The 57103-nt window shown below is 40.6% G+C and overlaps 2 protein-coding genes, 1 long non-coding RNA gene and 1 pseudogene across 5 annotated transcripts; 2 read left to right on the forward strand and 2 right to left on the reverse strand.

The window, feature by feature from the left end:
- Nucleotides 1-2985: 2985 nt before the first annotated feature.
- On the forward strand, nucleotides 2986-47518 carry ZFP69 (ZFP69 zinc finger protein). 3 transcript variants are annotated; one of them, XM_060395954.1, is made up of 11 exons: nucleotides 2986-3090; nucleotides 5515-5959; nucleotides 21652-21778; nucleotides 25547-31330; nucleotides 31648-31727; nucleotides 32366-32762; nucleotides 32914-33394; nucleotides 34733-34818; nucleotides 41722-41848; nucleotides 42199-42294; nucleotides 46152-47518. In XM_060395954.1, the coding sequence occupies exons 7-11, from the start codon at nucleotides 33268-33270 to the stop codon at nucleotides 47285-47287; spliced, it is 1572 nt and encodes a 523-aa protein (XP_060251937.1). In that variant the 5' UTR covers nucleotides 2986-3090; nucleotides 5515-5959; nucleotides 21652-21778; nucleotides 25547-31330; nucleotides 31648-31727; nucleotides 32366-32762; nucleotides 32914-33267; the 3' UTR covers nucleotides 47288-47518. The 3 variants fall into 3 exon arrangements, with proteins under 3 accessions (XP_060251937.1, XP_027824164.2, XP_027824170.2); XM_027968363.3 differs by lacking the exon at nucleotides 32366-32762; XM_027968369.3 differs by lacking the exons at nucleotides 2986-3090; nucleotides 5515-5959; nucleotides 21652-21778; ... (2 more) ...; nucleotides 32366-32762; nucleotides 32914-33394 and adding an exon at nucleotides 41180-41225 and having other exon boundaries at nucleotides 34714-34818; nucleotides 42196-42294.
- LOC101122989 (large ribosomal subunit protein eL43-like) lies at nucleotides 4770-5046 on the reverse strand (annotated as a pseudogene).
- ZFP69B (ZFP69 zinc finger protein B) lies at nucleotides 5836-29894 on the forward strand. Its single transcript, XM_027968344.3, is given in 6 exon segments — nucleotides 5836-5959; nucleotides 11125-11210; nucleotides 21652-21778; nucleotides 22047-22142; nucleotides 25547-26086; nucleotides 26089-29894. Coding segments are annotated over 6 exon segments (1545 nt in total). The 3' UTR covers nucleotides 26661-29894.
- On the reverse strand, nucleotides 13281-20860 carry LOC121819063 (uncharacterized). Its single transcript, XR_009596034.1, has 2 exons — nucleotides 20764-20860; nucleotides 13281-15690 (listed from the first exon to the last, which is right to left on the reverse strand). It is a non-coding gene; the product is annotated as an uncharacterized LOC121819063 (long non-coding RNA).
- Nucleotides 47519-57103: the final 9585 nt, after the last annotated feature.

A 57103-nucleotide genomic window follows, 5' to 3' on the forward strand; every position in this document is an offset into this window, starting at 1 on the left:
ACTCCAGTACTTTGGCCACCTCATGCGAAGAGTTGACTCATTGGAAAAGACTCTGATGCTGGGAGGGATTGGGGGCAGGAGAAGAAGGGGACAACAGAGGATGAGATGGCTGGATGGCATCACTGACTCGATGGACGTGAATCTGAGTGAACTCTGGGAGTTGGTGATGGACAGGGAGGCCTGGCATGCTGAGATTCATGGGGTCTGAAGCTAAGCTAGGTGAGGTGTATTAAATGCATTTTTTACTTATGGTATTTTCAATGTACTATGGGTTTATCCAGATGCAACCCCATCATAAGCTTAGGAAGGTCTGTACTTTCTTATTCCAAATACAGCTACTCTGGGGGTTAGAGTTTCAGCATATGAATTTGTGGGGCTGGCTGGGGAGACAGACATTCAGTTCACAACAGCTAGCGATGACATTGGTTTATTCTGTTTTCTAAATTGTTGCTTTTGTAAGCTATTGATGTAGAAGATAAAATAGCATTAGAGTAAAATCATTTCTCCAGAAAATACATAAAAGACATGAAAAAAAATGGTGTGTGTATGTGTGTGTGTAGGTGAGTCTGTGCACTGAAAATTAGCAATGGTTATTTTACTTGGTGAAATTATAGGTAAGAAATATTTTGTGGTATTTCAGAAATTAACGTTAAGGAAATTAATTAACGTTAAGGACTTCTTGAATACTAGAACAAAAAACTACCTAATCTGGAACTCCGCCCATGGCAAAGGTCATGAGGAACGAGCCTTGGCATATGCAAAGGCGTGATCAAGCCTCAGGAAACCCCCTGTTCCCAAGCATCTAACCGGAAAACCAGAGTCTGTTTTATGCTCTCACCTACACCTCTGACTTTACTGGGGGCTCTCCCCCATAACCATTTCTCTTGGAGAAGGAGTAGACATGCATCTCCAAGGCAATAAAAATTCTTGGGCGTGACAAGAGTGTTTCAGCTTATGGACTCCTCTGAAGGTGATCTAGCCCACCTATATAGGTTTGCCCGGCCACATGTGATTGTTTACAGCCTCCCAACCTGAGAGGCATGAGATGTTTTAGACTTACTAAAGGCAAATTCTTTTGGGGAGTTAGAAATTATTAGTATGATGGGCTGGTTAGGAATTATATTGGTGAAGGGTTTTTCATTTGTTGTGTCAATAATTGCTGCTAATTCCCTGCTCTGGGTGGGACAAGGATGCCTCAGGTCAAACCTCTCTGCTGACAGACTAGCTTGCGTGACAGCATTATCCATACTCCTGCCACATGATTGTTTACTACCTCTTAACCATAAACAGCACAGAGTTTTGGAGTATTTTGAGAGTCTTAATTAGCATAGGACTTTTTCTTCTTGTTGAGTCAATGATTGCTGCCAGGCCTCCATATCCTTAGGCACCTGGGAATATATTAATCAATGTATTTGGAATATAGCAAAGGAAATATGGTAGTTTTTGACGTTAGCAATACTAGACTTTTTGAGTTAATGGATTTTCTCTTTTATAATAGATCACTGTGCTTTGTTATAAATCACTGTGTCCTTGCTATGTAAGAATGTAACTTTATCATATCTTAAGACTAAATAGATCTTAAGGGGAGCATTGGTGAAAGGATTTTCATTTGTTGGGCTGATGTTTGCTGCTAAATCTCCATGTTCCCTACCCTTATAATGAATATAACTAACATATAGGAGAAATAAGTATTAACCTTTAAGCATATAGGAGAAATAAGTATTAACCTTTAAGACTAATCATGTTAACCTTGGGTTAAATAAATTCCTTTCTTGATTGTAACTCACTACACCCTCACCCTATAGGAATGCAGCTTTATTTGGAGGGTGGTGCCTGGTTTGAGAAAAAAACACCCTTGGAAGAAATAAGTTTTTGGTTATCAGAAAGAAAGGATCATAAAATGTCAGCAGGTCTCACTCATGGCCAGATGATGTAATATTCCTAAGACCTTTTTTTTATACATTTATGTGAAGCACCTGATTTTGATAAAGGTCAGGACTGCTGACTCCCGCGTGACTCTGTATTCATCCCTATGTGTAACAAAAGGTATATAAGCAAACTCAAAAATAAAGAAATCGGATCAGTTTCTGGAAAGACTGATTCCCCCATGTCACTTCTTTCTTACTCCCGTTTTTCTGGCTGAATTCCCATCTGGAGCATGGATGCTATTCCATGTAATCCAAGTTATTCAGCCTCTTTTTCTCCACTGATCTTCCTACTACACTATCCATTTCTAATCTCTCTATATCTGTGATTAAATATGTATTTTTCCAAAGACGCCGACTCAGTCCCCACCTTCGAATCACCCTGGATCCACCGGGGCTGGACCCCGGCACTAATCGTTGCTGTTCAGCCACTAAGTCGTGTCTGACTCTTTTAATGAAACACTGGATTCCATTCCACTTTCAGTCTTTTCTAAGGTGAGGTGAAGTCGCTCAGTCGTGTCCAACTCTTTGCGACCCCGTGGACTGTAGCCTACCAGGCTCCTCCGTCCAGGGGATTCTCCAGGCAAGAATACTGGAGTGGGTTGCCATTTCCTTCGCCAGGGGATCTTCCCGACCCAGGGATCGAACCCAGGTCTCCCGCACTGGAGGCAGACGCTTTAACCTCTGAGCCACCAGGGAAGCCCAGTCCTTCCTATGTACATATTAAATGAAAGTGGTATGGTCATTTTATACCAATGTTGTTTCTACTAAAAAGAGATACAGATGTTTTCCTTTGTCAAGGGTTTCAAATCTCCCCGCGGAAACGTTCACAAGTCTATGCCCTGCAGAGGAGAGCTGGTTCTATTCCGTAGTTTTCAGACGAGCGAGAAGACAGGCTCTGTGTCATTCCGCAAGAGCGGGCTTGCCTTAGGCTGGGTTCTAGCCCCAGGCTGCAGGCAAACGGAGCGATGGTATCGCATCCCGGAGAGCATCCCCTGAGGCGCCCGCAGGCGCGCTGGCTGCCCCGGAGGACGCTGGGAACCGCGCGCCGAGGCTGCTTGTCGCGCAAGCGCATCGGCCAGGGCTGCGCTACGTGGGAGCATCTTGTCCCTGCGCGGTGACCGGTCCGCGGCAGCCGGAGGGCTAGGGCGTGCGGTTAGAGCAGGTGAGAGGGGTGAGCCAGGGCTCCCTTGGGTCTGGAAAGCGGGCAAGCTAGGAAACGCCGCCTCCGCCCAGCCCGGCGTCATCTGTGGCTCGCGGTGTGCTCCCAGCCTCTGAGTCAGGCTCACACAAAGGCTGCGAAGGCTGGGCCAGACCGGTCCATCTTTGGGGAAAGGTTTATCATCTCCATTTACAGAGGAGGAAACGGAATCGGTGGGATTACGTGGTTTGCCACAGCCGACAAGTGAAGGAGCTGTATTCAAACCCAGATCCTTTTTGATTACAAATCGCAGACTACTTTAAAAGTGTTGTTCAGTCGCTAAGTCGTGTCTGACTGACTCTCTGCAGCACTCCAGGCTTCCCTGTCCTTCACTATCTCTTGGAGTGTGCTCAAACTGGTGTCCATTGAGTGGATGATGCCATCCAACCATCTCATCCTCTGTCGCCTCCTTCTCCTGCCTTCTATCTTTCCCAGCATCAAAGTCTTTTCCAATGTGTCCAGTCTTCACATTGGATGGCCAAATTATTGGAGCTTCAGTTCAGTCCTTCCAATGAATATTCAGGTTTTATTTCCTTTAGAGTTGACTGATTTGATTTCCAAGGGACTCTCAACAGTCTTCTCCACTACCATAGTCCAAAAGCATCAGTTCTTCATTGCTCAGCCTTCTTTATGGTCCAGCTCTCACATCTGTACATGACTACTGGAAAAACCATAGTTTTGACTGTATGAACCTTTGTCGGCAAAGTGATGTCTCAGCTTTTTAATATGCTGTCTAGGTTGGTCATAGCTTTTCTTCCAAAGAGGAAGCATCTTTTAATTTCATGGCTGCAGTCACCATTTTCAGTGCTTTTGGAGCCCAAGAATATGAATTCTGTCACTGTTTCTACTTCCCCCCCGTCTATTTGCCATGAAGTGATGGGACCGGATGCCATGATCTTAGTTTTGTGAATGTCGAGTTTTGAGCCAGCTTTTTCACTTTTTTCACCCTCATCAAGAGGCTCTTTAGTTCCTCTTCACTTTCTGCCATTAGGTAGTATAATCTGCATATCTGAAGTTGTTGATTTCAGCTTGTGGTTCATCTAGCCCGGTATTTCGCATGATGTACTTTGCACATAAGTTAAATAAGCAGGGTGACAATATACAGCCCTGACATACTCCTTTCCCAGTTTTGAAGTGAAGTGAAGTCGCTCAGTCGTGTCCGATGCTTTGCGACCCCATGGACTGTAGCCCACCAGGCTCCTCCGTCCATGGGATTCTCCAGGCAAGAATACTGGAGTGGGTTGCCATTTCCTTCTCCAGGGGATCTTCCCGACCCAGGGATCGAACCCAGGTCTCCCAGATTGCAGGCAGATGCTTTAACCTCTGAGCCACCAGGGTCCCAGTCCGTTTTTCCATGGCCGGTTCTAACTGTTGCCTCTTGACCTGCATACAGGTTTCTCAGGAGGCAGGTAAAGTGCTCTGGTATTCCCATCTCTTTCAGAATTTTCCACAGTTTGTTGTGCTCTACACAGTCAAAGGCTTTAGCGTAGTCAATGAAGCAGAAGTTTTTCTGGAATTCCTTTGCTTTTCTGTGATCCAGTGGATGTTGGAGAATTTTTTTTAAAATTAATAAGCAAAGTAATTTTGTTACATAAATCAACCCATTTACTATAGGCTAGCAATGTTATCAAATGGTGGTGCTTCTACTGGTCCTTCAATTCCTTCAGTCTTCTGATGGCAGACTTTTCTGTGACAGCAGCAGTGGTGTGTAGGTCTAGGCACCACCAGCAATGTTTTCATGCAGGAACCACAGTGCCAAATGCCCACAGCTCGTCTCTTCATCTTGGTTTTGCCACAGAAGGAGCAGGTATTCTTGGCTTGCTGGCTGATTTCAGTTTTCTTCACTGTTTTCCTGAGGGAGGCACCATAACGGGTAGTGTATTTGCCCACGATTCCAACCTTCTTGGTGCATTTCGCCATTTTAACACAACCTAGGTCTGAGCCCAAGACCAGATGTTGGTAATTTGATCTCTGGTTTCTCTGCCTTTTCGAAGTCCAGCTTGTACATCTGGAAGATCTTGGTTCATGTACTGTTGATGCCTAGTTTGAAGGATTTTGAGCATTACTTCGCTAGCTTGTGAAATGAGTGCAATTGTATGGTAGTTCGAACATTCTTTGGCATTGCCTTTCTTTGGGATCAGAATGAAAACTTACCTTTTCCAGTCTTGTGGCCACTGCTGAGTTTTCCAAATTTGTAATTTCCAAATTACTTTAAAGGTAGGACTGCCTAAAACAAAGAATTGGGTTTTATTAATTTCAGTATGCTTCTAGACACCAGCAGTGTTTTGGACCATGTGGGTTGTGTCTATCCATGATCTCCGTGTATCTATTGTAAAAGAAATTTTCATTGATTGGTGTAAGTTCTGACCATGTGATTGAACTTCCTAGATCTTTTCACTAACATTGATGTTTTCTGCCCATCGCGGTGACTGGGAATAAATACTTGGAGCCTCCAGCTGCTTGCTGAGGAGACAGATGGAGGCAAGGATGGGAGGTGTTCCTTGAGAGCCTAGAGAGTAAAACTGTCCAGACTCTGGATTTTGGTGCTGTTTGTTCCCTGGGTTCCTGAGAGTGGAGGACACCTGTGCGGTTGTAAAGCCTCCTGTCAGAGACTCTGGCAGTTTCCTCATCAGAAAGTGGAGAAGCCCAGTCAGGACTCTGCCCTGTGGGCGGAGCCAGAGTTCCCCCGAAAGGAGTACTGAAGTCATCATGCGCCAGTGACTCCTGATCACCTTGCCCACCGAAGCCAGCACCTGGGTGAAGCTGCACCATCCAAAGAAGACCGTGGTGGGGGCGCCCCTGTGGGAGGACATGACTGAGATGTTTACAGAAGGTGAGACTAGACTGCTGGGTGGGATTAGGAAGAGCACCATCCTCCAGAGTGGGAAGGAATGTAGACATCAGAGCAGAAGCATCTGTTGGGGAGGCAGTTGGGTAAAAAGCCTCTGGAGTTCTTTATTGCTCCTGGCCTGAGGTTTTCCTAAATAGTAGTGGTTAATTCAGCCCCCAACCAGTATTTTAGTGTTGTGACTGTGTATGTTATTTCAACTTCCCCATGGGTGTATGAGGCTGGGAGAATTTGCCTGATTTTCCATATTTTACAGTGAGGAAATGTGAATCAAACAAATGACCTGTCCAGGTGCCGGGTATGTAGGTCAGAAGTAGAAGGCAGGAGGGAAAGTACCAGGTGAGACTGGAGTATCTTGTACTCAAATAGCAAGGAAGAGCTCAGAGACTAACGGACCTGTGTTTAAAGGGTGCAACAGCCTGGTTCAAACTGGGGACAGTTTAAGTATCCAGATTGATGGTAACACCTTAAATAAGTAAAATTCCACAAATTCATGATGATACTTAAAATAGAGGAAGAAGAGGGGAGAAAACTCATCTGTCAACATTGGAAGTGATTAAGACACTGATTTTCTTACTTTGAAAATATATTATTATGGGAATGAAGGATGCATTGACCTTGCTTTTTAAATCCTTTTCAGAAAATACCTTCTAGTAATGAATGTGAAAGGAATGGTGGGATATTTTACTACAAATGAAATAATTGGAAGATTGATGGGGAATAGTATATTCACAAGGTGTCAAAGTGTCACCCCTACAAATGAAATGAAATAAAAGTTGCTCAGTCATATCCAACTCTTTGCGACCCCATGGACTATACAGTCCGTAGAATTCTCCAGGCCGGAATAGTGGAGTGGGTAGCCTTTCCCTTCTCCAGAGAATCTTCCCAAGCCAGGGAAGATCCCAGGTCTCCTGCATTGCAGGCAGACTCTTTACCAGCTGAGCCACAAGGGAAGCCCAAGAATACTGGAGTGGGTAGTCTATCCCTTCTCCAGAGGACCTTCCAGACCCAGGGATCGAACCGGGGTCTCCTGCATTGCAGACAGATTCTTTACCATCTGAGCTATAACCCCCCACAAGTCACTTGCTAAATGTCAGGGAAAGAACATACTTTTCCAGTGGCAATATCTGGTGGTCACTATCTTAACCAAGTGTTCCAGTGATGGGATGACCTGACATTTTGTGCCTCTGAGTCATGTAATATAAAGCACATGGTATCACCCATAATATATTCCTCCCTAAAATGTTTCAGTTCAGTTCAGTTCAGTCGCCCAGTCATGTCCGACTCTTTGCGACCCCATGAATTGCAGCACGCCAGGCCTCCCTGTCCATCACCAACTCCTGGAGTTCACTCAAACTCACGTCCATCAAGTCAGTGATGCCATCCAGCCATGCCATCCTCTGTCGTCCCCTTCTCCTCCTGCCTCCAATCCCTTCTAGCATCAGAGTCTTTTCCAATGAGTCAACTCTTCTCATGAGGTGGCCAAAGTATTGGAGTTTCAGCTTTAGCATCATTCCTTCCAAAGAAATCCCAGGGCTAATCTTCAGAATGGACTGGTTGGATCTCCTTGCAGTCCAAGGGACTCTCAAGAGTCTTCTCCAACACCGCAGTTCAAAAGCATCAGTTCTTTGGCGCTCAGCTTTCTTCACCGTCCAACTCTCACATCCATACATGACCACTGGAAAAACCATAGCCTTGATTAGACGGACCTTTGTTGGCAAAGTAATGTCTCTGCTTTTGGATATGCTATCTAGGTTGGTCATAACTAACTTGATCCAAATTAAAGGCTGAACTTCTGATTTAAAGAAAATATAGGGCATGGAGAAGTAAGATAAACCTAACCATGAGGATACAGTAAGATGATACCAGTGTTTTAAAAGCATGAAAAAAGTAAGAGAGGCTTTGAATAACAGCCATTTTGAGTGTGTGAACCTTGGTTGACTCCTGGTTTGGGAAAAAAAATCCAGGATAAAAGACAGTTTGGGAACAGTTGAGGAAATCTGAATATTTACTGAATATTTGGATGGATATTATTAACTCTGAACTGAGATAAACGGTATGCAGGAGAAGATTCTTTGAAGTATTCAGGAAGAGGCATCATGACAGCATGTGGAATCTTAGTTCCCTCACCAGGGATTGAATTCACGCCTTGCAGTGGAAAAGCGTGGAGTCCTAACCACTGGACCGCCAAGAAGTCCTATGATATCTGCAACTCTGAAATGGCTCAGAATAAGTATAGATAAATGAAGTAAATATGGCAAATGTTAGTGATTATTGCAGAGAAGGCAATGGCACCCCACTCCAGTACTCTTGCCTGGAAAATCCCATGGACGGAGGAGCCTGGTAGGCTGCAGTCCACGGCGTCGCTGAGAGCTGGACACAACTGAGCAACTTCACTTTGACTTTTCACTTTCATGCATTGGAGAAGGAAATGGCAACCCACTCCAGTGTTCTTGCCTGGAGAATCCCAGGGACGGGGGAGCCTGGTGGGCTGCTGTCTCTGGGGTCGCATAGAGTCGGACACGACTGAAGCGACTTACCAGCAGGAGCAGCAGCAGTGATTATTGAATGTAGGTGGAAGGTATATGGGTGTTCAGTATTCATGATAAAAAGTTAAGGGAAAAATACAAGGACAATAATTCATGTGCTTTTTAAAACATTTCTCCAACCAAGATGGGTTTATTCAGAATCAGCGGAGAATTGCAATTTGTGGTCTGCAACTACTGTGAACCATGTACAAGTCCCCAGTGATAAGGATAGGAGAATACTTTTATAGAGAAAAAGGATGTTGGAAGAGCTATAGTTAAAAATAGTCCATAGCTTTTCGCTGGCTGAATGCTTGCCATGAAAGACGAGGAGCCTCTTCTTCCTGTTGGACTCTGCTATCATTGCAGAGTATGAGAGCTCCCTCTTCTGGTCTCCCAATTTTATTTAATTGAGTGAGTGAAAGTCACTCAGTCGTGTCCAAAACTCTTTGTAACCAGGTGGACTATACAGTCCATGGAATTCTCTAGGCCAGAATACTGGAGTGGGTAGCCTTTCCCTTCTCCAGGGGATCTTCCCAACCCAGGGATCGAACCCAGGTCTCCTGCATTGCAGGCAAATTCTTTACCAGCTGAGCCACTAGGGAAGCCTTTTTAAAATTGAGGTTTCTGTTAATTTCTACATTTCCTCCTTTTGACCAAGATCTTCCTCTGGAAACGTGGTTAGTCAAGAGTCAGGTTTTCTAGTTTCATCAGCCCTTTTGTCCCTCAATGTCAGGAAAGTTCTTTCTGGGAATAGTGCCTTACATCAGACGGAAAGTGTACAAATTGGAAACCTATTAAGGTCAATTTGAGTAAAATGAAGGGGTAGGAGGGAGAACTCTCAGGTATTTTTTTATCTGAAGTGCTTATGTTATCAAGATCATAGACACTGGAGATTATCTGAAGCATTAATGTCATCATCACAGCTTTAGTGACGAACTTCCAGCAGTCCTGGTCTGGATGTGTTGGGAAAGCTGTCTCATCTGTCTCTCGTGATACTGTCTGCTTCAGTTCTAGGAAATATTTACTTTTAGGTCACCAGATCCGCATTTCTAGTTAGTGTGTGGTGCTTTTTTTAGGTGTGTCATGTGACTCCAGGAGTCTATTCCCTGGAGCGTAGCAGCACGAGGATTGGTTAGCAATACCCATTAGGAGCCTTTCTAGGGCTATTACAGAGAGTTTTGGAAGGTGTCTTTCCTACTGAATGAAATCTCCATTCTAAGGTGTGATGCTTAAGATCTTCGTCTTTCAAGGGAACACTGCTAGTGTTGGAGGATCTCCCGTAGAGACGAGGGTCAGAAGTGGGTCTCCAGGGGGACGGGGGTACTGGCAGCAGCAATCCTGGAAAGTGCCCCTTGGCGTGAGCCCTCTTGGAGGTCGCTGTTAGCCCTGCTATCTCATGTGCTTTAATTACAAGTTATTTTGTTTTGCTTTTTTCATTTGTTTGCATCTTGTGGGATCTTAGTTAACCTGACCAGGGATTTAACCCTGTAACCTCAGCAGTGAAAGTACAGAGTTCTGACCACTGAACTACCAGGGGATTCCCTAGTTCATATATTTTCTAAAAAGATTATTTATTTATGGCTGTGCTGGGTCTTTGTTGCTACACACAGGTGTTCTCCAGGTGCGTTGAGTGGAGGCTACCTGCTCTCTAGATGGGGTGTGCAGGCTTCTCATTGTAGTGACTTTTCTTGTTGCAGAGCCCAAGTTCTAGGTGCTTCAGCAGTTTCAGCTCACAGGCTGCAGAGCATGGGCTCATTAGTTGTGGCATATGGCTTAGCTGCTCTGTGGCATGTGGAATCGTCCCAGATCAGGGATCAAACTCATGTCCCTTGCATTGGAAGGCAGATTCTTTACCACTGAGCCACCACGGAAGCCCCATATTTTTAACATGTCAAATTCAGCCAGTATTTCTTGAATTCTAGTAGCCTGGCAGGGTGTTATACTTAACTAGAAGATGGGAAAAAGTAAACCAGATAAAGTTTCTACACATATACTCATACTAATACTCAACTGAAGGATATAATTATAAAAATAAATATAATAGGAGGCAGCCTGAGATACCAGATTAGAGAGAAAAACCAAGCTTTGGGGGAATACAGGGGAGAGGAAGTATTTTTCTCATTAAGGGGATCTGATAAAACTTCACTTGGACTGATCCAGGATACCTCGGTGTTTCACTGTGTAGGCCTTGGGGGAAAGTTCTGAGCTGGGTGCTATTAATATCTAGGTGTGTTCAAAGAGTGGATTATGTGGTAGGTGTGTCCTGTGTTTAGAGGCAAGAAACACTTGGAGAAATAGCTTTGGACTGTTTGTGAAGGATCTTGAAGTCTGTGATAGGATAAAGTGTTTGGATTTTTCTTTCTCATAGTGAGGAACGTTTGAGGATTTTTGAGGTAGGTCTGTGCTTCTGGACCAGCACTGGTCATTGGGAAACATTAATCCTGTAATCAATGTACAGCAGATCCTCCCATTAGGAGGCTCCAATCTGCTCTTGAGTGGCGCTCAATGTCCCTCTTTGTGAATGTATTGAGAGAGGGGCTGTGTTCAGCAGGTCTGCAGGAAGTTTTTCCATTTAGGGGGATTTGGAGAGGTACAAACTTCATAGCTCTTTTCCTTTTCCAGCTTGGCTATCTCAGGATGCTGATGAGACCCAGGGAGAAAGTTTTAAGGATGAAGTGACCTCTGGGTCCCTGACAGCAGAATCCCAGGTGGGTCGGAGTTTCCTGTCACTTTCAAGAAATTGTTTCTTAGATTTTAAGAGCCCTGTACTTTGATTCTCTTTAGCTTGACTTCTTGGATTGGATTTTCTTAGCCTGTTTGAAATCATAGATTTATTTTACAGGTAATTTCCCAACTAGTAGTAACCCTCCTGAAGAACCCTCTTGTTTCTAGCAAACCTCTAGCCATTTATGCAACAACAAATTTAAAAATCATGTTTTTTTTTTCTTTTGTGTGTGTGTGTGTATGTATGTGGGAAAAGTACATAAAGTAATTCTTTTTTTGGCCTTGCCAGAAAGATTGCAAGATCTCAGTTCCCTGACCAGGGATTGAACCCAGGGCCACAGCAGTGAAAGCCCAGAATCCTAACCACTAGGCTACCAAGGAGCTCCCTGTAATTCTTGCTCTTAAAATTCACAAGATGTCATCCAGGGGAAAGAAAGCATTGTAAAACATTTTAAGCAACATTTAAAAATGAACAGAGTGAGGTTCTGATATTCTTGGAGATGCAAGCACTTCCTTAAAGACCTTTGAGAGAGGATCTTTGGTCCTGTCCAGGAGCAGAATTGTAGATGAAGAGAAATGAGTAGAGAAGCTGCTGACAGGTCACACAGGGTGCAAATGAACTAGGCTGAGCAGAAAAGGAAGGAAAGCTTCCAAGAGTCACACATCAGCTCATTAGAAAGCCAGTGGTACTGGCAGCAGGCAAAGTTCTGTGCAACCAAACCCCAGAAGCACAGGGAAACTCAGGAGAGCTAGAGAATTAGAAAACCAGTGTAGAAGGGGATATTAGAGAACAGGAGACTTTTAAAGTGAAGAGATCTTAGCTTCCAAAATCACATGGTATAGGGTTCAGTCTCATGTCTCTGGGGCTTTCCTGATGGCTCAGACCAATGTAGGAGAATCCTCCTGCCAATAGAGGAGACACGGGTTCGATCACTAGGTTGGGAAGATCCCCTAGAGAAGGAAATGGCCACCCACTCCAGTATTCTTGCCTGGAGAATTCCAGAGACAGAGGAGCCTGGTGGGCTGCAATTCATGGGGTCACAAAGAATCAGACACGACTGAGTGACTAACACCAGGTCTTTAACTTTGCTCAAATTCAGTTTTCTCATTGGTTAAATGTGGATCCTAGTGTTGACCTCATAGGGCTGAAATATATTCCAGAATTATTTACAATCCATAAAAAGCATTAAAATAGTCTGTATACTTAAGGAATTTGTTATTATTTCAGCCTTCTGGCTTCTGAGTTCTCTTCCCATTTGGTAACATTTTAAAAAATCTCAAATGGTTACTTGTGTAGGTTGTTCACGGCAGGCCCTCGTACTTCCCAGTACAGTGTCTGCTTTGGTCAAGGGATCTTCCTTACAAGGCACAATTCATGCTCCCTCCAAAAATGTGCTATTCTTGTATAGTTTTCTTACTAACAGAAATCCCTAGCTAAGGGTCTTATTCATGTAGAAATGTTCTCATTTATAACCGGTTCTTTCAGCCCAACCAGGGTCCCTGTCCTGTCTTGTGGCCTTAGCCTCCTTTTGGACTCTCCCCTTTCTCAAATATTCCTGATTTTTATTGTCCTTAAATTACTATATACTGTTTTAGCGCCTTCTTTAATACAGTTCATGAGTATTTTGCCTTCAGCCAAACTGTGAGTTGGAAGAGACAACTTACACACTCCCTGCATTGTTTTGTAACCTCCATCAGAGAATCAGCCAAATGGTTTTCAAAAGACTGTCCATAGGAGCTGACGAAGGCTGAATGACAAGGAGATCTCCTTCTAGCTTTTCCCACATCAGAGATGGTGTTGGTCTTCTTTACAGACCGGGACCTGGTGGACTGGAGTCGATGAAAAGAAAGAGAAAAAGAGAGAGAGAGAGAGCAGTATCTCTTGGGTTACGTGGAAAACCAATAAAGCCCATACACAGGACTTGTACTGCTCACAAGGGCACAGGGCGTCCTCTCAAGGAGGTCTTGAAAGCCTGGGCAAGAAAGTGAGCTCTGTAGGTTTCCATGCTCTGACGAGAATGAAGACAGAAAGAAGAACACGGGGGACCCAGGTCTCTAGTGGAGCAAGGGTATTTTATTAGCAGAAATGCAGGCTTATATATCTTTAGTAAAATGATTACTCAGCTATTACAAAGAATGAAATTTCATCCATTGTAACAAAATGGATAGTCTAATACATACAAGGTCGCTGACGCTGAAAAGAGTCACTGAAGGGAGTTACTGAAAGGAATCCAAGCAGGTACCCTTTCCCATGATCTCAGTCCTGAGAACTGCGTGCAGCTCTACTCGTTCCTGGAATAGGAACTGATAAGGAACAGAGAATCCTTGAGAAATGGCACACAAAGGAAGAAAAGTGCAACATATTGGATTCCTTAAAGTTGAACGTCCCCTGATAATTCCCCCTTTTTTACTTTTTCATAATTGGGGGTAACTGTAGGTACTTTAGTGAAAAAGGTCTTGCCCAAATGAGTTTGTTTAGTTTGAACAATTTTGGTTGAAAGGCCTTGGTATAATATGCATATAACCATTAGGACAATTATTAGCATTACAATTCCAGATACAATACTATGTATAATGCGTTGCAACCATCTTCAAGGGTCTAGCCCAGATAATTGATCAGCTAGCTGTTCAGCTAAGCCTTCCAGATTGTTGGAAGAGGGTAGACTCTTAGCGAAGGCTTTAAAGACTTTTTTTTGGTAATAATTGTACATTTAAGGAAGCATTATCATGTAAGTATTGCAAATGAAATTTGATTTGTTTCCAATTGTAGGCACTATAGTTGAACCGAACAGGATTAATACAAAATTGAGTAGAATTTCAATCACATTTTAGTATAGCTTGTTTTTGTAAATCTATTAATTGATCTCCGACTCATTGGAGGGCTATTTTTTATTTCCTGTATTTCATCTTGAACTTCCTCATTTATCTGAGCCTGAGTGGTTCACATAGTATGAGCATCCTTAGTCCAATTTTGGATAAAATTGTGTGTTTGAATTGAGGTTTGTAAAGCAATGCTGGCAACAGCAGCAGCAGTGTAAATGGCTATTAATCCCAAAATGCCAGGAATTAGCCATCCAATGAATCGTTTAGATCATTGGAGTAATTTAGTAAGTAACTGGGAAGCAAGTCCAGCCATGGGACCTTCCTCTCAGGATCGCTGGAGATCTGTTGGCAACCATGGGTTACGCTGAGATCAAAGAATCAGAAGGGATTCATTTTTTATAGACATGGAGGAGTTAAGACAAGTATATAGTTTGCAATTTATACAAGTTATAGAACGTAAAGTCTTATTAAATTGTAAGTTTCTTATAGCTACAACAAAAGGAAGGGGAACACAAGCTTGTATGAAATATGTATGATTACAATGAAAGGAATAATGACTAGAACCATGACTAGTCTCTGTGAAATATCCAGTCCAAGTTACAAGTTCTTTGGTGTTTGTGGCAAATTTCCAAATGTCTCATTGTTCAGGACCAATCTGTTTACTGAGGACGATTTGAGGGCGAGGAGGTGCCATCCCACCGCTGCCACCAAGAAGTCCTTTGTCACAGTAATGTTTCATCGTAGTATTGGTAGTCTTCCATGTTACTTGAGTCGTATATCACATACAGTACTATTAATATCATCTGAACAGTCAGATAACCATAGACCATGGGGTCCCCAGTTGACAATGGTGTAATTGGCTACAAACATTAACTTTCCTGATTTGGTTTGACATCTGTCCCAATGAATAGGAGTATATTTAAAGTTTTTATAAGTAAACCCTTTACATAATGTTTTTTGTCCTTTCCCTAGAGTTTCAATAGTGTTGACATGGTTCTTATAAAAGAAAGGGCAGTAAATAATCCAAGCAATGTCCGATAGTCTTTTTTTGGAGGCAGGACGAAAGCCCAGGTTTGTTGGCTAACGTTTATGTATAATTCTGTTGGGCCCATGTATAAAGGAAAGATTTCATAACCTAGAGAAATATTAATTAGTCTCTCTTCTTCCTCAGGGCATGAGGGCCCCTCCAGGCTCTACGGAGGAGGCATATGTACTGAGTCATTAGTGGATACGATTGGTCTTATGCCTGTCCATGTTATAACCTGCAATAAAAGGAGGGTTAGGTATATAAGCCCAATAAGTGTAATTAATCAAGTCAGCCTGAGTGGGGGAAGCAAAAGCAAGCAAAGCAAAGCATAGCGACAAAAATATTTTCTGGATTCTGAGGCATTCCCTGTTGTGAAGCCAGATTTTCAGCTTGATTAGTAAGGGTTTTTATCTGTCCCCAAGTAGGGAGATCATGAGGTAGGTGACGTTGAATGCGGTGTTTTTTGGAAATCTCTAAAGCCACCATGGCTTGTACTGGAACCTCCTCTTCCCGGGGATTTCGCCTTTTCCACTTTATCTTGAATGTCGGTGGTTCCCCGGGGGTGGATCTTCCAAAGAAGGAGCCAACTGACTTCATTGGATCCATCTGGAGAACTATAAGCATACATCTTTCTCTGTAATATTAATTTTCCAGATTTTCATTGTTTAGTTAACCCATCTTGATAGCAAATGGGCAGAGGAAGGGAGGTATCCTTCAATGACTCAAAATGTTTTTCTGCTTTTGTCAAAATATCTCCTTGCGGTAAGTTTAAAAATTTAAAACAAATAAAGCTGTATTAACAGTAGTTACAGGTTTAGAGAATAGCTTATGTTGGAATCTAGTAAAGTCTGTTTTAGATAAGGAAGATAGTAGTGTGTTCCTGTGTATTCTCCCTTTTAAATTTTTTTTATTTGTAGTGTCAGTGTGTGATGTGTTTGTTTGACTATACCTTGTGTGTGTGGATTATAAGGAATATTTGTAACATGTTTATTAGAAAATGATTATAAAAATTGTTTGAAATGTTTAGAAATATAGGCAGGGCCATTGTCTGTTTTTATAGAACTAGAAGTTTCTATTATAGCAAAACAAGTTAATAGATGAGTTATAACGTGTTATATAGTTTCACCTTGAAGAGGTGTGGCCCAGATAAGAGAAGAGTTTGTGTTGATACAGATATGTAAGAAAGAAGATGGAGAGAGTTCAGGGCAATGAGTCACATCCATTGGTCATAATTCAGTGGGTTTTAATCTTCGAAGGCTGCTGTCTTGTGTAATGGGTCAAAGATGTAAGGGTTTACAAGTAGAGCAATTATTAATGAAGTTTTTAGCTTGGTGGTATGGAATTTTCTATATTTGGTGTAAGGAGCCAGTATTATTGTATAATAAAGCATGTTTTTCTTTGGGAGTAGCAAAAGAAACAAATTTATTAGCTTGTTCATTACCATGAGTCATAGGGCCGGAAAGGCAGGGATGTGTTTGAATATGAGTAATATAAATTGGAGAAGTGCATTTTCTAATAATAGATTGCAGTTTGAAAAAAAGTTGTTGAATAACAGGTTGATTGGAGTTTATAGTGGAGGTTTTTATATTTTTTAATACAAAAACTGAATATAAGGAACCAGAGACTATATTAATGGGGTAAGGATGTAAGTAAATAACTTGAATGAGAGCATATAATTTGTTTTGTTGAGTAGAATGAAATTTAGTATAAAAACTTATATTTTTTAAGAGACCAGAATGAGGCTTTGGCGTTTTTGGTCCCATCTATATAGAAAACATCAGCTTGAGGTATAGGTTGTGAGCTGACGATGTGGGAGATAATAAATTTAGTATTTTTGAAGAAATTCTAGAGCTTGTTAGAAGGATAAGGAAATGAAATTTCTCCAAAATATTCCAGAAGGGCTATTTGGAAATCAATAGAAGTTTGCAATATGATCTAGAATTGAGATTTATTAATAGGTATAACAATTTTATGAGGATTGGAGCCAATTAATGGCTTTTTATTTCTTTCATTGATAACAAAGCAATTAAATCAAGATAGGGTGTAAGTGATTTTGTCCCTCTAAAATGGGTATAGATCCATTTTATTGGGTGTTTTAGTTGGGCAAGAAGTCCTGTGGGGGAATGAAGAGAGGGAAGTATAAATAATTTTAGAGGTAAATCAAGTCTAATACATGTAAGGAATCGCTTTTGCAATTTATTTGATATTAAATAGAGTTTTTCTTGTGTCTCTTGTGAAAATGAACAAGGGCTATTTAAATTGGGATCTGCTTTCAAAGTATTAAATAAATTAGTTGATAATTAGCAATGTCTAAAGATCTCATCCAATTTATATCATCTAAAAGTTTTTGAAAATTATTTAAGGGTGATAATTTATCAGTATGAATCTGTGTTAGTTGGGGAGTAAGGTGTTATCTATTAATAATAAACCCTAAGTAATGGTGAGGTATAGAGGCTTAGATTTTTTTAGGGGTAATAATTAGTCCAGAGTCTTTTAAGCATTGTTGAGTTACATTAAACATGTGTTGAGTTTCTAAAACAGATGGAGCTGAAAATAATATATCATCTATATAATGAGTAATAAGAAGGTCAGGAAATTGTTTTCTTATAGGTTTCAGGGCTTTGGCTACGTAATATTGACATATGGTAGGAGAATTAATCATTTCTTGAGGTAATATAGTCCATTGGTATCATTTATGGGGCCTGGTGTGATTAGGATAAGGAAGAGAGAAAGCAAATTTCTCTCGGTCTAGAGGGTGTGCTGCTGCTGCTGCTGCTGCTAAGTCGCTTCAGTCGTGTCCGACTCTGTGTGACCCCATAGACGTCAGCCCTCCAGGCTTGCCCGTCCCTGGGATTCTCCAGGCAAGAACACTGGAGTGGGTTGCCATTTCCTTCTCCAATGCATGAAAGTGAAAAGTCAAAGTGAAGTTGCTCAATCGTGTCCGACTCTTAGCGACCCCATGGACTGCAGCCCGCCAGGCTCCTCCGTCCATGGGATTTTCCAGGCAAGAGTACTGGAATAGGGTGCCATTGCCTTCTCCGCTAGTGGGTGTAAAGGTATAGTAAAAAAGCAATTTTGTAAATCTATAATAATAATATGCCAATTTTGAGGAATAGTAGTAGGTGATGGGATTCCTTGTTGTAATGCACCCATAGGTTTCATAGATGTATTAACTTTTTAAAGGTCTGTTAAGAGATGCCAATTGCCAGATTTCTTTTTTATAACAAAAATGGGAGAGTTCCAAGGGGAATAAGATTTCTCAATATGTTTTAATTCTAATTGTATAAGTTCTTTAGCAGCCTGTAATTTCTCTTTTGTAAGGGGCCACTGCTCTGTCCAAATAGGTTTGTCATAATTTTAAGTTATTTTAATAATTGTTTTGTTAAATGAGTAGTGGCCCCTAGGAAAAATATGGAATGTATATTTGAATTTGTCATAGTATAAGTAAATACCTTTCTATTAGACTAAGGGGTGTATCTATCACATAAGGTTGTAATGTTGTATGCTGGCCTTCTGGTCTATCACAAGGATAAATTTGAATGTTTTGATAGACTTCTTGTATTTTGGCTTGAAAAATTTCTGTAATTTGGTAAGATATTTTCTGTATAAGCCAAGATTTAGGCCGTAAGTAATTGGAAATAATAGTGGATTCAGTATCGAGGAGATCAGAAAATGTTTTATTATTAATTTTGATATTTATATTTGGTTGGGCATATTCAGATACCAATGATGTCCATAAGGATTGTTTTTGATCTGTATTTCTTAATTTATTTGTATGTGTATCATTAGAGGAGTTAATAGGAATATAAGGTAAAAGAAGTAATTGGGCAATTTTGTCTCTTTTTTTGAATTGTCATAGTATCTGAGATGACATGATAATTTGAATTTCTCTCTTATAGTCTGAATCAATTATTTCAGGGTGAACAGTAACTATCTTAGAAGTTAAGCTAGATCGGCCAAGTAAAAGGCCGAAGGTTTGTGGAGTTAGGGGTCTAAAAAGTCCAGTAGGTATTCTAGAAGGGATTGTTTGAGGGAAAAGATGGAGTTTGTCCCTGTTTTTTGTTGAAGGGGACCTAGAGAGTCCCCTGTTTGAAGTTTTTCAAAATAAGTTTTCTCTCAATATCATATTTAGATTGATAGTCTTTGGCCTAGTGTATGTCTTTATGGCAGCGAGGGTAGATTTTTGGAAAATTTTAAAATTTTTTATTAATTTTAATTCTTAGGGCAATCTTTTTTTAAATGGGTCTTATCTCCATATGCAAAATATCCTTCATTTCCCTTTTTAAAAGCAGCAGCCATTGTTTCAGCTAACATTTGTATTTTCTGTCTCAGACCCTAGATTGCGGCAAGCCTCCGAATAATAACAGTCCTGGTCTCACGTATTGGAGTGATAGCCCTTTGACATTTTTGATTTGCATTTTTATATGCAAGCAGTTTTTCTAGTTGTATTTTGGTTTCTTCTCCAGTTACACTGTGGGAAATAACAGTTTCTAGTCTAGCTAGAAAATCAGCCTAGGCTTTATTAGGCCCTTGTAATATCTTAGTGTAGCTATCTTTAGGTTCTCCTTGAGGAGTAATTCGATCTCAAGCTTCAAGGGTAACTTCTTTTAATTGTTTGATGAGCCCCCAAGATGATAGCTTACGGTGAATGGTTCTGTCAGATTAGTAGTCTCTGAAGGAGAGTTAATTCTGGGACCAAAGACAGGTTTCAGTCATTGAGAGCTTTGTGTGAAGTGGCAGATAAGAGAAAGCTTCTGATATAGATATCAGAAGGGGGTAGAAAGAGTATGTGTCTCAGTAGTTTAAGTGGGACCTTATACATTTCTCAACTAGTTGTTGAGAATAGGTAAAAAGAATACCTCAATGTTATAAGAGTTCTGTTAGGCTCTTTCCCAAGACATATATCCAGAGATAACTTTGGCACAAGATTAGCCAGGGAGAACAGGTTCCAGATAGTGTCTCTGGTCAAGATATAGTGTTGCTGTGCAATCAAGGGTACAAGTCTTGAGATACAAGTTCCCAGGCAAGATTTGTTACAATTATAATCATTAACATAGAGCCTAAGAAAAACAGTTCCATGAGTAAGACATTGTGCTGTGTAATCATTAGTTCTGGAGCTAAAGAAACGTCAGTTCTCTGGCAAGATACGTTGTTGTACAAGGCTTAAGGAAAGCATGAGTGAGAATGTTTGCTTCCTCTTTATAGGGACTTGGACTGTCTGCGTAAGCTTTAACTCTTTCATTTTCTCCTGCTTTTAGGAAAATATGGTTGTCAGGGAAAGGGGTGGAGAAATCATTCTATAACTTTTTCCTATTGGAAAGGGGTGTAGGCCCTAAATTGTTGAAGCAATGTATTTTCTTTATCCTCATATTGAGGATCTTTGATCCAGGGGCCCCAAGTAATAGTTGGAAGAGCCTGTGGCAATCATAGGAGCTTGAATAATCATTTGTAACTTAAATGCCTCAAACCTCTTAGATATAAAATTCATTATAGTTACAGATATAAAAGGCAAACAGCAAGAATAAGATGACTACAATCGTTACAATCAAGATAGTTTTCCACCATTTGGAGATAAGCCTCTATTTGCTGATGTGAAACCGAAAATCTTTGAACTTTAAATAAATAATGAAGTAAAGTAGAAAAATGGTGGGGCTTTCCAGCTGTTTGTCCTGTAATGCTGCACTTACCTGACCTCAGTAGGTCCCAGTTACTCCATCCTGAATACTGTGAATTCCAGGTCCCTGTTCAGGCGCCACTTGTTGGTCCTTACAGACGAGGACCTGGTGGACTGGAGTCGACCAAAAGAAAGACAGAAAAAGAGAGAGAGAGCAGCATCTCTCAGGTTATGTGGAAAACCAGTAAAACCCATACACAGGACTTGTACCATTCACAAAGGCACAGGGCGTCCTCTCAAGGAGGTCTTGAAAGCCTGGGTGAGAAAGTGAGCTCTGTAGGTTTCCACGCTCTGACGAGAATGAGACACAAAGGACACGGGGGACCCAGGTCTCTAGTGGAGCAAGGGTATTTTATTAGCAGAAATGCAGGCTTATATCTTTAGTAAAATGATTACTCAGCTATTACAAAGAATGAAATTTCATCCATTGTAACAAAATGGATAGTCTAATACATACAAGGTCGCTGACGTGGAAAAGAGTCACTGAAGGGAGTTACTGAAAGGAATCCAAGCAGGTACCCTTTCCCATGATCTCAGTCCTGAGAACTGCGTGCAGCTCTACTTGTTCCTGGAATAGGAACTGATAAGGAACAGAGAATCCTTGAGAAATGGCACACAAAGGAAGAAAAGTGCAACATATTGGATTCCTTAAAGTTGAACTTCCCCTGACAAGATGGGTTCCCACATGTGGCAGGCTTTCTCATACAGATTGATATGGACCTATCTGGCCTGAGGAGAATCTCTGCGGAGGGCTGTTTTACCACCTCTGTGATAGATTTGCTGAAAAAAAAAAAAAAAAAAAAGAGTGTCCGGGAAAACTTGGCTACAATCTCTTAGCATATAGAGAAAGTTAGAACAACTTCCTGATTCAGGCTAAAAAGAAATATATTTGATGTTCTAGGAACCATTGACCTTCAAGGACATAATTGTGGACTTCACCCAGGAGGAGTGGGGGCATCTGGCCACTGCTCACCAGAATCTGTACCGGGAAGCGATGCTGGAGAACTATGGAAACCTGGTCTCAGTCGGTAAGGGTGGATTCCCTTTGTAACTAGAACCTGCCTATTGGAATAAGAATCTTTACTTCTAACTGAACTGCTCTGCTTGGGCTTTGGGTTCTGTGTTAGAAATTTCTAGTTCCGTTTGAACAGCAAGTCAGAATTGCTGTGGTTTTTTTCTGCCCTGGTCTCTCTTCTACTCTACTCTGCAGAAGGTCTGACTAACAAAGGACAGTCTGTAAATTCTTGGGATACCTCTCTGACCTCAGCACATGCAGCTTTTTCTTCTTGTGAGCAGGATACCAGCTTTCCAAACCTGGTGTGATTTCCCAGTTAGAGAAAGGAGAAGAGCCATGGCTGATGAAGAGAGAGGTTTCAGGAGGTCCAAGTCCAGGTAAGAGCAAGGCAGGTGGAGCCCTTATGTTTAAGGAGAAGCCCTTAAAGGCTTCTCCAGGCCGTGGGGAAGGCTGCAGTCACCTGGGTGAGACCCACAAAAAACTCGATTTCCACTCTGTCCCTCCTTTCCTACACGTGCCTCTTCTCGTTAGTTTCTCTGGAGTCAGAGGAAAAGAGATGCCTTTCTCTTCACGGTTAACTGCCTTTACCATTTCTTCTGACCTGACTTTTGTGGTTTTCTTGCTTTCTCCAGCATTCTAAACCTTGCCCTGATCATAGTTTCTTTCTCTTGTACATTTAGATATCCATGGATCTCTCCTCATTTAAAACAGTGCTCAAAATAAATAAATAAATAAATAAAAATAAAACTGCCCTTGGTACTTCCCTGGTAATCCAGTGGTTAAGACTCTGTGAAGACTTTGTGTTTCCACTGCAGGGAGCATGGGTTCAATCCTTGTTAGGGAACTAGGATCCCTCATGCTGCAATGCAGCCAAAAAACTCAACCAACCAACCAAACAAAAGAAACACAACAAAAGACAAACACCCCAAAAAAATCAGCACCCTTCACCAGGTTCTTAAGTCATTTTATCATGACTTTCTCTGATGATTCCATTAAAATGTTTTTCCTATATTCTATGACTATCCCTTCAATTTTGATTCTCATTTTAACTTGCGTAATTTAACTTTTATTTCAGATAATACATGACTCCTTGAGAAATCACCACAGAATTCCTTCTTAGCAAATCCAATGACTTTTAATAGTCTTCTTTGACTTCTAAGAAAAGTAAAAATGACCCTGTTTTCCAAGCTGGTTTCTATGAGTCCGGTACCTACTTTAACCCCATATTACAAATGAGATAAAGAAGGCGCTTCGGTTAAGAAATCTGTCCATGATCGTTTAGCCACTATTAGGTGGAATCAGTGTTTGAATTCTAATCATTCTGCCTCCACAGTTTGAGTTCTTACGGTGCTTTCCTACAGGGCAACATTAGGTTATGTAGACCTCACCACCTTTGTGGTATTGTTTTCTTTCATCAGCTAGTTTAATAATATTTGTCTTTTCTGTCTCTCTTATTGCTTTTTCAGTGCTTCTCATCAGTCTCCTTCTTAATGCAGGTGTATCACTTATGCCTTTGTTAGGTTAGGCTAACCTACTATAGCATATAGACTCTAAAGTTTGGCTCAAACTGAATAGGGCTTTCTTGCTCATATATTGATCTGGGGGAGTTGGTTAGTTCAGTGGACAGTTCTCTACCACTTTGCATTCAAGGACAGAGATTCCTTCCACATGGTAGTTCTGTCATTCTTGAGGGCCTCCTCATCATCTCAGTTTGGCCAGAAGTAGAGGAAAAGCACAAGGAGGGCATGGCAACCCACTCCAGTATTCTTGTCTGGAGAATCCCCATGGACAGAGGAGCCTGGTGGGCTACAGTCCATGGGGTTGCAAAGAGTCAGACCTGACTGAGTGACTAAGTACAGCATAGCACAGCACAGAGGAAAATCACAGAGGGGTTCATTTGGGCCAAACTGGAATGGCTTACATCACTTTTCACTCTCATTCACTTAATGGGGGAGACCTATTACTTCACTCAAATTCAGGGAAGGTTGGGAAGTATAGTACAGTTATGTGTCCAAAAATAAGGAGAAGATGTTTCCATGAACAGCTAACAGTCTCTGCCACAATCCCTGAGGAGCCTCTCTCTTTTACACTCTGTCCTGTTTCTGCACAAACTGGAGTAAAAATCCAGGAAACTCCCTCATCTGATTTATAAAAATCACATCTGAAAATGCTGTGTCATGTGTACTATGGATAGAATATATATTCTCTGTCTTTTAAGATTTTACAGTATAGATAATATTTTGTCACAAATTAAGAAACCATTTTTCGCCTCTTATATAGACAATAATTATGAAGATAGATTAAAAACCCAGTGAAAGGCACCCATATTCACCAATAGCACATATACCCATAACCTAATAATTTCTTTTTAGTAAATCCTATGAAACACTGACAGAAGTATACACAAATTTATATATAAAAAATAAAGGGAAAAAATGGAGACTACCTAAATATTTTTCAGTAGAGAAAAGTCAAAGAAAGTCTATAAGTGGAATACGGGCTTCCCTCATAGCTCAGTTGGTAAAGAATCTGCCTGCAATCCAAGAGACCCTTGTTCAATTCCTGGGTCGGGAAGATCCGCTGGAGAAGGGATAGGCTACCCACTCCAGTACTCTTGGACTTCCCTTGTGACTCAGCTGGTAAAGAATCCGCCTGCAATGCCAGAGACCTGGGTTTGATCCCTGGGTTGGGAAGATCCCCTGGAGAAGGGAAAGGCTACCCATTGCAATATTCAGGCCTGGAGAATTTTATGGACTGTATAGTCCATGGGGTTGCAAAGAGTTGGACATGACTGAGCGACTTTCACTATTTCACTAAGTGGAATGCAGTTGTTATAAAGAATAATATAAATCTAAATGTACGGACATGGGGGGTGCATAAGATATAGTTGAGTTAAAAAAATGCAGAATTATATTTATGACCATATATACACAAATGTACATATTTACATGTATATATTATTGATGAATGTCTAAATAGATTCATTCCATAATCCTAAGAGAATAAAGGAAATGGAGATGAAATTGACAGAGGTTACCTTTTTTAGTAAATGCATTTCTATATTATTTAATGTTTTATTTGAGCATATGAAATGTATGAGATACTTAAATTTTTTAAGTAAATAAAATTTTGTCATAGAAATAGGAGGTTGAGATATTGTGTTAAAATTCTTATCTTCCTATCTTATCTCTTGATATTTGCCCTTATAGTGATGTTTTCTTCTTAGTCCATTTCCTCTTGCAGTTCTCATGGATGAACTCTCAGTTTTCAAAGTCACTTTCACATACATTTTTTTCATTTTGTATAGCTTCATTTTGTCTTTCATTTTGTATAGCTTCTCAGAGCTCCATTTATTTACTTGGCTGTGTCAGTTCTTAGTTGCAGCATGCAAGATCTTTGTTGCATCATGAGGGATCTTTTGTTCTGATGCATAGACTCTCTAGTTGTAGCACACGATCTCCAATTGTGGGCTCAGTTGCCTGGTGGTATATGGGATCTTAGTTCTCCGACCAGGTATCAAACCCATATGCCCTGCACTGCAAGGCAGATTCTTAACCACTTGATCACCAGGGAAGTCCTATCTCATATTCTTTTAACAGCTTCTTTGTTTTGACCACTTTGTTATTTTCATATTAGCTCTGTAGGTGGCAGGATCCTATTTGAAGACTATGCAGCCTTCCTGTACCTAGTATATATTATTTTTCCCTCCTCTTTGCACTGTGGCCATTTATTTTTGAAGTGCAGTGAACATGGGTCATTTATATTTTTGGATTTCTTTCAGACTTGGAGGATGAAACAGAAACCAAAGAGACAACTTTAAAGAATGACATTTCATGGGAAGAATTACACCATGTCCTGATGATGGAAAGGTTCATGAGAGGAAGCACCTTAATTTCCACATTGGGAAGAATCTCCAAATGTCACAAGTTAGAAAACCACCAGCAGAACCAAGGAATGGGTGAGAGACAAATCCCCTTGATCCACAAGAAAAGGCTCACTCAGGAGAGAGGCCAAGAATCTAACAAATTTGAGAAAAATATTAATATGAGCTCAAAAGTTATAGGACTAGTAGGCCCTCCGGAAAAAAGACACCATAGATAGGACATATCTGGCAAGAAAAGTAGATGCAATTTAGATTTGATTAATCATTCAAGGAATTATACAAGAATGAAAATCTTTGAATGTAATATATGTGAAAAAAATCTTCAAACACTTCATTCACCTTACAGAACAATGAGAATTCATACTGGAGAGAAACATTTCAGATGTAAAGAATGTGGAAAAGCCTTTAGCCAAAGCTCATCCCTTATTCCACATCAGAGAATCATATTGGTGAGAAACCCTATGAGTGCAAGGAATGTGGGAAAACCTTCAGACATCCATCATCTCTTACTCAACATGTCAGAATTCATACTGGGGAGAAACCCTATGAATGTGGTGTATGTGAGAAAGCATTTAGCCAAAGCATTGGACTGATCCAGCATCTGACAACTCATGTCAGAGAGAAACCTTTTACATGCAAAGAATATGGAAAAGCATTTTTCCAGATTAGACACCTCAGGCAACATGAGATTATTCATACTGGTGTGAAACCCTATGTTTGTAGTGTATGCAGTAACAGCCACAGCATATATCTAACTCAACACCAGAGAACTCATACTGGGGAAAGACCATATAAATGTAAGGAATGTGGAAAGGCCTTTAGCCAGAGAATACATCTTTCTATCCATCAGAGAGTCTATACTGGAGTGAAATCTTATGAATGCAGCCATTGCAGGAAAGCCTTTAGGCATGATTCATCCTTTGCTAAACATCAGAGAATTCATACTGGAGAAAAACCATATGATTGTAATGAATGTGGAAAAGCCTTCAGCTATAGTTCATCACTTATTTGACACTGCAAAACACATTTAAGAAATACCTTCAGCAATGATGTGTGAAATATGTTCAACATCAAAGAATACCCCAATTGGAGCAAAAGCCTCTAAATTTGGATTTTCTGACTTTCAGATTTCAAGAATGAATCATTTTTTTAAATGGTTTGACCCAGTGTTACAATTACTAATTTTGCTGTGTTAAAAAAACAAACTATCTATTATCAGCATTGCTTCAGAAAAGAAAGGGCATTTTATTATTTTAAAATATAGGAAGAATATAATTATAGAGAACAGTCTTTTACATTAAATTAGTTTTATGAAAATCTCCCAAATTTGTCTTTTTTTAAAAAAATCTTTATTTTGCTTTACAATACTGTATTGGTTTTGCCATACATTGACATGAATCACCTCCCACCCCATATCATCTCTCTGGATCATCCCCGTGCACCAGCCCCAAGCATCCTGTATCCTGTATCGAACATAGACTGGTGATTCATTTCTTACCTGATAGTATACATGTTTCAATGCCATTCTCCCAAATCATCCCACCCTCTCCCTCTCCCACAGAGTCTAAAAGTCCATTCTATACATCTGTGTCTCTTTTGCTGTCTCGCATAGAGGGTTATCATTACCATCTTTCTAAATTCCATATATACGTGTTAGTATACTGTATTGGTGTTTTTCTTTCTGGCTTACTTCACTCTGTATTAATAGGCTCCAGTTTCATCCACCTCATTAGAACTGATTCAAATGTATTCTTTCTAATGGCTGAGTAATACTCCATTGTGTATATGTACCACAGCTTTCTTATCCATTCATGTGCTGATGGACATCTAGGTTGTTTCCATGTCCTGGCTATTATAAACAGTGCTGCGATGAACATTGCGGGTACACATGTCTCTTTCAATTCTGGTTTCCTCGGTGTGTATGCCCAGCAGTGGGATTGCTGGGTCATAAGGCAGTTCTATTTGCAGTTTTCCAAATTTGTCTTTATTTTTCTCATTTCACTGTGAAATCATCATGACAAGCCAGTAATCTGTGATTGACTTTGAGAGTCACGGATTTAAATATCCCTTTAATGAATCAGAATAAAATATAACCTTTTATATAGCCCTTTATATGGCTAGAAGAGGTAAAAATGTCAATTGTCTCATTCTAGAAATGATGTTAAAGAGAGTTTTCTAGACTTAATAGGTAACCAGCTAAACATGAGGTACTTACATTTTTTGGTTTCCTAGAGAAAAATTGGCAAATGTTTTCTGTAAAGGGCCACATAATAAACATGTTAGGTGTTGTAGGCCATATGACCTCTGTCAGAACTACTCAACTCTATCATTTTAGTGCAGAAGCATCCAGAGGCAATATATGGGTATCTCATCCGTGGCACTGCTAATGTTCTGGGATGCTTTGTTGTAGGTGGCTGTCCTGCTTTGTAGGATGTTTAACAGCATCCCTGGCCACTGGATGCCAGTAGTTCCCCCCTTCCACTGTGACAATCAGAAATCTCCCCAGACCTGAGAAGGGCGAGATAATTCCTAGTTGGGAACCACTGACATGAATGAATTTGTATAACTCTGCTCCAATCAACTGTATTTAAAAGAAAAGTATTGGTTTGCATTTAGCCTGAGGATTGTAATTTGCCCATCCCACTCTGTAAAATGAATATATGTATAATGATTAATACTGACACTAGACTACCATTTAATGTCATATTTGTATGTTCACATATCTATGCCAAAAGTCTTGTTTCCTATTCAACCCCTTTGGTATTTTGTTGCAAAAAGGTTTTTTAAAATCACAGTTGTAATGCTGTTGTGGAAGCCTAGGAATTATTTATAGAGATATTTATGTAGACTTTAGTTCAGAATTATGCTTTTTTAAAAATTATTCATCCACAAGTGCTTTGGGATGTATCTCTAAAAGATAACCACCACTCTTTTAAGACTTAACTGCAATGCCATTATTACACCTAAGAAAATTAGACCATAATTCCTAATACATATTGATGTCTTTTGAAGATTGGTGGATGCTATTTTAATTGTCTTTTACTTTCCAATTGCCAAATGTATGGCATTAAATTTAAAAATGTGTTGTCTTTTGAGTGAGAAAGTATTTGAAACAGCCCTTAGAAAAACACCTTTAGGGGCCCACCAAAGAGGACCAGGGAGACAGCGACTGCAGGGGCCCCAGTACGAGAGGCAGGGAAGTATGAGAGGGGAAGTGGAGGAGTTGATTCATAGTACTTCACTGTCTTTATAAATACTGCATCCTTTCAAACATCAGTGGAGATTGGTCAAGTTCAGCTTCTTCCTCTTAAATGGCAGTTCAGAACAGACAGTTTAACTGCCTGAACATTGTGTGATCAAAAGTAAAGCTGTTAATCCAGAATATATTCCATTATCTCTAGATATTTTATATTAGTATATTTACCTGGAAAAAACTGGCTTCTAACTCTTAAGTCCTGATGACTTTGATGGCAGGACAGAGTGAGGGTGCTCTCTGTGCCTTATACATGTTCTTCCGTGTTTCTGTGGTCTTAGATTTCCCAAGAATTTGGGTTTTTTGATTGCTTCCTTTAGTGAAAAGCATGGCCATCACTTTCCTCTATCTACAATCTGTGTCCAGTGATCCTTAGTGGTCTTCTGGCTTAAAATAACATCTCTGTTGGTATTTTATGGTTGTATCAACTGCCAAATTCATGTCTCCAGCCAGGACCTCCATTCTGAACTCTAGCCTATTCCTGCCATTGGGCCTTTACACTAGCTGTTCCTTCAGACTTCCTACCCTTCCTCACTTTTGCTCAAATGTTACCTTTTCACTGAAGCCTGTTCTGACCATGCTACTTAATATTACAACCTTTTCCTTGCCCCCGACTTCTATATTCCCAAATTCCCTTAATTTGTTCTGTTCCTTCTTTGTCCATATCACATATTACATAGGTGAAGGTGAAGTCGCTCAGTCGTGTCCGACTTTTTGCGACCCCGTGGACTGTAACCTACCAGGCTTCTCCATCCATGGGATTCTCCAGGCAAGAATACTGGAGTGGATTGCCATTTCCTTCTCCAACATATTACATAACATACTAGATAATGATAATTTACACATTTATTATGCTTATTATTTACTCATATTTTCCCTTAGGAGTATGTAAGCTCCATGAGAGCAGGGATCTGTTTTGTTTACTGGTGCATCACAAGTGCCTGGCATACAGTAGGGACTCAATAAATACTTGCTGAATTGTTTTGATTTGAACTGAATTGAACTGGGTATCTATGAGGACAATAGAGAAAGGCAATTCCTATACTTTCTCACCTAGCTTTTATAGGTGAGGAAATCTTTTTTTTTTCCTTTTTTTTTAAACACACATTTTTTTTTTTTAATATTTATTTTTATTCGTTTGTTTGGCTGGCCAGGTCTTAGTTGCGGCACACGGGATATTTAGTTGTGCAATGCAAACTCTTGAGTTGTGCCATGTCAGATCTAGGTCCCTGACCAGGGATCAAACCTGGGCCCCCTGCATTGAGAGGGCAGAGTCTCCTCCACTGGACCACCAGGAAAGCCCCTCCTTTTCTTTACAAATACATCAGAATTTATAAGCTTTTAAGAATGGTGAATCATAACAGATATACTTTTAAGACAGCAGGTTATTTTTAAAGTTAATTTTTTTTAATGCAATTAACTAGGGCTCATTAACTATGTGAGTTTCTCTTTATTTTGTAAACATGAGTTTACATTACCACCTTTCCTCATCCCAAAAGAGACTAGAGTTTATCCCCTGGAGAAGGAGGAGTTGCACCAGAGGCAGTACCTGAAAGAGGTCAGGAACTAACTCAAAATACAGGAAATAATCTTTTCAGTGATGACTAGATTAAAAGTCATGAACAAGTCATAGCAGACGGTAAAGGCCCTGCTCATTGAAATTATTCCTTAGATATTCGTCTTAACTATCTACAGTCTGCCAGAGGGCAGAAGGTTTCCTGTTTGTCTCCATCCTGAATTCCCCTCAGGGGACACCATTCGTGAGGTCTGCAGTGGCTGATGGCTTGATGGTGGGCAATTCACTGCGATGACAGACAACATTACCTTTCTACATTATTATTATTATCTATTTAGTTTTCCCAGAATTAAGATCCAAGAAAGCAGGGACTGAGTTTTGATAACTGGTATTTCCCTAGAGCCTGTAACAATGTGTGAACAGACCTAGGGATTCAGAAGATAGTTGAATAAATGAATGAAGGTCAGAGAAAGGGCTTTCGCACGGGAAGAGCTGGGCCGGTTACCTAGTCTCTTGCGACCGCTGTCAGGAAACGGGGGCGGTTCGCCTGGGTGCCCGCTGTCCAGGGTCTGGCAGTCGTGGTGGCGGCGTGCCCAGGCGCGCTCCGCGGAATTTGGGTTCCGGATTTTCGGGAGCGCCTGCCTCCCGGGAGAGGACAGGCTCTCGCTGCTCCCGATGGGCGGAGCCAGCGGCGGGGCGTGCCGAGCCGCCGGAAGACTCGAGGGCACCGGGTTGAGAGCACTGCGGCTGCGCCGGGGGCAGCAGCCGGGACCCGCCAAGGCCTGGGCGAAGGCGATCAGGGGCGCGGGCAACGGCGCTTCGCTACTGCGGAGGAGGCGGGGCGCCGGTGGGACTCGCCACTGCCTCCGGGCTGGCATCAAAACAGCGGCCGGCGAGCGGTAGCCTAGCCCAGGTCTGTTGGAAGCCGGTTCAGGGTTCCCTGGGCCTTGCGGGTCCCCAAAGCCCAGCTCCCGGGGGTGTGGCTGGAAAAGGACACGTTGGGGGGGCTGTGGATTTATCTGGTGCCTTAGCACCCGCCCTAGGCCGCCTCTCAGGAATTTAGAAAAGAACCCTGGTCCCGTCTGGAGGCCGATAGTCCTTTGGGCTTCAGAAGGAAGCCTGCGTGAATGTTCGGCGTTTTTTAAAAAAGTCATTGTGTTGGGTGTCGATGGGGTCTGTCTATAAAAGGCTGGGAAAGAAAAAAAATCTCTTACCGGTCCTTCTCTAAAGAGACACCCTCTGGAGCTGAAAGCCTCAAGAACCGGCTCCGCCCCCCATCTCTGGTCGTACCAGCGTCCACGGCCTCTCTGGTGAGTAGGAAGCTACGCTGTCTGTGTCTGCAGTTGCTTAGGTCCGAGAGAGGCATGTCTGGAAGCAGTGAGAAGGGGCATACTCTAAATGAAGCTTCTCTGTCGCTAACCATTTCGGGAATAAGATTGGAAAGTTTCTCCACTTGGGTAACAAACGATTTTACTTTTCATATATTTGGGGACAGGATATTTTTCATGTGCTCCAATACAGCTCGTTTCTTTGCATCAGTCACAGCTGAAAACAGGAAGCCAAACACCCTGCCCCACAAACTTCAAAAAGTTGGGCCAGCTCCCTTTTCAGGGAGCTAGAACTAGGATTGTTCTTGAGGCCCTAATACACTGTACTTAGTCGCTGTAGAGGCACCTGTTCAGATGCCAAGGGCTTTCACGAAAAGTTAGGCAGTTTCCAGAATTTCCTGCCAGGAGCAGTTCTGCAATAGTTCTCATTATATTCGAAGTACTATATTTGAGATTCTTGAAACTTTAAATTCAGATCTATAATTGTTTAAAAAATAACTTTAAAAAGTAGTGTTGTGGTTGCGCATTAAAGCAAAAGGTTTATAATAATGTCGTTAAGGTACTGTATTCCCAACATTGTTACAACCCTAAGAAGTACACTTCTTATATGCATTTTCTAGATGATGAAATGGAAACACAGAGAACTGAAGTGTCTTAGAGCTTTTAAGCGCCCGTGTCAGGATTCTAACCCAGACTGTCTGATTTCTAAGCTTGCCCTCTAAACTCCCGAGTCTGTCTGTGTCCAAGCAGAAGATGTATGCAGCTTGTTGTTGTTCAGTTGCCAAGTCGTGTCCGACTCTTTGTGACCCCATGGACTGCAGCATGTCAAGCCTCTCTGTCCCTCACCATCTCCCAGAGTTTGCCCAAGTTCAGTGAGGTCATCCAACCATCTCATCCTCTGTCGCCCTCTTCTTCTACCTTCAATCTCTGCCAGCATCAGGGTCTTTTCCAGTGAGTCGGCTGTTCGCATCAGGTGGCCAAAGTATTGGAGCTTCCAAAGAGGAAAGTCAAGGCAAGGTCTGCGCATGTTTGTGTATCTTTGGTATTTGTGTGTATTTATGCTATTTGTGAAAGTGTGTATGGAACTAGAAATTAGAGCTGCATGTAAAGCATAGATTATACTTATTTTCACATTGATACTAAATCTTTGTTTTTGCATCTTTTTCAGTTTTAAGTATGTTTCTGCAAGGTCTGGAGTTCTATCTGTATGATCAGTTTTCTGGATCCCTCCTCCCTGCCTTTTGCTCCTCTAGAAGAATATGAAGAGGCATATACTCAGACCTACTCAACCAGCCACCCTGCAAGCAGGCAGGGCTTAATTTCAGAGAGGAAATCAGTTTCTCAGAGCTGTGAGAGCCACATCAGCCTCTAGGAGCCCCTAGGTTCTGGTGCCGCAGGCAAACGCAAGAATCCTGAGGGCAGGAGTCTGTGGTCACAGGAGGACCACGCCACTGTGAGGCATCTCAGCAGAGGCTCTGGCCGCTTCCTCACCAGAAGTGGACAAGGTCATTCAGGAGGCATCATGCTGCAGCAGCTCCTGATCACCCTGCCCACCGAGGCCAGCACGTGGGTGAAGCTGCACCATCCGGAGAAGGCCAAGGAGGGGGCGCCCCTGTGGGAGGTTGTGACCAAGATGTTTGAAGGAGGAGGTGAGAGTAGGCTGATGGATGGGGGGATGGAGGAGGAAGAAGGGCTCTCAGTCTGCTTGGGCAAAATAGGTACAAACATCATTGAAGTGGTCTCTGGGGGAGAAAATTGGGAGAGAGTAGGTCCTTGGGGCTTGTGCTTGTGGCTTTGGGGAAGGAGATAGCTGTGCGAGAAAATGTTGGGCTCTTAAGCACTGGGTCCCTGCGACGTGTGCTCCATGCTGCTCCCATCTCCTGTCCTCGAATAAACACAGGACAAGAAGACAGAATTCAGGGTGCTCCCCACCAGCAGCTGTATAAGTGTGACTTGCAGACATCAGAGTCAAAGGTTTCTACCCCCTTAAGCCCTCCAGTGGTTTTCCTTTATTAGTCTTAGTCTAGTCTCAAACCAATGCTTTTTCTTTCTTTTCTTCTCCCGCTAGAAGGAAGGAATGACATGCTTGGTTACTCTCACTTTACCTTGAACTGTTCTGAGTTCAGTGGGAAGCATGTCCAAGGTTACACAGTATTTGCTGGCGGGTCAGGATAGATGGATGGACAGAAGAATTAGCATAGCTTATGGGGTCTCTTAGTTCATCTTTAACACTTCAAAAGTCAGACAGGGACTTTGTTAAGCATCTTGATGGATGGAAAAATGAATAATGATCTCTAATGCTAATTAGTAATTGATAGAGATAGACACATACCCAGATGGAAAGAAGAGAAAGTAGCCTAAATACATTTTATGGTAAAATTCTTTTGGAAGACAAGAGACAGGAAAATTCTTCTGATTGTATTTATCAGAGAAATTTTCACAAAGCAGATAGCACTGAATTGAGCCTTAAAAGATGTCTATTGTTTTTTATGGAAGAATTAGGAAAAAATACAAAAGTGGGGACCTTGAGGAGTGGTTCAGAGAATGGAGACTATTCTCGTCTAACTGAGGGTTAAGAATGTGGTCAGTGCGTGTGTCCCACAGATAAAGGGTGGTTAGAGGAAGCTAATGCTGGGAAGATACGCTTCAGGCAGATTGTAGAGTGCCATGAAGTCTGTGGGAAGTGTTTGGATTTTTCTTGCTTGGAAGTAGGGAACCTTTGAGGATTTCTGAACAGAGGAGTGGCCTGGTAGGTCAGTGCTTTTGGACCAGCATTGACCATTGGGAAACATTAATACCCCAATCAACGCACTGGAGGTCCTCCTCATTAAGGAGACTCCCATCTGCTCTTGGGTCGCTCTGAATGTCTTTCTTTGTGAGTGTATTCAGAGAAGGGCTGTTTTCAGCAGAACTGCAGGCAGTTTTTCTATTTAATGGGGTAAGGGGTAAGGTAAGATGCAAACTTTCTGGCTCTTTTCCTTCCTCAGCTCTGCTATCTCAGGATGCTGATGAGACCCAGGGAGAAAGTTTAAAGGATGAATTGATCCCCAGGACCCCAACAGCAGACTCCCAGGTGGGCTGGAGTTTCCTGTCACTTTCTTGACATGCTTTTTAGTTTTTAAGATTATAATTTGCCCTTTTCTGGGAAGTTGGGTATATTGAGGCTAATGAATTTAACCAGGGAACTCAGTGCAAGTTAGTCTTGCACAGAAAACGGGTCCACAGTGGTCCGCAGTTTCCCTCCTCTTAGAAAGCGTTTCTTCGGACTCCATGGCGGTCCAGTGGTTACGACTCTGCACTTCCTCTGCAGGGGGTGCAGGTTCGATCCCTGGTTGGGGCACTAAGATTCCACATGCTGTGTGGCCAAAAAACATATTTTTAAAAAAATGTTTCTTTCCAGCCAACATCTAATACGAATTTTTGTAGAGAAAGCAAAATGAATGATTTAATTCTAACCCATAAAAACCAACAGGTACCATTTGAGATTTAAGATAAACCTCAGTTTTTATGAGGATTTTATACTAAAAATCGGGTGACATCTATCGCTTCATGAGGTGGCCCACAGAATAGTGGCATGAGCAGAGGTCAAATAACAGCTAAAGACCTGAGCAGAGAAGAAATGGTCAGGCCATGGAGCACACACATTAGACAGGCTGGGCAGTTACAACAGGGTATAGAAACATGTCCTCACCACCTGGTAGAAGCACAGGTGAAACAGAGAAGGGAAATGTAGAGTAAACGTGAAAGGAAGACTTATTAAAGGGAGACATCATCCGAGGACGGAAGAGTTTTGAGTGAGAACTTGGGTTCTGAAATTAGATGGTACAGAATTTGAACTTGTCTCTGGTATTTACTTGCTCCGTGATTTTTTTTTTTTTTTTTTTTTTTAGGTTTTTTATGATGCCATTTTCTTTAGCTAATTCAGGTGCTAACATCTTTTAGGATTGAAATGCATTCCAGGGCTATTTCCAGTAATATAGAAGAAATAGTAATATTCTAATTATTTGGAGAGTTACCTTATCTCTGCATTCCACTTTTCTTTAATTCTCACCTCCTGACAGTTAAAAATACTGGTGGGATTCTTAGCACTGGGAAAAGATTAAATTTCTTAAAATTGAGGTATAATTTATATATAGGAAAAACACTTAAGAAAGTATATGGTTCTGTTTTGACATTTATACACCATGTAACCAAGTTGAGCATTTCTGCCTCTCAGAATGTTCACTTGTGCCCCTTTCCAGTCAAAACTCTGTTTGGCCCCAGTAGAGAGAGAGTACATGGGATTTCTGCATTATTTCTTACAACTGCATGTAAATCTATGATTAAAATCATCTAATAAATCTATAATCTCAAAATAAAAACTTTAAGAAAGAATCTGTACATGGCAGTGGTTAGGTATCATGCTCTATAAATGTCAGGTTAAGTTGATTGATAGGTGTTCAGATCTACATCCTTGATAAATTTTTGTCTACTTGTTCCATCACTTAGTGAGAGGAGTATTAAAATCTCTAATTATTGTGGTTTTGTTCATATCTCCCTTCAGTTCTGTCAAGTCAAATTCTGTTATCAGGCACATATATATGTAGGATTATTGTCTTAATGAGCTGACCATTTATCATTAGGAAATGTCTCATCATATTCTTTTTCCTAAGCCCACTTTGTCTGATTTAATGTAACTTCTCCAGTGTTTCTAATTATTGTTGGTATGGTATAGCTTTTTTCATTCTTTTAACTTAATTTGTGCCTTTATATTTAAAGTGTGCCTTCTTAGATACAGCTGGGCCTTGCGTGCTTAGTCTGTTAACAGTTACATAATCATTGATATGGAGCTTCCCAGGTGGCTCAGTGGGTAAGGAATCCACCTACAGGATTTCCCTGGTGGCCCAGTAGCTAAGACTCCGTGCTTCCAATGCAGGAGGCCTGGGTTTGATCCCTGGTCAGGGAACTAGATCCCAGATGCCACAATTAAAGATCTTGCATGCTACAACAAAGACCCAGTGCAGCCCCCCGAAAACCAAAACAATCTGGCTGCAATGCAGGACACGCAGGAAACATGGGTTCAGTGTGCTGGGTAGGGAAGATCCCTTGGAGGAGGGCATGGCAACTCACTCCAGTATTCTTGCCTGAAGAATCCCAAGGAAAAGAGGAGCCTGGTGGGCTATAGTCCATAGAGTCACAAAGAGTAGGACACAACTGAAGTGACTGAGCACACAGGCAACCACTGATATGCCTGGAATTTAAGTGTATATTCTTGTACTTTGTTTGCTGTTTGTCAAACCTATTCTTTCATTTCTTTGTTCTTCCTCTCCTGCCTTCTTTTGGATTGTGCAATTTTTTAGTATTCTATTTTATGTCCTCTAATGACTTTTTAAGCTCTACTTTGATTTGTTTTTAGTGGTTGTCCTGGCCATTACAATATGCATTTTAAATGTGTCACAGTTGGATTACTATTATACTGTTTCACAAAGAATATGAAAATCATATTTTCCTATTTACTCTTCCCATTCTTTTTTACTTTACATGTTATATGCCCCATAATACATGTCCTTATTTTTGCTTTTAACAGTAAACTGTCTCATAAGAGATTAAGAAAAAAAAAAAAAAAGAGCCTTTCATATTTGCCCACCTATTTACCAGTGCAGGCTTTCCTGATGGCTCAGACAGTAAAGGATCTGCCTACAATGCAAGAGACCTGGGTTTGATCCCTGGGTTAGGAAGATCCCCTGGAGAAGGAAATGTCAACCCACTCCACTACTCTTGCCTAGAGAATTCCAAGGACAGAGGAGCCTGGTAGGCTCTAGTCCATAGGGGTCACAAAGAGTCGGACATGACTAAGTGACTTTCTTTCACTTTACCAGTTGGAGCACTTTTCAGTCCTTCGTTTAGGTTCTAAGTTTCTGACATCATTTCCCTTCAGCCTAAAGAACATCATTTAGCATTTCCTGTAGTGTGGGTCTTCAGATGACAAATTCTCACAGCTTTGGCGATCTAGAAGTGTCTTTATATGGTCTTCCTATTAGAGGATCTTTTACTGGATATAGAATTCTAGGGTGGCTGTTTTTTTCTTTTAAGCACTTTAAGGATGTTCCATTGTCTTTTGGGTTATATTGGTTCAGATAAAAAGTGAGCTATTTTTCTTATTCTTTCTCCAGATGTGACATGTCTTTTTGTTTATTTTATACTAACTTTTCTGGTTTTCCTGTTCTTCTTTCCTACTTTCTTTTCACTACTTTTATAATCTTCCCTTTTATCTTTGCTCTTCAGCAGTTTTAATGATGTACATAGACATGGTATTTTGAATTTTTTTTTTTTTGGTGGAGGATTTGCTGCCTTTTGCATTTATGGGTTGATTTTTTTTAATCCAACTTGGAAATTTTTCAGCCTTTATTTCTTCAAATATTCTTTTCTTCTCATTCTTCTCCTTCTGAGATTTTAATTACATGTATATTAGACCATGTAATACTATCTACCCCCCCCCCCCGCTTTTTTTTCTTTTTCTCTTTTGGTGCATCCATTTGAATACTATCTATTGACCTGTGTTAAGTTTCATTGATCTTGTCTTCACTAGGGTCCATCTGATGTTAAGCCCATCCAGTGGATTTTTCAGATATTGTATTTTTCAGTTGTAGAATTGTCTTTTAGTTCTTTTTTGGCATTTCTATCTCTCCTCAATTACCCTGGCATTTTGACCTATTACATCCATATTTTATTGTAAACTCTTCAACGTATATTTTAATAATTGCTTTAAATTTCTTGTCTGCTTCTCCCAGTGACTTGGTGACCTAGGTCTTTGCTTCTTATGTTTTTATTTCTTGATTATAGGTCAGATTTTCCTCCTTCACTTGCCTAATAATTTTTTATTATGGTTCAGATATTATGTATAAAAGAACAGTGGAGGATGAAATATACATAGATAGATCCATTTCCCCATCAGCCTGGAAGGACATTGGTATTGAGAATAACTACGATGGCTTCCAGTTTTTAATGAAACCTCAGATGTGTGGCATCCTGGCCAAACATCTGCAATTTCATATTGTTAGAGCAATCATTGTATTGCTGGGAGTTGCAACTTTCTACAAGTTTGCTTTGGTGAACCAAGAAAGACAGAATAAAGGACAGAAGTGGCAAGGACCTAACATAAGCAGAAAAGATTAAGAAGAGATGGCAAGAATATACAGAAGAACTGTACAAAAAAGATTTAATGACCCAGATCATTGTGTTGGTGTGGTCACTCACCTAGAACCAGACATCTTGGAGAGTGAAGTCAAGGCAGCCTTAGGAAGCATTACTACAAACAAAGCTAGTGGAGGTGATAGAATTCCAGTTGAACTGTTTCAAATCCTAAAAGATGATGCTGTTAAAGTGCTGCACTCAATATGCCAGCAAATTTGGAAAACTCAGCAATGGCCACAGGACTGGAAAAGTCAAGTTTTCATTCCAGTCCCAAAAAAAGGCCATGCCAAAGAATGTTCAAACTACTGTACAGTTGCGCTCATTTCACCGGCTAGCAAGGTAATGCTCAAAATACGTTAATCTAGGCTTCAACAATATGTGAACTAAGAACTTCCAGATGTTCAAGCTGGATTTAGAAAAGGCAGAGGAACCCCGAGATCAAATTGCTAACATTTGTTGGATTATAGAAAAAGCAAGGGAATTTAAAAAATCCATTTCTGCTTCATTGACTATGCTAAAGCCTTTGACTTTCTGGATCACAACAAACTGTGGAAAATTCTGAGAGAGATGGGAATACCAGACCACTTTATTTGTCTCCTGAAAAACCTGTATGCAGGTCAAGAAGGAACAGTTAGAACTGGACATAGAACAATGGGCTGGTTCAAAATTGGGAAAGGAGTATGTCAAGGCTGTATATTGTCACCCTGTTTATTTAAGTTCTATCCAGAGTACATCATGTGAGATGCTGGGCTGGATGAATCACAAGCTGAAATCAAGATTGCCAGGAGAAATATCAACAACCTCAGATATGCAGATGATACCAGTGTAATGGCAGAAAGTGAAGAGGAACTAAAGAGCCTCTTGATGAAGGTGAAAGAGGAGAGTGAAAAAGCTGGCTTAAAACTCAACATTTGAAAAACTAAGATCAGGGCATCCACTTCCATCACTTCATGGCAAATAGATGGGGGGAAAATGGAAACAGTGGCAGGTTTTATTTTCTCCTGCTCCAAAGCAGGGCTCCAAAATCACTGTGAATGGTGACTGCAGCCATGAAATTAAAAGATGCTTGCTCCTTGGAAGAAAAACTGTGACAAACCTAGACAGTGTATTAAAAAGCAGAGATATCACTTTACTGACAAAGGTCCATTTAGTCAAAGCTATGGTTTTTCCAGTTGTTGTGTATAGATGTGAGAGTTGGACCATAAAGAAGGCTGAGCCCCAAAGATGCTTTCAGACTGTGGTGCTGGAGAAGATTCTTGAGAGTCCCTTGGACAGCAAGGAGATCAAACCAGTCAATCCTAAAGGAAATCAACCCTGAATATTCATTAGAAGGACTGATGCTGAAGCTGAAGCTCCAGTACTTTGGCCGTCTGAGGCAAAGAGCTGATTTATAGAAAAGACCCTGATGCTGGAAAAGATTGAGGCAGGAGGAGAAGGGGGCAACAGAGAATGAAATAGTTGGATGGTATCACTGACTCAATGGACATGAGTTTGAGCAAACTCTGGGATAGAGTGAAGGACAGGGAAGCCTGGTGTGCTGCAGTCCATGGGGCAGCAGAGTCGGACATGACTTAGCGACTTAACAACAACAAACAACAAGAACGCAGGCATATGCAGATTCTGCAGAAAGTATGGTTCTATGAAAAATTTTAAGGTAATGAGAAAGGCTGGTCTCTTTCAGAGTGCAAAGTAATTTCAGGATGTAAAAAATTTCTTTGTGTTGAGTTGCATGAAATTCATCCCTGACCTGTGTTTGTAAACTGTGAAGCATGAATATCTGGGCTATGGAATAGATTCTCTTGATAAACAATTAATAAATGTATATATATGTAGATAGATAGATATAGTCTGTTTGTTTTGTCTGTTCTGTTTATTTGCAGAAAACTCTAAGCCTTTTCCTCTTGACTGGTGGTTAAGGTGAGGGACTGATTATTCATATTTTTCCTAGAGCTCTGGCTGAGCTCTGGCTGAGATGCACTTTAGTTTGATTGAATTCACTGTTTTTCTTTTTTCGGTTGCATTGCATGTGGGATCTTAGCTCCTCAACCAGGGCCTGAACCCATACCCCCTGCAGTGGAAGGTATGGACCTTCCACCACCAGGGTCCTTGATTGAGTTCACTTCTGATTAACCCAACTACTAGCACCCCATGCCATCAGTGCTGAAGGGCTGATCCTTTATTATCTGTTCAGTATTTGAGCTAAGGAAGAGCTTGATCACAGTTCCAAACCGTTTTGTTCATCTTGCATTAAACTCCAGCAGGGCCCCAGAATTTCAGCCCTGGAGGAATACATTGGTCTTTGTGACAGTAAGTACTGAAAGCCTCTCTCCCTGTCCCTTGGGCCCTCTGGTCTCATCTGCTTCCACTTGCCCGCCTCCAGCAATGCTGGCCACTCTCCTGCTCCTCAGACAAGCCAAGGATATGCACTCCTCAGGTCCTTTGTTCCTGCTTGGAATGCTCTCCCCTCAGATTTCCATGTGGTTCTTTCCTACTGAGTTCATGTCTCTGAATATCACCCTTTTAGGAAGACTTACCCTAACACCCTACACGAAAGATCTTCCCCATCCTCACCGTGGCTCTCCCTGGTGCCATTATCCTGCTTCATTTTGTTTTTTTCTAAGACATGTATAATAACCATCTGTCCTTTCATATATTGTTTATAATAGTCTCCAGGGAATTACCAAACAGATCCAGAGGAGACTTCCAGTAAAACTAATTTAGAATCTCTCAGAAGACTGTCAGAACATATTAGATCTTGATGGAGGTGGTCTCAGGCTGAAAAGGAATATATTGGATATTCTAGGAACTGTTGACCTTCAAAGACATATCTGTGGACTTCACCCAGGAGGAGTGGGGGCAGCTGGCGCCTGCTCACCGGAATCTGTACCGGGAGGTGATGCTGGAGAACTATGGGAATCTGGTCTCAGTGGGTAAGGACAGGCTGCACATACATCCAGAATCCTGCCTATTAACAGGATTAATATTTAATTTAGTATTAATAATTCCTAAATTATTAAATGCGGTAGATTCCCTGGAGCCTGGCCTTGGGTTCTGTATTGGAGATGGATGTTGCATACCTTTGAAAATCAAGCCAGAACATATCTGAATCTCTTCCCTTCAGGGAACACTTTACTTTGTAGATCAAGAATAGGAAAACATGCTGTGGTGCCCCTTTCCATCTTCAGAGACCCTAAATACCTGAGGATTGAAACTACATCCCAGGGATGGTTCTTTGACCTCAGCATAAATATTCATACCCTTTTTTTCACTCCATAAGCAGGTTGTCAGCTTTCCAAACCTAGTGTGATTTCCCAGTTGGAGAAAGGAGAAGAGCCATGGATGACAGAGAAAGAAGGCCCAGGAGATCCCAGTTCAGGTGAGCCAAGGCAGATGGTGCCTTTTAATATATAGGCCAGAGTGCCCAGCATCTTCCCAGGCTGCAGAAAGGCTGAGTGGGTGGACAGGCATGCTCTGAAGTAGATTTCATCCCTCTGTCTGCAGTCCTTTTCTTCATCTGACCTAGCAGAAGTCTCTGGAGTTGGAGGGAAGATAAGTCTTCTCTTCATTAAGGTTTTCCTTCTTTCTTCAATATCCTAAAGTCTACCAATTGAAAGCTCCTTTCCCCATGCTCTGAAATGTGCGTAGTAGTCTCTTCTCACGGAAAGCAGATCTCTTTTCCAGACTCTCACTGCATTCTCCAGATCTTTAATCTTCTCTCTTGCATCCTATTTCCACTTTTCATCAACTTTCATTTTACAATCTTAACTTTGATTCTCACTGTCCTTTGAACTAAAGTATCCTTATTTATTGTAACAAATGTTTTATGGAAAAGCCTGCAAGAAAAATGACCATGGGATTCCTTCTCATCAAATCCAGTGATCTTTAACAATCTTCTTAAACTTCGCTTTTATTGTGAAATATTTTAGACATTCAGAAAGGCACAGAGAACATTACAATAAATTGCTATTAAGTACTTTCTACTTAGATTAAGAAATAAAACAGAGTTTAAACCCCAGTACTCCCATCCTTGCTTGTGAAATAACTAACTCTTCTAACTTGAAACATTGTCATTCCTATATGTGTCTTCATATTTGTATTATATGTGTATATTCCCAAGCAATATATAACATTATTTTTTGAATTTATTTTTAATTGAAAGATAATTGTGTTTATAATATTGTGTTCATTTCTGCCATATATCAACATATATCAGCCATAGGTATACATATATCCCCTCCCTCTTGAACTTCCTTCCCACCTCCCACCCCATCCCGCCTTTCTAGGTTGTCACGGAGACCTGGTTTGAGTTCTCTGAGTAGCAAATTCCTACTGGCCATGTGTTTTACATATAGTGGAGTATATGTTTCCATGCTTCTCTCTCCATTCATCCCACCCTCTCCTTCCCCCCACTCACTTATTTCCGTAAGTCTGTTCTCTATGTCTGCATCTCCATTGCTGCCCTGAACATAGGTTCATCAGCACCTCTTTCTAGACTCCATATATATGTGTTAATATACAATTTTTTTTCTCTTTCTGACTTCCTTCAGTTTGTATAATAGGCTGTAGGTTCATCTACCTCATTAGCACTGACTCATGTTCCTTTTTATGGCTGAGTAATAGTCCATTGTATATATGTACTACAGCTTCTTTATCCATTCATCTGTCGATGGACATCTAGGTTGCTTCCATGTCCTAGCTATAGTAAATACTGCATCAATGAACACTGGGGTACATATGTCTTTTTCAGTTATGGTTTTCTCAGGATATATGCCCAGTGGTGGGATTGTTGGATCATATGGTAGTTTTATTCCTAGTTTTTTAAGGAATCTCCATACTGTCTTGCACAGTGGTCATTTCAATTTGTATTCCCACCAACAGTGCAAGAGGTTCCCTTTTCTCCACACCCTCTCCAGAATTTATTGCTTGTAAATTTTTTTGATGATAGCCATTCTGACCAGTGTGAGGTGATATATCATTGTAGTTTTGATTTGCATTTCTGTAGTAATGAGTGATATCGAGCATCTTTTCATGTGTTTACTAGCCATCTGTATGCCTTCTTTGGAGAAATGTCTATTTAGGTGTTTTGCCCACTTTTTGATTGGGTTGTTTTGTTTTTCTGGTATTGAATTGTGTGAGCTGCTTGTATATTTTGGAAATTAACCCTTTGTCAGTTGTTTCATTTGATATTATTTTCTCCCATTCTGAGGGTTGTCTTTTCACCTTGTTTATAATTTCCTTTACTATGCAAAAAAATTTCAGTCTAATTAGATCCCGCTTGTTTATTTTTCTTTTTATTTCTGTTACTCTAGGAGGTGCATCATAGAGGATCTTGTGACTTATAGCACATAAATTACTACTTATAATACTGTTTTGCATATTCTTATTCTTTAAAAAAATGGTATATGTACTTCTTCCACTTGCTTTTCTCATTCAACACTGTTGATATTTATCCATATTATTCATTCATATTTATCCATATCATTCATTTCCATTGAGTTAATAAAGCACAATTTATCCATTTTCCTGTTGATAGAAATTTAGAGGTTTCTAAATTTGGGGGTTACAGAGATACTGCAATAAAACTTTGTGTATGTGACTTCTTGTGTAAGTATTTCTCTGAGATATTTGATAGAAGCAGACTTATTGGGTCATAGAGCAGATACACCTGTATGTTTCAGGAAATTTTTCTTCAAAGTAGTTGCACCAGTTGGTACTCCCATCTGAGAGTTTTGAGAGGTTCCGGAACTCAGCGTCTTTGTCAACACTTGGCGTTGTCAAACTTTCACATTTTTATAAATTCAGTGGTTGAATACGATGTCTTGTGTTTTTAATTTTCATGATTACTAATAAGAGGGAGCATGTTTTTCATGTTTGTTAGCCATCCTTCCAGGATTTGTTTTCTGCATGGCAGTCAGACACTTTACTGTCTGAGCCACCAGGGAAGCCCTTCTGTAAATTACCTGTTTATATCCTTTGCAAATCTTTCTATTATTTTTTCCTTATTGATTTATAGAAAAAATATATATTATTTTATATCTTTAAAATTTTATTTTCCATGTTTAGGTTTAAATCTGTATATATTTTATATATAGTGTGAGGTGAGGCTCTAGTTTAACTTTAAACATGTGGATAATAAGCCCAAGAACCATTTATTGAATAGTTTAGCCTACTGGGTCACCTGCCAAGTTTCTTTATATGCCTGAGTCTATTTCTGGGCTCTATCTGTTCTGTTCCATTTTTCTATCTCTAATGTCAGACTGTCTTAATTACTGTATTTCATAGTGAGATTTAATATCTTGTTCTTCAAAATTGTCCTGGCTGTTGTTAGCCCCTTGCTTTTCCGTATGAATTATATTTACATGCACACAAATTCTCTGGTGGTATTTTGATTGGAATATATTGAATCTATAGATCAATTTAGGGGGGAATTAATGTTATGATATTGAGTCCAATTGTCCAGGAACATGGTATATTGTTCCACTTATTGACATTTTCTAATTTTTTAAAATAAATTTTCAGGATTTCCCCCCATAAAAGTCTTGTATACATTACACATCTTTTGTCAGATTCATCCTGAAGGACATACATTTTATTGCTATTCTGTTTTTTTATTTTTTAGCCACACTGCATATCTTTTGGGATTTTAGCTCCTTGATGAAGCACTGAAGCTTTGAAGCATTGCCTCTCACCCTCAGTTGTGAAAGCTTACAGTCCTAATCACTGGACTGCCAGGGAATTCCCTCAAACCTATTTTCTGAACTAGCTGGAGTAGGAAGAGGGAAATCTTTTTATCTTTCTGAGAATGTTTTCCAAAAATAGTTATCAATTAAAAAGACACTGTTAAGACATAGCCCTGAAATATTATTTTTTAGTATTAATAGAAAGAAAAAGATTAAAATGTTCAAATTTTTACTCTGTATATAAAATCACACATTGACCTTGTTCATTGTGTCTTAATTTCCCATTACCTCTCCAGGCTACATAACCATATTTAAATACACTCAGAATTTAATGGAATTTCTGTGGTACTCCAGTGGTTAAGACTGCATGCTCCCAGTGCGGGGGGCACAGGTTGTATATCTGGTCAGGCCTCATGCGAAAAATAAATATATTCAAAATTTCATGTACTTTATATGTATTGTTATCTAAATCTGTATTCCATACTCAGGATAATAATTGACTTTTAAAAGCATAATGAATATGAGTTATTTGCATTTTTTCCATTTCTTTCAGACTTGGAGAGTAAAACAGAAACCAGTGCATCAAATGCAAAATACAACATTTTACAAAAACAGTTATATCATGGCATGATGATGGAAAGGTTAATGAGAGATGATGTCATTTATTCCACATTGAAGAAAGTCTCAAAATATGATGACGAGTTAGAAAAGCACCAGGATCACCATGGAAGAAATGTGAGACAAACCATTATGATCCATAAGAAGAGAAGCCAAGAAACTTACAAATTTGGCAAAAATATTGTTAGTTCAAATGTTGTTATAGAACAGAGGCTCCGTAAGTGTGACACACCTAGAAAGAGAAACAAATGCAAATCAGATTTGATTACTCATCCAACAAGTTACGTAAGAGTGAAAACCTATGAATGTAATATATGTGAAAAGGCCTTCAAACAACCCATTCACCTTACTGAACACATGAGAATTCATACTGGTGAGAAACCTTTCAGATGTAAAGAATGTGGTAGGGCCTTCAGTCAAAGTGCGTCCCTTACCACACACCAGAGAATCCATACTGGTGAGAAGCCCTTTGAATGTGAAGAATGTGGCAAAGCCTTCAGACATCGCTCGTCTCTTAATCAGCATCATAGAACCCACACTGGGGAGAAACCCTTCATATGTGATAAATGTCAGAAAGCTTTCAGCCAGAACATTAGCTTGATCCAGCATTTGAGAACTCATTCTGGAGAGAAACCCTTTACGTGCAATGAATGTGGGAAAACCTTTAGACAGATTAGACACCTTAGTGAACATATAAGAATTCATACTGGGGAGAAGCCCTATGCATGCACTGCATGTTGTAAAACCTTTAGTCATAGAGCTTATCTGACGCATCACCAGAGAATCCATACTGGGGAGAGACCCTACAAATGTAAAGAATGTGGGAAAGCCTTTAGGCAGAGGATACACCTTAGCAACCATAAAACTGTTCATACAGGAGTGAAAGCATATGAATGCAACCGCTGTGGAAAAGCGTACAGGCATGATTCATCCTTTAAGAAACATCAGAGGCATCACACAGGAGAAAAACCTTATGAATGTAATGAATGTGGAAAAGCCTTCAGCTATAATTCATCACTTACTCGACACCATGAAATACACAAGAGAAATGTCTTCCAAAATCATATCTGAAAACAGATTATGTACCATGAGAACAAAAGCTAAGTCTAAACCAGTAGCTCTGTGCTTTGAATTTTAGGACTCTAAATTTGAGAAATTGACATAATGATGCCAACTTCTAGTTTTGCTCATTGTGTAAATAAACACTACATTGATAACTACTATTTACTAATACCTCCACACAAAGTTACTTAATCGAGAATAAAAGATGGCCCTTCAAATTAAATTCAACAATATAGAAAATTTTGTACATCATTATTTTTATAATTTCATGGTAGATTAATAAATTATTTTTCTTGGGCATTCACAGATACAGACCAGCATTTGGAAACTGCTGTTTAAAACATCACCACCACCCCTACTTTTTTAATTAAAATTTTATTTTTTTTAATGGGGAAACTCTTCACATGGTATAAATTTCAAAAGGTATGGTCAGTTTTGTAAGTGAAAAGCCTTTCTCCATCCTCCGCACAAAATTCTACCTACAGGCAACCATTTTTTATAACTCATATTTTGTACACCCTTCTAGAGAGCTTTCTGTTTAAATCCAAAAGAATACAAGCATACATTTTTTTACTTTTAAGCATAAATGGCAGCTCCCTAGACAAATGCATATTACTTTTATTACTTCACTGTGTATCATGGAGGTTATTCCATATCAGTAAACAAAGTGCCTACTTGTTCTTTTTTTAACAGCTGTTTAGTATCCCATGGTTTGAATGTACTTTATTTAGCCATTTCATTGTAGATGACCTTTTGAATTTCCAGTCTTTTATTTATATAATTTTGCAGTGAATACTCTTACACATGTTTTTGTTTCTTACATGTAAGAAGATGCAGAGGGTAAATTCCTAGAATGGGAATTTCTGTGCTAAAGGGTATGTGCATCTGTATGATGGATACTGCCAAACTGACCTTCAGAGAGGTTGGACTAACTTATTTTCCTACTAGCAAGATTAGAAGCCATGTGGGAGCCATATCTGGTACTGAAGCATATCCAGCAGCCTTATAATCCATTAAAGAAGTATCAGTTTATCTCAATAACATGGCCTAGAAGTAGAGTCTAAGCTCATCCCCCAGAAAAGCAGTACTTGCATCCCTGGAGTCAGCATTAGCTGGATCTTATCAAATAGCAGCCAAACCAACCAATCTCTGTTGGAGAAGAAAACATCTCTCCACCAACTGCTCCAGTCCCTAACTTCTGAGGCTGTAACTGATGAAGTATAGTCACTTAAGAGACTAATCCACCTGCCTTAGGAAGTATAATCCTGGCTACAACACCTTTGTTTGAAATGGAGGAAAATGGACAATTCAGTCAGGATGCTTAAGATGGCAGGCTATACTACAAAGGATCAACTGACCATACATAGCATTTTATGGCTATGTTACTGAGTTTCAGTTCACTTGTGGAAGGAGACAGAAATAAGATAGGACATGACTTTCTAATTAAAAAACATTAATGAGAGCATTCATTAATTTGTTGACATTGCCTATTACATTGCAAAAGCTGAGTGCCAATGAAAGGACCACAGTGGTTTTGTAGATGTTCACTTTTCATTTTGGCAGTTTTATTATTTAAAGTTTTAGTGATTCTGTAGAGTGTTGATGGATTTCCCATCTCCATCACCACTAATCAGTTATAAACCAAAGCCTGGCACTCATTACATCTAGTCTACCTTATAGCCTCACCTTCCATTTACTTTTCTCTTTCCCATATGGGCTCTAGTAGCTGAGAATATTTTAAGTTGCAAGTAACAAATCAACTGAGGCTAGTTAAGTCTTCAGTTCAGTTCAGGTGCTCAGTCGTGTCCGACTCTTTGCGACCCCATGAATTGCAGCACACCAGGCCTCCCTGTCCATCACCAACTCCCGGAGTTCACTCAGACTCACGTCCATCGAGTCAGTGATGCCATCCACCCACCTCATCCTCTGTCGTCCCCTTCTCCTCCTGCCCCCAATCCCTCCCAGCATCAGTCTTTTCCAATGAGTCAACTCTTCACATGAGGTGGCCAAAGGACTGGAGCTTCCAGCTTTAGCATCAGTCCTTCCAACGAAATCCCAGGGCTGATCTCCTTCAGAATGGACTGGTTGGGTCTCCTTGCAGTCCAAGGGACTCTCAAGAGTCTTCTCCAACACCACAGTTCAAAAGCATCAATTCTTCAGCACTCAGCCTTCAAGTCCAACTCTCACATCCATACATGACTACTGGAAAACCATAGCCTTGACTAGACGGACCTTTGTTGGCAAAGTAATGTCTCTGCTTTTGAATATGCTACCTAGGTTGGTCATAACTTTTCTTCCAAGGAGTAAGCGTCTTTAAATTTCATGGCTGCAATCACCATCTGCAGTGATTTTGGAGCCCCCAAAAATAAAGTCAGCCACTGTTTCCACTGTTTCTCCATCTATTTCCCATGAAGTGATGGGACTGGATGCCATGATCTTCGTTTTCTGAATGTTGAACTTTAAGCCAACTTTTTCACTCTCCTCTTTCACTGTCATCAAGAGGCTTTTTAGTTCTTCACTTTCTGCCATAAGGTTGGTGTCATCTGCATATCTGAGGTTATTGATATTTCTCCTAGCAATCTTGATTCCAGCTTGTGCTTCTTCCAGTCCAGCGTTTCTCATGATGTACTCTGCATATAAGTTAGATAAGCAGGGTGACAGTATACAGCCTTGAAATACTCCTTTTCCTGTTTGGAACCAGTCTGTTGTTCCATGTCCAGTTCTAACTGTTGCTTCCTGACCTGCATACAGATTTCTCAAGAGGCAGGTCAGGTGGTCTGGTATTCCCATCTCTTTCATAATTTTCCACAGTTAATTGTGATCCACACAGTCAAAGGCTTTGGCATAGTCAATAAAGCAGAAATAGACGTTTTTCTGGAACTCTCTTGCTTTTTCCATAATCCAGTGGATGTTGGCAATTTAATCTCTGGTTCCTCTGCCTTTTCTAAAACCAGCTTGAACATCTGGAAGTTCATGGTTCACGTATTGCTGAAGCCTGGCTTGGAGAATTTTGAGCATTACTTTACTAGCATGTGAAAGTGAAAGTGAAGTCGCTCAGTCATGTCCGACTCTTTGCGACCCCATGGACTGTAGCCTACCAGGCTCCTCCCTTCCATGGGATTCTCCAGGCAAGAAGACGGGAGTGGGTTGCCATTTCCTTCTCCAGGGGGTCTTCCCGACCCAGGGATCGAACTCAGGTCTCCAGCATTCCAGGCAGATGCTTTAACCTCTGAGCCACCACTAGCATGTGAAACGAGTGCAATTGTGCGGTAGTTTGAGCCTTCTTTGGCATTGCCTTTCTTTGGGATTGGAATGAAAACTGACCTTTTCCAGTCCTGTGACCACTGCTGAGTTTTCCAAATTTGCTGGCATCTTGAGTGCAGCACTTTCACAGCATCATCATTCAGGATTTGAAACAGCTCAACTGGAATTCCATCACCTCCACTAGCTTTGTTCATAGTGACGGTTTCTAAGGCCCACTTGACTTCACATTCCAGGATGTTTGGCTCTAGATGAGTGATCACACCATCGTGATTATCTTGGTCGTGAAGATCTTTTTTGTACAGGTCTTCCGTGTATTCTTGCCACCTCTTCTTAATATCTTCTGCTTCTGTTAGGTCCATACCATTTCTGTCCTTTATCGAGCCCATCTTTGCATGAAATGTTTCCTTGGTATCTCTAATTTTCTTGAAGAGATCTCTAGTCTTTCCCATTCTGTTGTTTTCCTCGATTTCTTTGCATTGATCGCTGAAGAAGGCTTTCTTATCTCTTCTTGCTATTCTTTGGAACTCTGCATTCAGATGCTTATATCTTTCCTCTTCTCCTTTGCTTTTCACTTCTCTTCTTTTCACAGCTATTTGTAAGGGCTCCCCTGACAGCCATTTTGCTTTTTTGCATTTCTTTTCCATGGGGATGGTCTTGATCCCTGTCTCTGTACAATGTCATGAACCTCATTCCATAGTTCATCAGGCACTCTATCTATCAGATCTAGGCCCTTAAATCTATTTCTCACTTCCACTGTATAATCATAAGGGATTTGATTTAGGTCATACCTGAATGGTCTAGTGGTTTTCCCTACTTCCTTCAATTTAAGTCTGAATTTGGTAATAAGGGGTTCATGATCTGAGCCACAGTCAGCTCCCTGTCTTGTTTTTGTTGACTGTGTAGAGCTTCTCCATCTTTGGCTGCAAAGAATATAATCAATCTGATTTCAGTGTTGACCATCTGGTGATGTTCATGTGTAGAGTCTTCTCTTGTGTTGTTAATAGAAGGATATTGGGGTATCATGGTATTCAGGGCAGTGATACATTATAACAGTGGTATGAGACCAAGATCTGAAATGCTTTGGAAAACCCAGGCAGTTTTCTCTCTGTCTCTGATCTTTGCTTCTTGTGTCTTCTTCATTCTTCAGCTCCCCCTCCCCCCACCCCCAACACCTCATTGCAAATCACGTTTATCATCAACTTTAGATTTTACATATATTCCCTTTTCATTACCCAGAGAGAAACTGTCTTTTCTTAATGTTTATCTCAAAATCCTGAGGAAGGTCTTGTATTGACCCAGCTAGGTCCGCTGCCTACCCTAAACTAATTAATTGTAAGCAGAGATCTCAGCTTCTGTGGGAACCACGTGGAGGGTGTGATGGTGAATGGGAGAGGAGGGCTGGAGGGGCAGGAGAGCAGAAGAAAGAGTTACTGTTCATAGAGTTCCAGATCCTACTCACTCTTCAACGCTAGCTCATCAGATCAGAACTTAAGAGCTGGAAAGGGTCTAGGAATTCACCTAATTGAAACTTCTCCCTTTATAGATGAAGAAGTGAAGAATCCTCTTCTTTAATTACTCACATCTTTTTACCTGAATCATATTGTTTATCATTTTTTCCTCTAAATTTGTTAATTTGATTCTCCAAACACTTGCCCTCAATGGCTGACCATAGCTGCACTTCATCATTCTAAGAATTTTACTTTTTAGATTTGCTATTGCCCCAAGGAGATCTTTCATAAATTATGCTTCAGAACCTACCCACTGGTTTTGCCTTTTATCACTGCCTATTCATTCATTCAATCTGTCCCCCAGGCACTTCTCCTTCTGTTGGTCTTGTGAACGTTCTTCCCCAGAGTTGTGTCCTTAGGCACATTCTCTTCTCAAGTTAGACATTTTGTCTGATTGATTTTGTTACCATCCCAACACCTCTTACATCTACATCTATATTTTACAAATCTCTCCTGAACCCAAGTCATTATCTTCAACATCCCACCGTATATCTCTCCTTGGATATTTCACAGTAAACCTCAGTTTAAGCTTCTCCCTCTCATCCATTGCCCCCCCCCCCATCCCCCAGTCAGTCACCAGGTCCTATACATTCTATTTAGGACCTCATCAGTTTATACCCCCTGTTCTATCTCCATTGTCAGTGCTTTAGTCAGGCTCTTAGCATTTCCTAATTGCTTAGATTCCCAACTATTTTTTCTATATCTAATCTGGACTCATCTAACTTCCCCACTGCTGCTAAAGTAGTCATTCTAAAATATATAATCAAATTGTTGCTAGAAATCCTTCAGTGGTTTCTCATAAAAAGTAAAGGTCCATTTCCTTAATAGAATACTTGGTATGGAGCATTGCCTAGTTTTCTAGCAGTTGGCCCCAAATTTCTCCCCAAGCATGTGTCTCTCCAGACAAAACATCTTATGGCCCTCTAAATTCTATGCTCTTTTATGGTTTCTGTTCATCAGTTATGCTAGTTTTTCCTCCTTCCGCCTAACTTCTTTGTTTAGTTAGCTCCTACTTATCCTCCCAGATTTAGTTTGTGCACATCTTCAGAGAATACTGTGGAGCTTTATACCAAGGTCACAGGTGTGACGCTTATACCTCCTTTACTAGAAAAACATCCTACTTTTCTTAAACAACCATGAACTGTCCTTTATATTATCTTTCTGTAGATTGGTGAAAATAACCAATAATTTCTAAATTATTTCTAAAAACATTTCCTTTCTTATAGGGAACATCTCAGGATGGCACCAAACATATTCATTAATAGTTCAAAATATCTTTAGTTTTTCTGTAAAAGGAAGCCAATGTTTAGTAATTAATGTTTCAGTATCTTATTTTATTTGGGAGTGACCTAGCTATTCAATAAACTTCCAACACTTAATTTAGCACAACCCTAGAAATTCAAGTTACCAAAATCTGGAGAGACTAAAACAAAATTATTTTTAATAGAGTTTACCTAAAAACTCTTATCTCACATTTTCTTTCCTTAAAAGTTTATTCACATTGAGTTACTTCCCTTATGGACAAATTTGCAACAGATATAATAAGCTCTTTAGTTTATATTAAACTTAAGTACAATAAAAATATTGTGCTTAATGTTGATTATTCTTAAGATATGTCTATATTAATTAGATCAACAAACATTAAATACTAGGTATTAATTTAATATTGACTATTCCTCATTCACATGAACCTGGAATTCCTTTAGCTTAATTTCTCTTGTATTTAGAATTGTTTGATTTATAGGTGCTTACTTTCTTCAGGCCAATTAAATTAGAGCTCATTTACGAATTAACCTCAGCAATATTATCCAAAGACTAAGACATACACTGAGACATAAATCCAGAGAGACAGATCTGATATCATAATTTTTCGCTTGAGATTTAAAATGTCTCTTTGTTCCTTTTTTCCCTTGACTTGAAGTTCTACCAATTTACCAAAGGCTGAAGTCTCACAAAATGTGGGCTGTGTATCTCAAGGACATGATAAGAGTTAACTTCAAGCTTTTCCTAGGCATATTTCTGTCTTTTTCTAATTTACATGCTAGGAAAACTGGTTGTATAATTTCAGAAAGATTTCACTTTAACCAGTTTTCTCTGGAGTCTAAAGAATATCACAGTCATACTGTTTTTTTCCCTTCTGTGGTCATGGTCTAATAGCTAAAATTTAAATTAGAGTGCTCAAATCAGCTCTGTTAACAGGGGCAGACTGACTGATAAAATGTTGTCCTAGCAAGGATTGTCCCTCTGGGGAGGTGGGGTCTTAGTTTGATCAGAAGAATCTGGAAGAGTAGGGGAACTTGCAGGAGTAGGGAAAGCTTGGTTCCCCCCAACACTCCCCACCCCCAGAGAGAGGAGAAGTTAGAAGGGGATTCTTTAGAATGTTAGGAGAGTTTTTTGATCCCTCAGGCTAGGAGAAAGTCCTGGACCAAAGGGAACTTCAGAATCCCTTCCTTGTCTGCAATGATAAAGATCAAATGTGGACAGGAAAAGCTGAGTTGGGGTCATCTAGGAGATCTGATGGAGAAGGAGACAGAGAGGGATGGGGATGGGGGTGGGCGTGGGGATAAGGCGGCAACAAAAAGACATGTGGCATGTGTACCTCAGAACAAGGTTCTGATTAAGGGTCATAAAGATTTGAACATAAGGAACTTCTGAGTGAGTCCTTTTCCCCTGCTTTCAGCAAAAGAGATCAAGTTGGAGGATGGAGGTATAATTTAGTGTGCCATTAAGAGATCAGTTTTCTTGGTCCTCCAATTTGTGTTGAGGTCAGTCTAGATTTTCAAATTTTTCCAGTTCCTGAGAATGTAGCCAAAGGTGAGTCTGAGGGAGGCTCCTGGACATACTAGTACCAATTTTTAGCCTATATGCTGTAGAATGGGGATACTGAGAGTCACTAGTTGACTCAAAGGCATCCCTTTTGTCCCAGTGAGCCCGCCATTCAACTAGTGGCACAAAATGGCTGACCATCCCAACAGTTGCATCCAACAGTGAGAGGTGACCCCTAAGTGTAAACCATGAGGCTAAGGCATCAACCATGTGACTCAGGCATGGAAAGACAAAAAAGAGAGAGATTCCCAAGACCAGTGGATAATTCTCCAATTGGTGATTTCCTGAAACATGGAAGGCACTCTTGGGATGGTTCAGAGGCAATACCTAAGCTCCTGTAAATCAATCTGGACTGAAAGAAAAGTGAAAATAACAGGGAAGACAGGGTGAGGAATCTGTCTTTTAGTCCTACCGGGAAGGTGGTGGCCAAGGAAGTGGGCTCAGTGTTTTGCTTGAACCAATATATGCCTCATGGTTCACGGAAGTTGTCTTGCTGAGGGTGGATGCCCTGTAGCCTGGTCCATTCCATGACCACCTTATCCTGTCACAGGAGTCTTCAAGCAGCAGGTGCAGTGATGTCTTTTAAGTGCCTGACCCATGCCAGCACATTATCAATTGGCCTAATCCTCAGCCTAAGGAAGAAAGAAGAAAGGAGAGCCCTCACCCACTTGGGTGACAGCTACTGGGGTGCAGTGGGCTATGGGGACTTTAGAACATGCCAGAGGGTAACCCTAGCCAGAGTTTCTCAGTTGCTTCCATAGCCATTTGCCTGTTTGCAGAGGGTTTGAGGAGAAAGGAACAAGCAAGTGGTGGGGGAAAATCCCCAAGAGTCCCTGTATGAGAGGTGCTTTCATACTTTCAGGTAAAGATTTTCATGAGTCCAATTCTTGAATCTTCCCATACCTAGAGAAACATTTAATACCACAGACCAATGTCTGGTTCTGGTTCTGGCTAGCCCCTCTTCTAAGCCACTTGGCAGCCTTTCTACTTCTATTAATCTTCAGGCCATGTATCTTCAAACTTCTTGGTAAATTTGTTTTTTCTAAAATATGACAATTAAATCTCCAGATAATAGCAGAACAAGAATATCACCTGGCCAACACTCAGACAATACTTGAACAAGCTGCCTTGTCATTCTGTGGACTCTCATCTCCCTCTGTAAATGCACCCTGTCAGAGAGCAGGCACTGGAACCCAGGACCCCACGATGCCTCTGTTAAGCCTGAAGAATCTAGGAATGGTCATCATCCCTTTCCCAGTGACCTGTGTCCCCATGACCTGAGATGGGGTAGGTAGTCAGTTCATCATAAGCAGGCCAAATATTTGGCCCATAAATAAAAAGAGATGGGACTATGGAGCCCTTTATCAAGGTCACAGGTATGGAGACTTATATCAAGGTCACAGGACAAAAATTTCCAGAATTAACCAAGTCCCATAACAGTTGTTGCCATGAGCCTCCTGATCTACACTGGCCAGTTCCTGGACCCCCTATGAGGTAAAATACCCACCCTATTACCCATCCTATAGCATCCTAACCAGTCACCCAAGGCCACGCTTCCAGGAGGAGTTTTCTCTCTCTGGAGGCTATAAAAACTGGCTACTAGCCTGCAAAAGGGGTCAGCTTTCCCTTGAGCTGGCCCATTGTTCTAACAGTATCTCCTGCTCTAATAAACTCTTTTCTCCTTTCATTCTACCTCATGTCTGGAAATTCTCTTTCAACCTGCACACAGACTATGGCAAATACTACCCCAAATTTATGAAATTTTGGATGAACACTTGAGTCCTTGACTAAATTTATTAACAAAGATCTAGATCTGATCCTATTGGGTTTTGTACTAGAAGGGATTTTAATTTTATAAAATTACTCTGGAATCACTGTGGAAGACCATGGCTCAGCATGACACAATAGCCAGGGCTATACCACTTCAGCTTGCTTCACACTGTTGTTGGCTACATTTCCTTCTTTTCTTACCTTCGGTACCATGGTTTTGCAGTTTTGCTTTGTTTTTTGGTCATGCCACACTGCATGTGGGACCTAGTTCCCTGACCAAGGATTGAAACCACGCCCCGTGCATTGGAAGCATAAGTCTTAACCACAAGGTGGTTTAGTCGCTAAGTTGTGTCCGACTCTTTGCCACCCCATGGACTGTAGCCCACCAGGCTCCTCTGTCCATGGGATTTTCCAGGCAAGAATACTGGAGTGGATTGCCATTTCCTTCCCCAGGGGA

The sequence above is a fragment of the Ovis aries genome, chromosome 1 (assembly GCF_016772045.2).
Source record: "Ovis aries strain OAR_USU_Benz2616 breed Rambouillet chromosome 1, ARS-UI_Ramb_v3.0, whole genome shotgun sequence".
Classification (NCBI taxonomy): domain Eukaryota; kingdom Metazoa; phylum Chordata; class Mammalia; order Artiodactyla; family Bovidae; genus Ovis; species Ovis aries.

Excerpts from the sequence above, each read along its gene's own strand:
- ZFP69 (XM_060395954.1), top strand. The coding sequence starts at position 33,268 with ATGCTGCAGCAGCTCCTGATCACCCTGCCCACCGAGGCCAGCACGTGG. Across the intron at positions 33,395-34,732 it reads CAAGATGTTTGAAGGAGGAG|CTCTGCTATCTCAGGATGCT; the intron begins GTGAGAGTAGGC and ends TTCCTTCCTCAG. Across the intron at positions 41,849-42,198 it reads TGGGAATCTGGTCTCAGTGG|GTTGTCAGCTTTCCAAACCT; the intron begins GTAAGGACAGGC and ends CTCCATAAGCAG.